This window comes from Dipteris shenzhenensis, chromosome 19 (genome assembly GCF_047967505.1).
Source record: "Dipteris shenzhenensis isolate YYH24624 ecotype China chromosome 19, Dip_SZ_1.0, whole genome shotgun sequence".
In the NCBI taxonomy this organism is placed as follows: Eukaryota; Viridiplantae; Streptophyta; class Polypodiopsida; order Gleicheniales; family Dipteridaceae; genus Dipteris; species Dipteris shenzhenensis.
In genome coordinates, this window is record NC_141614.1 from 33,780,196 (window position 1) to 33,852,284 (window position 72,089).

The following is a 72,089-nucleotide window of genomic DNA, read 5'->3' on the forward strand; positions in this document are numbered from 1 at the left end:
GTTGGGAAGTTCTTCTCATGTAGCTAGCCCTTGTGGATACCTCGCCGGTTGCCCATGTTGTTTGCTTTCCTTTAAGTGTTATTGTGGTTGTGTTCTACTACTCAATTTCTTGCTCTTATACATATGCTTGGCCTTGTAAATGCAATGTATAGCCCAAACCAACCCCATGAGTGTACTTCGATTGTAAATATTCTAGTGTATTCACATGTAATATGTTCAAGTTCACATATGCAAGCAGTTTCTATGCGAAAGCATATACATCCAAAAGCCATGTATTGTCAATATACAAAACATAACATTGTAAGGATCTATACCTCTCTTCTCTCCTCTCCTCTGTCCTCTCCTCTCTCTCTCTCTCTCTCTCTCTCTCTCTCTCTCTCTCTCTCTCTCTCTCTCTCTTCCCCCTGTGCAATCATACTATTGCAGTTGCAGTGGTATCCAAAGTAGTTCTCAAGTGACTCCTCCAAAAGGTTATGTTGTCTTGCATGATGCCACCCAAGTTGCTGTACAAGTTCATGTCCCCCATGTAGATAAGGTTCTTAGCCATCATTTTCCAATCTTAGAATCTCACTATCAAAGCATTCTCTCGATATGATCCATGGTGCTTGGGAAGAGGCCCACAGGAAAGTTCACTATAAATCGTTTGCAGTTTGTGATCCCATTTGCAAATACTACCTAGTTGGGAGGTTCTTCTCGTGCAGCTACTCATTGTGAATAGCTTGCCGGCTGCACATGTTATTTTGTTTCCTTTTAGTATTGTTGTGGTTGTGCTCTATTGTTCAATTTCTTGTTCTTATACATATGCTCACCCTTGTAAATGCAATGTACAGTCCAAACCAACCCCATGAGGTTACTTCGATTGTAAACATTCTGATCTATAAAAATGTACATACAAAAGGTATGTGATACATTGCATCCCTATTTGTTGTGCATTCACACATATTCCCAATATAAATATTAACAAAATCAATTTCTGTACTTAAGGACTTCAAGCTCGCATATGCAAGCAATTTTTTCAGCCAACACATATAGCATCCAAAAGCAATGCATTGTCAATACACACAAAAACAATTGTAAGGACATAACCTTGTCACTCTTCATGACATAAGACATAAAATCTTTGTCCTTCTCAATGGATTCCACAATTGATTGACTCGTACAATGTCAAATGGAATAAAGAATTCAACAATAAAAAACCAAACAAAACCACCTTGCTCTCTTGTTTGATCTCTCTCTACCCAGCATACACCTACAACATAATGTTTGAGATGCTCCGAAGTAATGCCATTGACAATGGTTATGAACACATCGTTTCAAGAAAAACAAAAGTGCCACACCAACATGAACTTCAAAATGTTACATTAGACAACAATACACTATCTGCACTTCAGAATTCCACTTGCTACCCTCCCTTCTCAAGCAATGGAATTGAACAGCTTGAACCATGAACAAAAAAGGGTATTGTTAATAAATGAGTCAACTAATCCCACCACAATTATGCCACTCACATCGAAACCTGGGAAAAGACCATACAACATTTGGATAAGAGATGAAGAGTCGCATTTAATACATCTTCTGCAACAAAATGTGGATTTAACGGCAAAAAGTATTGCTAACCTTTACAAAGAAAACAGCCATGGAAGCGATCACACTATCGAGGCAACATGTAATAAAATTTACAATCTAAAAGCCCCAACCTACCACTTCAGCAATGCAAATGGAACAGAATGCAACCTCAAAACCGAACAAGAATTGGGACTTCATGTCGCGACGAGCCTAATCAAATCACCTTGTGATGAGAGAGAGAGAGAGAGAGAGAGAGAGAGAGAGAGAGATTCTAGGGCATTTGTTGGGCTTGTTGAAAATAGAAAGAAGAGAAAAACAGGGAGAAAATGGTGGAGATGACATGGTCCCAACCAATCACAAAAAAAGCAATGAAAAATTAAGGAACAAGTTGAACCACGTTCTAGTGGCGTGCCATGAAGGGATTCTCAATAGGAAAGAGGAAAAGAAGGAGAAAAAGCTGGAACGACATTAGGTGGCTAAGAAAAAGGGGGGCCAAAATAGAAATAAGAGAGAAAGGGGAAAAAAAAGGTGGAGTCTCAATGAATCACAAAAAAGCTAGAAATATTTTCAAAATCAGTTAATTTTAGCTTCATATGGCCAAACACGTCTTACCTTAAGGCAGGCCAAAAATGAATTTTCCCTTTACCAAGGCCTTCCATAAAGGGCAGGCCAAAAAGCTGTGAGCAAGCTTGTTTAGCTCGGTCCACGGGGACCGGCTCTAAAGGTTAAACATACTAGTTCTATACCTGTGCTTTGCACGGGTATTAAATGTGTGAGGGAATTTAGGCTAGTGATTTTGAAATCAGAGGGGGGCATGCCACTTGGAGGGCCTCATCTTGCAAGGAAGATGGTGCCATTGCGCACCACATGGCACCCTAGATATAGAGATAGAGAAAAGAAGACCTTGTTTGGCTTCTAACTGGCGATCGAGGACACGTGTCCCAATGTTGGAATTATGCTGCCGATCGCACAATACTCGAGGTTAACACGTGTTCCAGTGTTGGAATTATGCTCCTAACCAGTTGCATTCCCAGGTACCTCCCCTTCCCCCCATCTCTCAGCTCACTCTAGCAATCAGTTCCATTCTTCTGGCTACTCAGCACCTCTGGCTCTCAATTATTATTCCTAGGGCTTTAGACATGCATTTTATTCCTGTTAATCAGGAGCCGAACATTGGGTTATGGTCATTTTGTTCGCTTCGTCTTCGTAGTAAGGACCATCCACAGCCCTAAACGTGGGCTGTGGGGCACCACGTGCATTCATAGCTACAAGAGTATATGAAAATGCATACCCGTACGTATATATTTATACGAGTACTAGTGCTGACCAGATGATATAATGCTCATATATCATATTTTACCATTATATATCACCGCCTCTGCCTTCCTGCAGCTGACTAGTTTCTGACTATTGCCAACCTGTCAGGTCCATTCCAAGATCTGTAATGACCCTGCCAAGTAGGAGTTGCTGGCTCTGTACCAGCTCTTCTGCCGCCCGTGATTGGGCATCTTTCAGCCCCATGTGGGTGCCCCAAGAGGACACAAGATTGCTGCCCATGGGGCAGCCTCTCTCCCCCCTTACTATGTGCTCATGTGGCATGGTGTCAAGACCCGTTACACTCGTCATTTGGGGCTCACATGTTGGGCATTGACCCTACATGTCCAACACCCCTCTCAATGGCACATTGTGTTCCAACACCCACTTTGTTGAAGAACCACTCCATCAGATCCCACGCCATTATCAGTCCATAAACCTACACCTCCAATATCTCCAGATCCTGCTCCGCATTATAGAAGAACATCTGGATCCATTGTGGAACACTAGTACAATCATTGGTGTAGGAATCTACAAGGTACCTGGGCACCAACAGGTCCATCCAGTCGTCTCCATGAGAAACTAGGAGCTAATCAGTTCGCGCAAAATATCAAGTATCCTGGGTCTGTTTCAACCTGATCATCCTCCAGCAGCACCCTTGGAACCTTGACATGTATCTCCCCGGAGTACCTACCGCTCCACATTTCTTCAAACCTTGGTCCACTACAGCCTTATTTTCAGCATGATCTCATCACCTCCACAAAAGGCTCTCCATACAGTCATACCAGGATCAATAGTCATAACGGAATCAATGACACTAATCTTGGGACTATTATGTGTAACCACCAAGAACAATCCACCCCTTACCAAACTAGCTGTATTTGACTTAGACTCTTCTTTCTTGGGCTTCTCCTTTTTCTACTGATCCGCCCTCTGCTTTCTGCAATCTCACACAAGATGTCTGGGTTGGTCATAGTAATAGTATTTTCTCTTTTTCTTACCGTTATTGTAGTCGCCATTCCCTGAAGAATCCCTCTTATTTTACTTACCTTTACTTGGTTTGCCTTAGCTTTCCTACAGAAGCGAACTTCCTTGCAAAAGCGGTAAGGGCCTGCTTGCCACCATCAGTATCTTGCTACTTCACTCTAGCTTCTTCTTGGAGCAGAAGGGGACAGACCTCTTGAGGCCTCAACCTTTCTGTAGTCGTCAAGGCGGTAACTAGTCCATCGAAGTTGTGTGGAAGCTTGCTAAGGAACAGCATGGCAAGTTAATTGCTGTCAGCCTTTTGGCCCAGTGTCGGAAGTTGATCCTTGAAAATCTTCACCTTGACCAGATGGTCAGTGATAGATCAATGTCATCATGAATAACTAATTCTGGAAAGTGACTGTCACACCACATCGCTGGTCTTGTACAGATCCTTCACAGTCTTCCAACCCTCATTTCCAAAGTGAATCTGCAGTCATCCCAATAGTCATCGACAGTGCCTCAACATTTTTGATCACCAAGTCTTTGACCTTATTTGGATCTGCCTTCATCACTACTATGTCCGTCCCGTCTTTAAGATCTTCAGGCTTGATCTCGACACCCTCAATAATCTTCCAGAGCTCTCCCATCAGCATGTGACTCTATAGCTTTATCTTCCAGATTGGGTAATTGATCCCATCCAGCATCCCTCTCTCTCTCTCTCTCACACACACACACAGACACACACACACACACACACACTTTTTTTTTTGGGTGAAAATTTTGATACTTTATATTAACAGTTTGGCTATCCCAAAAAATGAGATATGCCAAATTACATCAACAGAACATCTCACTATATGACAAGTATACATCATGTTCTATATAATGAGTTTGCAGACAATCAAAGAGAGATTGCTGCAAAGAGTGCCTAAAGAAAGAGAAAATGGAAAATGTAGGATCTGTATCCTTCCATAGAGTCCATAGAGCCCAGTAACGAACCCAAAAGGCTTGTGTACATCGGTGAGCAACTCACTAAAGAGGAATAAAAATAACTAAAAGTGTTGCTCATGGAATATAGGTATTGCGTGGCTTGGTCCTATAAGGACATGAAAGGGATCTCCCCTCAAGTTGAAGTACACACACCATACCAATTAGAGAAGGATCCAAGCCTAAGTTATGTCCCAGGTATGTGGACCCTATAGGAAAAATCCAAAGTATGGCACCCATGTCTATGAAGAACTACAAAATTTATTGGATGCCAGTTTCATTTATGAGATTGAGCATACCAACTGGGTGCACCAATCGCAATCGTCCCAAAGAAAAACAAGAAGATGAGAATACGTGTGAATCATATAAAGTTAATGTAGCCACAATCAGAGATCATTGCCCCCTACCATTGCCATAGACATTTTTGGAATGGGTAGCAAGGTAAGAACTATACAGCTTCTTGGATGGGTTTAGCCGGTACAATCAAGTACAAATTGCACTTCAGGATCAGGCAAATACATCCTTTTCTACAGAATGGGGCATCTTTTCATAAAGAGTCACACCATTTGGCTTATGCAATGCTCTATCCACTTTTAAAAGGGTCATGTACACTGCCTTCAAGGAATTTTGCAACAAGTTCCTACAAGTATTCCTCAATGACTTATGCATACACTCATGCAAAAAGGATCACTTAAAATGCCATGAAGATGTACTAAAGAAATGCAGGAGTAGGGAATCTCGTTAAACCTCTCAAATGTCGATTCTTGGTCACACATGGAGTAGTCTTGGGACACATAGTCTCTTGACATGGGATTGCTACCGACATAGAAAAAATCAAGATCATCATGGAGCTTTTTCCCCCACAAAATGCTAAGGGTGTCCAAGTATTAATGGGACATGCTAGGTACTATAGAATGTTCATACTTAGGTATGCCATGATTTCAAGACCCCTCTGTAAGCTACTAATGAAATTAATCTGGGTAGAAGAATGCGAACAATAATTTGAAACCCTCAAGTGGAGAGTCATCACAGAAGGATCACAAGTCCCATATTGATGGCTGCAAATTGGGACATTGAATTCCATGTGCATATGGATGGTTCCAAATATGCAATAGGGAGTGTGCTATGTCAACCTGGCAAGTATAATAAAGACTTCCCAATCCACTTTGCAAACAGGTAGTTAAATGACACGGAGGTCAATTACACTGCCACTGAAAGAGAAGCCCTACCAATGGTCTATAGTGTGAAGAAATTCTGAGATTATTTACTGCCCATTGACTTTGTATTTTATATGGATCATCAAGCCCTATTGTATCTTGTGAATTGACCATGTACCACCAATAGGATCACCAGTCGGCTTATACTATTCGAAGACTTCAACTTCAAGATAGTGGTAAAGAAAGGAGCTCAGCACTACATTGCAGGTCATATGTCATGATTAATGACAAGAGAGGAGCCAAAAGGAATAGAAAATGACTTGCTAAATGCTGCTTTGTTTCAAATGGATGTTGTCCCTAAATGGTGTGCAAACATCATTGGATATTTAATGATAGGAAGACCACCCCCTGAACTGAGACCAGTGGAGGTAAGGAAATTTTTAAAGCTACCCCCTACCAACTAATTTTTGCAGGCTACTTACACAAGATGGGCAATAACCAGATTCTTAGAAGATGTGTTATGCTGCATGAAATCTTGCCAATGAAAGTGTCCTCCTGATATGCCTTCATGAAATCATGAAGGCATATCAGGAGGAAACTTTGAAGGGGAAGCAATAGCAACAAACATCCTCTTAGTAGAATATTGATGGCCAACCTTTTGGGCAAATGCTTACGACTATGTCAAACAATGTAATGTATGCCAAAGAGCAATCAAACCCCAACACAAGGATTTCAACCCCCTATCAACAGCTATACTGCTCAGCAACCATTTGAAAAATGGGGGATTGATTTCATGGGACCCATACATCTAGCTACAAACTTGGGAACACAAGCATGCTACATCATTCTGGCCATGGACTACTTTTATTACACAATCTGTATGCCCCATTGAAATTGTGTTGGATAGAGGCATGTATTTTGTCAATGAGGTAATCCAAGAACGTTTGTTTGACTTTATGGTTATCCATAGAAAAAGCACACCATACTATCCCCAAGGCAATGGACAAGTCGAGTCCACCACCAAGGTACTATGCATTATCCTCACCAAAATAGTGGAGCTCAAGAGATCTGACTAGGTAGAAAATCTTAATAAATCCTTATAGGCATATTGAACCACACTAAAGGTCAATACATGATTTTTGCTTTTTCAATTTGCTAACAGCCTTGAAGCAGTGTTCCCACTAGAATTTGTGATACCAAGCCTATGCATAGCAGTGCAAGAATGCATAGGAGACCATGAGTCACTCAAGATCTGACTGGGTAGAAAATCTTAATGTAGCCTTATAGGCATATTGAACCACACTAAATGTCAATACATGATTTTTGCCTTTTCAATTTGGTAACAGCCTTGAAGCAGTGTTCCCACTAGAATTTGTGATACAAAGCCTATGCATAGCAGTGCAAGAATGCATAAGAGACCATGAGTCACTCAAGGAAATACTCTATCAATTGGAAAAGCATATAGAGACAAGTTTAGTTGCCTACCATGCCATGACAGTAGAAAAACGAAGAAGGAAGGAAAAGATAAGGAGATCAAGGAAGGTGGCCTAGTTCTTCTATACAATGCCAAATTCCACAAGGGCAAACTCAAATATCTAGGTCAAGGATCTTATAGAGTTAAGAAGATGAGAATCCCATTGGACCTGTGCTACTAGTATCCCTTCTCATATCCCTTCTTCACTCCAGTAACATCCTCTATTCCTTTCCTCAAATCCATGCTAACTCATATTCCTTGCCATGCCTCCTCACCCATGCCTCTTAACACTATCTCCTAATCCAAGAATCTAACTCCTACCATCCAATAACACCTAACCTTTTCCCACCACTTGAAAACCCTTCCCTTGAGGACTATCAAGTTGCTAAATCCATCTGCCCTGCTCTTCCCTTGAGGACTATCAAGTTGCTAAATCCATCTGCCCTCCTACCATCCAATAACACCTAACCTTTTCCCACCACTTGAAAACCCTTCCCTTGAGGACTATCAAGTTGCTAAATCCATCTGCCCTCCTCTTGTTGGAATATGACTCGAAGACCTATGCTACTCTTGTGAACAACTATGCTACAATAGGAAACGATATGATTATAGGTGACCAACACGCTCGAAACCTGGACTTGGGAGAGACCGCTACAAAAGAAGAAATTCAGAAATTTTCTATTGGCCATCTACTGTGTATTCTACATTGATCATCAAGCCCTATTGTTTCTTGTTAATCGACCATGTACCATTGGTTGGATAACTACATGGCTTCTACTTCTACAAGAATTAAACTTCAAAATAGTGGTGATCCCAACATTACATCATAGATCACATGTCATGTTTAATGACAAGAGAAGAGTCAAATCGAGTAGAAGATAACTTGCCAGATGTAGCACTATTTCAAATTAATGTTGTCCTTGACTAGTGCACATACATAATTAGGTATTTAATGACAGGAAGACTACACCCTGAAATGAAACCCTTTGGATGCTAGAAAGTTGATCCTAAAACCTGCCCCTACTAGCTTATAGTAGCAGGTCAACTATAAAAGATGGGTAGAGATCAAATACTAAAAGATGTGTTATGCCCCATGAAACCATGCCATTCTTTAGAGAAGCCCATCAAGGCATAGAAAAGGCCATTTTGCAGGTGAAGCAATAGCAAGGAAAATCGTCTTGGTGGGATATTTGTGGCCAACATTGTGGGTAGACACCTACAACTATGTAAGAGGTGATATATGCCAAAGAATAATAAAACCCCAACACAAAGACTTCAACCCCCTAACAACAGTTGTTGCACAACCATTTGAAAAATGGGAGATTGACTTTGTGGGACCCATACATCTAGATGAAAAGGGAAAATAGGCATGCTACATCATGGTGGCCATAGACTTCTTCACCAAGTGGTCTGAAGCTACAGCAATAAGGAAAGTAGATGCCAAAAGCATAGCAAAGTTCTTGTATGAGAACGTGATTACATAATATGGATGCCGCTTTGAAATTGTGCCAGATATGATGGTGACCTAGTTCTACTCTATAATGCCAAAATCCATAAGGGGAATCCATAAGGCACCACATGTATCAACAATTTTGACAAACCTCATCACCATCTGCCATCCTCCAATATCAAGGCAAACAAATGGAACAAATGTCAGAAATATTTACTAGCTTGGCCAAGGAGGAGCATATCCAAGAATTGGAATGCCAACTTGTAGCAAAAGTCCAAGTCCAATTCCAAGGAATCTTGAGAGAGGTCACAACTCTTCATGCCCAAGTATCCCCAACAAGAAAAGGTCACCTTACAAACGAATAATCACAAAGTTACAATCCAAAAGCTAGAACTCCAATGGATAGCTATGTAGTCTCGGTGGTGACTCACTTGTTGTGGGATCTTGGAGGTGTGCCAATGGAACCTCCTACTCCAAGCTACTCCTTGAGCTATGCAAGTATACATGGTCCATAAGTGTCACTCAAATGGCTTTCGGAGTTGTTGCAAGTGTGAAACCTCATAAGAAGAAGGGGGAGAAGAGAGGGGAGAAGAGAGAGGAAGAGGGAGAGGAGATGGGAAGCAAGAGGCAATAGGGTGGAGGGGGGTGAGAGGCATTCACAAAATGCAAGAAGCAAGAGAAACACAAGACATGACTCTTGGAAAGAGAGAGAGCTTGTATTTCTCAAACTTGCATCCAACAATTGAAGAACAAAGTCAAACTTTTGGCCTTTTATACATGCCACCTTTCGAGGTGAGGGGAAACCCTATGCTTTCGTACCTTTCTATCTGGTCATATCTCTTGATCCAAGAAGAATTTGAGGGTGCTCCAAAAAGGAAAGTTGCTCGCTTTTTGTGCCCTACGCGCTCATCACATCACACGTACATTTCGATGCAAGTTACACTCACATTTGAGCCTCGTCGAAAAAATCACTTCCTTCATGCACATTCGCCTCTACATCGATGCATCTGACCCAGCACTTGAAAAGAACAAAAGAAAAGGAATTATTTACTGTTCTTTCATCGATCGACGGTTGGTTTAGATCTAGATCAAAGTAGACTAGATCGCCATAGAGGGGACACTTTGAGAATCCCCAAGTTGCCAATCTAAGCCATGCCCAAAATTCCCGACTAGTACCTACTCAGAGTCAGTCCATATGCTCACATATGGTTTCACATCATTACATTACCTGAAACCTTACAGTCATTAGTTCAGTGAGCAGACTTCAGAGTTCAGAGGCATTGCAAATTGTTTCAGTGGGCAGATAGCATTTGATTTCACACACACATGCCACCATTGTAAAGCCTATTCGGCTATCTCACGGCATCGTGCACATCATTTCAGACTTGTAAAGCCTCTTGGCTATTCCCGGCATCATTGCCACAAGCCTTGTAATACAGATCAGATTTTATATATTGCAGTTCTATCTTCACCGACGGTTCAAAGATTTCACTTGGCATAGATAGTGTATTTGCAGTTGATTCATATAGAGATTTTCACGACACTTTTTGAGTACATTTCTTGCACCATGTCAACTAGCAACCTCAATCTGGAGGCATCTGCTAAGTTAAACAACTCTAATTATAGTACATGGAAATACCGAATGGAGACCATTCTTGTGCTTCAAGACAAATGGGAGTATGTCGATGGGTCTACACCTAGACCATTGGACAATCCAGCCACCAGTAGCTCTACTCCATCTGTTGTCACAGCACTAGCATCGGGATCTACATCTACACAAACAGTTTCCACACCAGTAGCAGATCCTGCGATTGCCCGAGCTCAAGCAGAATGGGATAAGAAAGACAGGTATGCCTATCACCTGATCAAGCAGAATGTGCAAGATGTCATGCTAGGATAGCTCAACACAATCGAGACATCAAAAGAAGCATGGGATATCCAAAAAGATATGCATCCGTATGCTCATACCGTATCTCTATGTGTCCAATGGTCATTAAATCTAAAAATAGATTCCAACTAAATATTCTCCTATACTCTGAAAATTTTATAAGGATCAAACTTAACTTTTATGGTGGAGCATGCACATTTTCTTGTTTTCGACTATGCATGTTGCATAATTAGCAAAAAAACATGCATTGGGATGCTTATACCATACCTCTATTTGTTCGACATTCATGAAATTTTAAAATAATTCAAATGAAAATGTACCATATACTTGAAATTTTTCATAAGGATTGAACATCACTTGTATGGTGAGACATCTCCATTTTCTCAACTTCACCATGCATGAGGCATAATTGACAATTGTTATGTTTGATGGTTATGAAACTATAAAAACACCTTCAAATAAAATAGTCCTTTCTACTCAAAATTTTGATACGGGTCAAACATCACTTGTATGCTGAGACATGATGCATGTAACTATTAAGTAATTGTGCATCAAATTTTCTTATACAAAATGTCTATGTGTCTACTAGTCATCAAACTTTGCATAGACACTTACATGAATCAAACCCCTATACTCAAAAAGTTTCATAAGGTCTTTACATTACTTCTATGGTGGTACATGCATACACTCTCATTTTTTACCATGTATGGTGCATAATTGCTAAAATAATTGTACATTGATATGCTTATACCATGTTCGATGGTTAGGAAGCTTTGTAGAGATGTTCACATGATGTAAATCTTCATACGTACAAAGTTTCATAAGCATTAGACATGGCTTGTATGGTGGGACATGCATATTTCCTCATTCTTGAAATGCATAGTACATAACAAGAAGCACATCAAGATTCTAATACGAAAATGTGATCACTCGATTCAGATGTCCCATTGAAATTGTGTCGGATAGAGGCACACATTTTTTCAATGAGTTAATCCAAGAACTCTTGTTTGGCTTCATGGTAATCCATAGAAAAAGCACACCCTACTACCCCCAAGGGAATGGACTCGCAGAATTCACCAACAAAATCATATGCATTATCCTCACCAAGGTAGTAGAACCACAATGTTTTGATTGGGCAGAGAAACTGAATGCTGCCTTATGGGCATAGAGAACCACATTCAAGGTCAGTATAGGGAACACACCTTTTCAATTGGTGTACGGCCTTGAAGCTGTGGTCCCACTCGAATTTGTAATACAAGTATACACATCGTAGTATAGGAACACATGGGAGACTAGGAATCCTTGAAAGAAAGGCTCTATCAGTTGGGGAAGCATACAGAGACAAGACTAGTCGCCTACCATGCCATGACAATAGAAAAACGCAGAAGAAATGCATGGTTTGATAGAAATTTGAAAGCTAAAGACATCAAGGAAGGCGACTTAGTCCTGTTATACAATGCCAAAGTGCACAAGGGGAAACTAAAGTATCCAGGTCAAGGACCATACCGAGTATGAAAGATGAATCCCATCGGAGCTGTGCTGCTAGAAACATTGGATGGAGTCCAATTCAATCCAATTCAACACAACAGTAAACGAGAGCCGACTGAAGCGCTACTACATCAACATGCAAGCCATCCCCGACAAAACTGAAGATTTGGGAAACCAAGTCTTCCTTAGTTAGGATTAGATTAATGGATCTGGGAGTATGTTGACTCTGTGCCAACATGAACTTATGTAGAAAGAGAATGTGTTACAACTTTGTGTTACAACTTCTACATACGACTTCTACATGTAGAAAAAGAATGTGTTACAACTTTGTGTTACAACTTCTACATACGACTTCTACATGTAGAAAGAGAATGTATTACAACTTTGTGTTACAACTTTGTGATACAACTTTGTGTTACAACTTTGTGTTATAACTTTGTGTTACAACTTTGTGTTACAACTTCTACATGTAGAAAGAGAATGTGTTACAACTTTGTGATACAACTTTGTGTTACAACTCCTACATGTAGAAAGAGAATGTGTTACAACTTTGTGTTACAATTCCTACATGCAGAGAGAGAAGCTCTCCAACTTGTTGAGTCTACTTTGGTATTCCAAGCATTTGTCTCAAGTGTCCATGCTTCCTTGCACTCCACGTCCAAAAGCATGTCCTAACCTTGCAACTCCTCCTCCCCTCTCCTCCAACCTTGCAACCCATCCTCTCCCTCTCCTCCTCCCTCCTCTCTCTTCTTTCCGCCATGCTCTTACACCTTCCTCTCCCACTCCTATGCTCCCCCTAAATCCTTTGTTCCTCAACCCTTAAACTCCATGATCTACGAGGGAGACGAGTTCTCCACCATGTACTCTACCCTGAACCTTGGATCCTCCCTCTAACCTTGGACTCCTTCTAAACCCTGGAACCTCCTTTTAAACCTTGGAACTCCTTCTAAACCCTAGAACCTCCTTCTAAACCCTGGAACCTCCTTTTGAACCCTGGAACCTCCTTCTAACCTTGGAACCTCCTTCTAACTCTTAAACTCCTCCTAAACCCTACAACCCCCAATGAAGGCGAAAGCCTTCATTACCTCAATCATGATGATACACGTTCCTTTTACACATGCATGCACTTTTTTTGCTTACCACACTTAAGCCTACGTCTCTCACCAAAACACGACTTGAGGTCCTAAGCTACACATATACTACAACCGACAACCCCAATATATCTTTTGAACCCTACATACTGTGAAAACCCAACTCTTCCTACAAAAGCAGTAGGAAAGAGCTAATATTTGAATGTGCCAACAGTGGCTAACCTTGGCTTATATCCATAGAATGCCTCAAACAAAGTCCGATTCATCAATGCTTTAGTTGGACATCTATTTTGGATGTATGTGGCTATAACTACAGCCTCACCCCAAAATACTTTAAGCATCTTTTTGTAGCTCAGCATGCATCTGGTCATTTCCATGAGAGTCCTATTCTTTCTTTTAGCAACATTATTTTGAGCTGGTGTGTAAGGGCATGTCTTTTGATGATGAATCCCATGATGAGCTAGATAATTCTTATAGGCATGAGACATGTACTCCCCTCCTCTATCTGTCCTGAGTGTTTTGATCTTGGCATTAGTTTGGTTCTTAACTAGTGCTTTGAACTCTTGAAACCAATCAAACACCTCAGATTTCTCTTTCATGAGAAAGATCCATGTAAATCTGGAGTAATCATCAATAAAAGACACATAATACTTGGCACCACGATGTGACCGCACATTCACCTCACATACATCACTATGCACAAGCCGTAGTATATGTGTGGCTTTGACTGATCCATCCTTTTTGAAAGGCAAATGGTGCAACTTTCCCATAATACACACTTCACAAAAAGAACTAGATGGTTGCTGTAATTTTGGCATCCCTTCAACCATTTGATTATTCTGCAAGTATGCCAATGCTCTATGATGTGCATGACCAAATCTAGCATGCCATAAATCACATGAAGATGCATTAGACACAGCCAAGGCATGCTGCACATGGGGCTTAGCATCCAACTTATAAAGACCCTTATCGTAAGTGCCAGGGGGAACCACTGCATATCCCTTTCTAGGATCTTTAATTTGGCATTGATCATCCTGAAACTCCACAAGCATGTGTTGATCATGAGCTATGGATGGAACTGAAATAAGATTCTTTCGCAACTTTGGAACATACCAAACATCACGAATATACTTGACTTTGCCATTATCAAGCTTAATAGGAATATGTCCCACTCCGGTGATGTCTTGAGAAGCATCATTGGCACAAGTAACCTGTCGCCCATACATAGGTTTGATGCTCTCAAACCACTCCTTATGAGGAGTCATATGCTGTGAAGCACCGCTATCCAAATACCAATTCTCATTCACATTAAGTGAATAGGCATCATCATTATTGCTATGAGCAATAGCATGATCACAATCACAATCACAATCCCCCTTGGAAGATATCTCAGAGAGTGTGGCTACAAATACAAAATTCTAATTATCCTGAGCAAAGTGTGCATGTGAGCTAGATGCATTGTTCTCAGTATGAGCCACAAAATTACTGTTTGAGTTGCCTTGCCTCTTCTTCTCATTTGCAATGCATTTCTGACATTCTACAATGTAATGGCCTAGCTTCTTGCAGTAATTTCATCTACCCTTTTTCAGCTTAGCATCTTTGCTTGATCCGGCATTATTGGTACTATTATTTGCCCCTTGTGGCTGGTTGTTTTTAGGCTTATATTTCTGAAAATTTCCCCTCTCCCCAGTGGCTAGAGCTTGCTCACTACCATGAGAGCCATGAGAAAAATTATGAGCTCTTTCGTCTTCCTGCAATAACAAAGCAACCAATTCTTCAAAAGAAATAGATGCAGCCTTGAGAGTGATGCTCAATGATGTAGCAAATGTACTATATGAAGGAGCAAGACTATTAAGAGTGATAGAGACCAATCTCTTCTCTTCAATCTCCTCATCAACATTTGCAAGCTGATCTTGCAAATCTGTAATTTTTGTTGCATGCTCTGTGATGGTTTGACCATCAGTCATTTTCAAATCCTTAAGCTGATTGTTGAGTGCAATCACTCTGGCCATATTCTTAACATTATGCATACGGGACAACTTGTCCCAAGCATCCTTAGAAGAAGTACAAGACTTAATAGTCTTCATGATGTGCCTCTTCACTGACAAGGAAATCAAAGAAAGTGCTTGAGCATTGCAATGGTCAAACTTCTTTTGCTCCTCAAAAAGAGGATGAAATGAGCTAGCAATAGAACCTTGACTGCTAGGAGTACTAGGAGTAGTCACAGGCCTAATTTCATCTCTACTAAGAATATCCCAAAGGCCTTTTCCAACCAAAATATTCCTCAGCATAAAAGACCACAAGGCATAGTTTGATCCATCCAACTTATCCGCTTCAGTCAGGGTGCCAAAATTCTCCGAAAGAGACATCATTGCACTTCACAAGTAATTTGAAAATAAAATGCAAATATAGATAGCATATTTGCCCCAAAGGTGTTGTCACATCACTGTTAGCCAACCTTTGGCTCAATATGCATCCAATAACTTGACCCCAATTCCAATTTTTGTCTGTTGCGCGTGTAAAATACCACAAGAAAAGTGATCTCCTAGTCCAAAATAGCTTCAAGATGACTCCAGAAAGAAGTTGACCAGATTTTGGAGCTGAAACAGCCCAAAATCAGCAACAAAACTACCAAGAATGAGGTCGCCTAGCCCAGATGGTCCTCCTAGAGAAATGTGAATTGAAAATAGGCTGGAAACTGATGAAAAACAGTAAGGAAATGCCAGATCTGAAGTTGTCTAGGCACAGGATGCTCCAAGAAGCAGTTCGAGCTGATGTAGGGGTTGGAAACTGACAAAATCACCAGTAAAAGTGCCCAGAATGAGGTCGCCCAGCCCAAATGGAGCTCTTGAAGATAGGCAACTGGAAAAAAGTGCTATAAATCAGCCAATGGAGCTGATTTTGAGGATGTCTAGCTATGAAAGATCCCAAAAATAGCAAGTCTATAGTCGCCTAGGTCCAATAGTGACCCTAGTGAAGGTGCCCAGCTACAGGAGACCTCCAGAAAGCTGCTACAGGCAAAAACGAGTTGGTTGGACTGATTTCTTCGCAACAGAAGTGACTCTTCATGAAAGAATTGAAACCCAGGAGTGGTAGAAGCATGGGAAGCAATGCGGGACAACCTCTGATACCAATTGTTGGAACTGTGGGGAGACACGAAGTGGATAAAGAACATGAGAGTGTAGTCCACACACAAAGCTCCACTGAATAGTTCAATAATAGAAGTACAAGACTTGGGATATATATGAAACCCAAGTATAAAGTGAAAACCCTAAACTAGAATAACTTAGACCAAGTCTAGCCTCCAATACCATACCATTGTATGTTCTATCATCCAATAAGGAAGTAGGGCAACAATAATTCGTCGCTCATCCGCTCGTACGGTTCACAGCGGGCATTGAGATGCTTGATCCTGACAATGTAATCCCTTAGGGATTCCTTATCGTTCTGCTTTACCCCATATAATTGATTGATCGGGGTCCACTTGTGGCTGCTGGGGGCAAACCCCACAATGAAGGCCTTTCTCAATGTCACCCACTTGTTTCTCTTTTTTTCATGAAAAAAACTTCTATTAACTATAAACAAAACCCATGAGAGCAAGCTCAAAGCAGAAATACAACATGTTGTGCATGAAAGTAAGGCCTAAAAAATGGGCCCAAAAAATATTTCCTCACTTTTTATCATGCACGGCGCAATTGCCATGAAATTTGTGAATTTGTATGCTTATGTCATGCCTCTGTGTACCTAATCGTGTAATTTAATTGTAATTTTAGAGGATTCAAGGAGATTCCATACTTTCTACATTTTTTTTAGTACATCTTCAAGACATGATCCTTTTTACTTGAATATATGCACAAGTCATCTAAGAAGATTCATAGAAATTTGTTGAGAAATTCTTTGAAGGTGGTATACATACCCTTTGAAAAGTGGATGGGCCATTGCATAATACAAATGGCATGACTCTATATGCCAAAATACCCCATTTTGTGGCAAAGGCTATCTTTGATTGATCTTTAGGAACAATCTGTACATGGTTGTACCCACAGAACCCATCCAAGAAGCTATATAATTATGGCCCATCTCCCCATTCCAAAATTGCTTCTATCAATGATTTTGACTATAGCTGCATTAACATTTTTGAGATTCACACATATTCTTAGATTCTTACTCTTCTTTGGAAAAATCACAATCACACCTAGCCGATGTGCTTAATCTCACAAATGAAGCCGGCATCCAGTAGCTTTTCAAGCTCTTCATAGACTTGGGTGATACACTTTGAATTTGTTCTATATGGTCCACATACCTTAGGTTTTGATCCTTTTCTAATAGGTATGGCATTTACACCTGCTCCACCATCCACTATGGCTTGGACTTCATTATATGCCTTGTGGATCAAAGGCACAGTAATGTTGCATATGTCATCTCTCTCACCCATCTGCACAGGGATATCTTCAATGTCGTTCATAGGTGGAGGGGGATTTGCGATTTCAACCCATCCTTTGAAACTCTCCCAGAGATTGGGACAATTGCGTAAGAGGATTTCGATGGGAATTGACACACGGCAACTCAGGATGCTAGAGAGTACGGCTCCTTCAAGTTGACGTGGTGGTAGATTCTGTTGTGGAGTCTGTTATTGGAACAAAGGCTCGCGTACAGTATCAATACTTTGTGGGGTCAAGTCATGGATTGGGTCTTGAGCTTGTTTCTCAGCCTCAAATTGAGCTTGTTCATTTTGGACCCATTGTTGAAGTGCCTGAAAACGAGCCTTCTCCACCGTTGCATTCGGATATGGAGCTTCTTTTATTTGAGGCTCGGGAGTTGATGTGGATGAGCTCAGCTGCTCATTGCTTGGCAGAGGTGGAGGCACTTGTGCTTTCTTTTTCAGAAGTCGCTTTGGTTGGATTGGAATTTGGAATGTTAGAGTCCTTGGTGGCCTGTTTTTGTTGGCGCGTAATTACATTGATAGGTTGTGATTTTACACTTGCCGGACCCAGACTTTGATGGTCCACCCCAATGATGCCGATGGGGATGTCAGGCTTAAGTTTTTTTTGTTCTGGGACCTTATTTTTCATGGGACAATCCATACAGGCATGTCCTATGCCACAATCTCTGCAGAGTGGTTGGAAAGTAGTTGGGCTACCATGATGAGGGCACTCTGCGATCCGGTGATTTTCTCCACAACCATAGCACTTGATTGGTGTGTGCGATATGTGTTGGGACGTACTTGATTTGCATAAACTGGTATTAGACCCTCTGCACCTTCTACATAGTACACTGGGTACTCTGCTTCATACTCAAATGGCGAGTCTACTTCCTCGGCTTGTAATTGATGTATTGGAACTGCCTGAGGAGCTGGATTTGGTGCTCTTGGATATGGTCGTGGATTTGGATTCCTGAGTAGTTGTGGGACTTGTGTCCGAATGGGAACATGATTTAGCCTCGAAGCTAGGGGCGCTTGTGCAAGTGCCGGTTGGTTGTATACTGGCATGGGTGCTGCTTGGTATTGTTGAGGTCGAGGTGGGTTGTTGTGCATGTTGAAGATGCAACTATTCTCATAATGGCCACCGATGACACAGATAAGGCACCACAACCTTGGTGGTGCAGAAGCAAGCCAGGTATAGAGGCTCCTCTGCTCCTCTCATCCCTCTCTCAATGCTTTTTCCCCACTCTTGGCTGGGCTCAACTTTATGGCCCAGCCTAGGGGATTAGAATTCAGCTTGGAGTTATATTCAAGTCAATCTCACTCAGTTGATCTCTAGGAGGCTCCTCTCTGGTCGCCATTCTACTCAAAGTCACTACTTTAAACTTGTTTCTATATAGTCAAAGTATCAACAACAACTTTTTGAGGTTTGCTCAAATCACTTTAAAGTAAAAATAAAGTTTATTCTTTGGAAGATAAGCTACATTTTTTTCCTTCGGGTCGAAGTCAAAATTGGTGCCATTTGGTTGTGGTGGAAGTTGCAAGTAGAGGGGGTACTGATAGATTGTTTTCTTTTATGGGAGATATGAAACTAGAGAAGCAGGTGCTACCAATAGTAGCATCACCTTTTCCTAGCACTAGGAAAAATGAGGTAATTCTTCTTCTACAATAGCAAGTTATCCTTCTAAAAAATGAGAACAATGAGGTGAAGCACAAGTTCTAGGAGCTAGAAGAGAGATGAAGCACAAGGAGAACAATGAGATGAAGCAAAAGTTCTAGGAGCTAGAAGAGAGATTAAAAGTGGCTGAGAGCAAATTGGAAAAGGCAAGTCCCATTGCAGCTTTGAATGATGAAGCTATCTTTAGTCGAATGGATGAGATGCATGACATGCTCAAGGAGAGAATCAAGAGAAGCTCAAAGGAGAGGTAAAGAGCTCCTTTGATGCACAGATGTCTACTCAACTACGAAAGGAAGTTAAAGAGCAAGCTAATAGATTGTGCAACTCAAGAATGCTCACGATCATCGGAGGTTTACCTAACAACTAGTCCACTGCAGAAGACTCATATGAAGAGACTCATGAGAAAATCGGAAAAGCTTACCACAACAGTTGAATGAGAAGACTTGGAGTTTAATATTGGCCAAGATGGAGCCTTACCTGTTAGATATGCTCAATGCCCCACCCTCTTGGTAACCACAATTAGTCCAAGGTGCTCAAGTTGTAAGGCTCCCATATGAGGAGAAGCCATGTGTGAGCTCAGGACACTGGATGTGCATGTCAAATGAGGTCTATCAATGATACCGTTGATGGTAGAAAGGTGATCTATGTGAGTCTAACCTATGGGCTAGGTAGGGTAGGTAAGCTGGTAGCGCAACGAGGCACATTGTCTTAATTATGTGGGAGCCCCTTACTCTTGCTTAGGGCCCCCAAGGCAACGATATAGGAAATATTCCCTGAATCCTCCATGGATGACTAGTCGGTTCCACCGACTAGGTTGACTGGTCGGTTTCACCGATTAGGTTGACTAGTCAGTTCCATTGACTACGTTGATCCGACTACCGCCCTCATAGCTATAAAGAGGCGACCTCCCCAGTCCATTGTATCATATTAGTTCATATCAAATCAGATCTTCCATCTAGTAGCTCTTCACCTAGTATCTGTCTAGATCGCCATCCAAGCTCCACTGTGGGAGCACACGGGTGGACGGAGCCATCATTTGTACTACATCAATATTGAAGGAAAAGTTTGTTCGTCTCCTGTTTGTTGTGTACTCTGTATTCTGTGTTCAGTTTTTGTTCCACTGCACCATGTAATTTAACATGGTATCAGAGCCCAGGGGGCTCTAAGGATCAAAGAGTAGAAGAGAGGCGAGGGCTTCAATAGCATACAAAGTGCTGGCAATAGGAAGTGGCTCGAGTTCAGCAGTTGCAGCTACACCAGCTGCACCAAAAATCTAGGCGTTGACGATTCGCCCACCAACCTTCACTGAAGGCAAGCTAGATGGTACGAACTACACTCTGTGGAAGTTTAAAATTACTGCTATTTTGGATTCATATGAGCTTCTAGAGATAGTATTGGGGACTAACCCAAAACCACAGGGAACCCTCGACCCAGCAAATCCGGGGAGTACAATACCTCCTAATGCCGACCTTCTACGAGCTTGGAAATGCAGGAATGCAGATGCTCTGTGTGCCCTAGTTACAAGTACTACTGATAGTGTTTTGTCAGCATATAAGGCAACTATGGCCTGGAACATATTGTGAAGAGTTAGTATGAGATGCAAAATTAAACAAGTATCCAGAACCTGGACAATCAACTCGCAGTTGAGAAGTTTAATGAAGGAGAGACAGCGGAGGCGTTCATAACCCGAATCAAAAATCTGTGTGACCTGATGGTTGATGCTGGGATACAAAAGACTAGCAAAGAGCTAGCTTGGCGGTGCTTTGATGGATTGGTAACAGTGCTTAACACTCAGGTGAGACCCCAACCATTGTCATTTGAGGAGTTATGTGCTTTACTTATTGTTGACTCTGTGCCAACATGAACTTATGAAGAAAGAGAAGGTGTTACAACTTTGTGATACAATTTTGTGTTACAACTTCTAGACACAACTTTGTGTTACGACTTTGTGTAACAACTTTGTGTTACAAGTTTGTGTTACAAGTTTATGTCACGACTTTGTGTAACAACTTTGTGTTACAAGTTTGTGTTACAACTTCTGCATGAAGAGAGAGAATGTGTTACGACTTTGTGACACAACTTTGTGTTACAACTTTGTGATACAACTTTGTGTAACAACTTTGTGATACGACTTTGTGTTACATGCAGAGAGAGAAGCTCTCCAACTTGTATAAATACCCCATAATGGAATGAAGCCCACACTCTTGGGGCATTGTGTTGAGTCTACATTGGTATTCCAAGCATTTGTCTCAAGTGTCCATGCTTCCTTGCACTACACGTCCAAAAGCATGTCCTAACCTTGCAACCCTTCTCCCCTCTCCTCCAACCCTGCAACCCACCCTCTCCCTCTCCTCCTCCCTCCTTCTCCTTCCTCCTTCTCCTCCTCCTCCCTCCTCCTCCTCCTCCTCCTCCTTCCTCCTCCTCCTCCTCCTCTCTCCTCCCCCTCCCTCCTCCTCTTCCCTCCTTCTCCTTCCTCCTCTCTCTCTTCCTTCACCCATGCTCTTACACCTTCTTCCTCTCCCACTCCTATGCTTTCCTAAACCCTTAAACTCCATGATCTATGAGGGAGACGAGTTCTCCACCATGTACTCTACTCTGAACCCTGGATCCTCCTTCTAACCCTGGACTCCTTCTAAACCTTGGAACCTCTTTCTAAACCCTGGAACTCTTTCTAACCCTGAACTCTTTCTAAACCCTGGAACCTCCTTCTGAACCCTTGAACTCCTCCTAAACCCTACAACCCCCAATGAAGACGAAAGCCTTCATTACCCCAACAACGATGGTTTACGTGCCTTTTACACATGCTTGCACTTTGTTTGCTTACCACACTTAAGCCTACGTCTCTCACCAGAACACGACTCGAGGTCCTAAGCTACACATATATTACAACGACAATCCCAATATATCTGTAGGTGACAAAAAGCCTCGGAACCCTGCAACATAGAAAAACCCAGCTCTTCCTACGAAAGCAGTAGGAAGGAGCCTACATTTGGCGCCGTTGCCGGGGAGACTAGCGTCTCAAGTAGCGAGTAAACATGCATAGGTAGGTGTAAAACAAGTCACTACTTCAAACTTTCACGAACATAACACTCAAGGGCAAGGAGAGCAAAAATTTTTCCAATTCTAGCCAAACATATCAATCCCAAACATCCACTTTGGGTTACTACCTTAAGAAATTTTCTTAATTTCTTAAATAAAAGCCACATGATCTACAATTAGGCTAGGTAGTGGACACGGTTGCGTAGAGCTTTCAATTTTGATCATTTTACCTTTTTACAGAAAGGCAAACCGAGCTCTCCATAAAGAGTTATGGCTCGGGAAGAGTTTAGGGTTAAACCCTAAACCTAAACCCTAAACCTAAAATCCAAACCTATAAAAACCTACTCCACCCCCCCTCATTCTTCATCTTTCACTTTTTGCCTCCATTCTCTTCCTCATTCCGAGCCCCACGCAAGACACTCCTCCCTCTCCATCGACCACCCCCTTACTCCTATCCTCGCCATGTAAGTGACATCGAGCCCTTCTCGCAGCGATGACCTAGCCTTCCACCCACCGTCCATTGTTCCGCAACAATCCCGTTACATCGAGAAAGACTTGGAGAGCGTTCAGGTGATCACTTCTCCCTGCTTTTCGATTTCAGTCTTTCAAGTTTTTTCCCTCTTTCTTCCCCCCTCCCCCTCCCCCTCCACCAACACCTCCCCCCTTCCCCTCTCCCCCTCCCCCTCCACCACCTCCCCCCTCCCCCTCCACCACCTCCCCCCTCCCCCTCCATCACCACCTCCCCCCTCCCCCTCTCCCCCTTCACCACCTCCCCCCTCCCCCTCTCCCCCTCCACCACCTCCCCCCTCCCCCTCCATCACCACCTCCCCCCTCCCCCTCTCCCCCTCCACCACCACCTCCCCCCTCACCCTCTCCCCCTCCCCCTCCACCACCACCTCCATCCCCTTCATCTCCGCCCCCCCCTCCCCCTCTCCCCCTCCCCCTCTCCCCTCTCCCCTCCCCCTCCCCCTCCCCCTCCCCCCTCCCCCTCTCCCTCCTTTCTCTCTCCTCTCTCCCCCTTTTCCCCTCTCTCTCTCTCTTCTCTCTCTCCCCTCTCTCCTCTCTCCCCCTCGTTCCCTCACCCCCCCCCTCTCTCTCTCTCCCCTCTCTCCTCTCTCCCCCTCCTTCCCTCACCCCCCCCTCTCTCTCTCTCTCACTCTCCCTTCTCTTCCCCCTTACGCCCGCCCCTCCACCCCTCATCCCGCCCCCCTCTTCTCTCTCTCCCATTTACCCCCTCCCCCTTATTCCCCCTCTCCCCTCTCTGTAACCCTCCCCACCCCACCCCCCACCCCGCCCGCGGTGGCGCTCCGCAGAGCCGCCGCCGCCCCGCGGCGGCGCACCCCGCGCCGTCCCCATGCGCAGCGCAGCGCCCCCGCACCCCGCATCGCCCCCGCGCGTAGCCCAGCGCCCCCGCCCGCGCAGTCCCCGTGCGCAGCTGAGCGCCCCCGCCCGCGCCATCCCCCGACCGCCATACCCCGCGTCACCCCCCGCCCACCCCCGCACTCCCCCCGCCCTCCCTCGCCACCCCCCTCGCACGCCCCTCCCCTCCCACCCCCCGCCCTCCCTCGCCACCCCCCTCGCACGCCCCTCCCCCCCCTGCGCCCTTCCCCGCAACCCCCCTCGCACGCCCCTCCCCCCCCCTGCGCCACCCCCCGCCATTTCCCCCCGCCACCCCCCTCGGACCCCCCTCACACCCCCCGCGCACACCCCCCACCCTTTCCCCCCGCCCCCCACCCCGCGCAACCCCTCGCCCTCCCCCGCCCCCCCCGCGCGCCACCCCCGCCCTCCCACGCCGCGTCAACCCCCCCCCTCCGGGCGCCGCCGCCGGGCAGCCCCCCACCTAACCAAACCAAAAAAAAAAAAAACACACAAACTAAACCTAACCTAAAATTAACTCTAGGGTTAGTTTAACCATAGTTAGGTTAGTACTAACTACAATTAGGTTAGGTTAGTTAACCCTAGGATAGTTACTTAACCTCAGTTAGATTAGCTACGTAGGTTTGGTTAGTAGTAACTGAGGTTAGGTTAGTTTAGTTTACCCTCAGTTAGGTTAGACTAACTCTTCAGTTAGTATCTAACTACAGTTAGTTAAACCTCCCAGTTACAGTAACTGGGAGGATCTAGGTTAGTTTCCCTAACTAGAGCCACTTGGTTTCAACCCCTCGGTTGGACTTACAGTCCATTCACACCACCATTAGGACCCCCCCAAACGCCAAATTTACCCCTCCTTTAACCCCTCGAAACTCATCCATTTGGGACCCAAATTGAACCCCGTTTAAACCCAGATTTCACACACGGAAACACCACGTTACGGGGTATTTTTCCAGCCCATTGCACACCATTTCGGCATCCCTAGCACACGTTCATTCGCGCCCCCGTGTGGGCCTCATTTTGCATTAATTCACTCGTATTTTCACGCCGCGACCTCCGATTAATGATCCGTCTGCACCGGCACATTTCCCTACACACGTAGGACAATCTTAGGCACATTATTAACACGACGGTCCCTACACAAACTAACACCACTCTAACTCTCCTAACAGCACCACCTCCACACCCACACTTGGGGTAGCGATACCCTTGGCAAATCACGCACCATCTGCATGCACTTACGTTCCGGCCAACGACTTCGACTCCAACGCTCGCCCAATCCGCAACTAACTCCACTGCAACAACCGCCCCCGCCAATCCTCTACCCCGAATCCCCCCCTGAGATTCAACAACTTCCTTTAACTCCTCCACGCCCCAACATGGCTGGACGTCGTCCTGAGCATGATGGGGATATCGAGCTCGATGCCGAGGCTGACAACTTCTTCAATCAACGAAATCACAACAATCAAGGCCGACGCCCCTTGGGAAAACTGGAACTTCCCAAATATAATGGTAGGGGAGACCCAGCTCGCTTCCTCCAGCATTTTGATGCCGCATGTCGAGCAGGTGGTGATCAATCCCATGAAACCAAGGTGGCTTGGTTTCCAATGGCCTTAACTGATGAGGCGTCGGAATGGTACCTCGACCTTCTTGTGGAAGAACGTGCCACAAGGGACCTACTTCAAACCGAATTCAAACATCGCTTTCAAACGGAGAGGCTACAAGATGATCCCGCTCTCCAACTCAGCAAGATCGAACAAGGCCGGAGGGAAGATGTACGCACATACCTGGGAAAGACGAAGAGATTGATCGCCAAATGTGACCCACGCCCAGATGCAAAGTACCTCACGGCATGGTTCATAGCAGGTCTCAGAAAGAAAATCCGCAAGGATATGAAAAAGATAAGTAGCTATGAAACATTCAGTGCTGCTCATGCGGCAGCCATTGACATCGAAGATGGCATGACAGATTCAGACACTAGCAGTGATGATGCCAGATCAAATACACGAGATAAGCGCTCGAAAAAAGGTAAATCAAAGGACACTGCCGAAACATCCAATGAAGATTGCCTCGAGGCCATGACCTTGAAGCTGAAAGAAGATATGATGCAGGCCATGGATCAAAAACTTCACTTATCTCAGCCGCCAACTCAAACATATCCATGGCGAGAAAATGTCTGGTGCCCACACTGCTTGGCAAATCATACAGCAAATGAATGCCCAGTCCTAAGAGCAAGAATCACTGCACAAGCAAATCCACCGCCACGGTTGTGGTGCCATATCTGTGTCGTCGGCGGCCATGATGAGACCAGTTGCATCTTCAACATGCGCAACAATCCACCTCGACCACCACAATACCAAGCGGCACCCATGCCAGTATACAGGCAACCGGCACTTGCATAAGCGCCCCCAGCTCCGAGACTAAATCCTGTTCCCGTTCGGACACAAGTCCCACAACTACTCAGGAATCCGAATCCACGACCGTATCCAAGAGCACCAAATCCAGCTCCTCAGGCAGTTCCCATACATCAATTACAAGCCGAAGAAGTAGACTCACTATTTGAGTATGAAGCAGAGTACCCAGTGTACTATGTAGAAGGTGCAGAGGGTCTAATACCAGTCTATGCAAATCAAGTGCAACCCAACACATTTCGCGCACCAATCAAGTGTTACGGTTGTGGAGAAAATCATAGAATCGCAGAGTGCCCTCATCGCGGTAGCCCAGCCACTTTCCAACCACTCTGCAGAGATTGTGGCATAGGACATGCCTGTATGGATTGTCCCATGAAAAATAAGGTCCCAGAACAAACAGAGGTTAAGCCTGACGTCCCCATCGGCATCATTGGGGTGGACCATCAAAGTCTGGGTCCGGCAAGTCTAAGGTCACAACCTATCAATGTAATTACACGGCAACAGAAAGAGGCCACGAAGGACCCTATCATTCCAATCCAACCGAAGCGACTTCTGAAAAAGAAAGCACAAGTGCCTCCAACTCTGCCAAGCAATGAGCAGCCGAGTTCATCCACATCAACTCCCGAGCCTCGAATAAAAGAAGCTCCATTCCCGAATGCAGAGGTGGAGAAGGCTCGTTTTCAGGCACTTCAGCAATGGGTCCAAAATGAACAAGCTCAAGACCCACTCCATGACTTGGCCCCACAAAGTATTGATACTGTACTCGAGCCTTTGTACCAACAACAGACTCCACAACAGAATGTACCGCCACGTCAACTTGAAGGAGCTGCACTCTCTAGCATCCTGAGTTGCCCTGTGTCCATCCCCATCGGAATCCTCTTACGAAATTGTCCCAATCTCTGGGAGAGTTTCAAAGGATGGATTGAACTCGCAAATCCCCCTCCACCTATGAACGACATTGATGATATCCCTGTGCGGATGGGTGAGAAAGATGACATACGCAACATCACTGTGCCTTTGATCCACAAGGCCTATAATGAAATCCAAGCCATAGTGGATGGTGGAGCAGGTGTCAATGTCCTATCAAAGGAGCTTTACGAAGAATGGGGTCTCCCACCAATGGAAAAGGCTAATTTCAACATACGCCTTGCCGATGATTCACAGGCTAAACCCTTGGGAATAGTGAATGGCGTGTCCACAAAGATCGCAGGAGTCCGCTTTTCCCTTCAATTCACAATCTTGGATCTCCCCAAAAAATCCTATCAAATCTTACTGGGACGTCCTTGGTTACGGGAAGCATCAGTCCTCCATGACTGGGGAACGGATAGATTGACAATCCAGAATCGAGACACTGCAGTCAGGGTGAATGTGGGGACAGGAGTTATTAAACCAATTGTTCCTAGAGCATTGGATGACACATCTTCCACGACAATCTCGAGCAAATCAGATCCCTTGCAACAGCATGCCATAGCAGGTGACTCACAAAGCAATGTCAATAACTGGATACAAACGTTGGCAACCATCGACAACTGCCATTCATTAGACCCCATCTTCTCACAGATAGATGTTAACGCACTACAGGTCGATCCTCCACCGACGCATGAAGAACCAATCGATCTAGAGATGCCTTTATTTATGGCTGACCTCGAATGGGATAATGAACCTGAAGAAGGTCCCCATACCAATGATGACTCAGATTTTCCTTGGGACCTTGAAACAGAGGCTGCGAATGCTGAAATTGAAGATCACATCTTTGATAATGACCTAGCCATTCTGCATGCCCTAATGGCAGTTGAGCTCCCAAAAGTTGAACCTCCACAGTTGAATAACAGCAGAAGATCCCGCAAGAAAGCTGCCGGAGGAAATCGCAGAAAAGCCAAGGCCGAGCACTTCAATGAATTCGGACTAGTCCAAACAAGGATTGTCGAATTGTACCTTGCAAAGGCAGTTCCCACAAAATCAAAACCACCACCTCTTGAATGGTCCCCTGAGGGGCTGGAAGGAGTATGTGCAGCACATGAACCCTTACTTGGAAACACCTTGCCAGTGGAAAAGTTACCCCACAGTTCCCAACGTAAGAAGTTTCGGAAATATAAGCCACATGTGCGGATGAAGCTCGATCAAGAGACTTCAGACAAAGAAAGAAAAGAAGAGCCTAACAAATTGCTAAATGCAACTATGCCACCCAGTACATATGACACATCTCAGGCTAGTTCAACCCCATCAGAGGCCGATCTTCGAGAAGTGCCGGAATACTTTAAGAATTATACAAGTGGAAGTGCACCAATAGCAATGCCAAGACCAATCAGAGAATCTGAAGTTCAAGAAACCAATAGCATTGGAGAAACTCCAATCTATGAGGGACCGGAAAAAACACGCACAATAAACCTCGCCCTTGAAGGGGAGGAAGAAAAGTTGGTTTTCATTGGGAAACAGCTCCGTCAAGAAGATGAAATCAAACTCAAAGACCTCCTAATGGAATACCGTGACTGCCTAGCATGGTCATACAAAGAGATGAAAGGAATTTCACCTGGCAGTTCACACGATCCCTATAAGGGAAGGTGCTCTCCCTAAGGTATGTGGAACTTATCGCACAAATCCTAAATATGGCACCATGGTTTATGACGACCTGGAAAAACTCCTAGATGCCGGATTCATCTACGAGATAGAGCACACTGATTGGGTTTCACCCATTGTCATTGTGCCTAAACGCAACAAGAAGCTCAGAATATGCGTAAACTTGAAAAATGTGAATGCTGCCACAATTAGGGATCACTACCCCCTACCCTTAACAGAAACAGTGTTGGAAAAGGTGGCAGGATCCGAAATATATAGCTTCTTGGATGGCTTCAGTGGCTATAACCAAGTACAAATTGCTCCTCAAAGACCAATCAAAAACAGCATTTGCTACAGAATGGGGTATTTTTGCATATAGAGTCATGCCATTCGGCCTTTGTAATGCCCCAGCCACATTCCAGCGAGTCATGTACACAGCTTTCAAGTCATTCTTGAATAAGTTTTTACAGGTGTTCTTGGATGATTTGTGCATCCATTCAACCAAACAGGACCACTTCAAATGTCTGGAAGAAGTACTAATCAAATGCAGGGAGTATGGCATCTCCCTAAATCCAACAAAATGCTAGTTCATGGTCACCCACAGAGTTGTTTTGGGACACATCGTCTCTCAACATGGGATTGCAACTGACATGGACAAAATCAAAATCATCATGGAATTGCCTCCTCCTACAAATTCCAAAGGTGTACAGGTCTTTATGGGACATGCCGGCTATTATAGAAGATTTATATTGCGGTATGCCATGATAGCTAGACCACTTTACAAACTATTAGTGGAGTTCTTATGGACCGAAGAGTGCGACCAAGCCTTTGAGCTTTTAAAGTGGCGCCTAATCACAGCACCCATCCTTATATCTCCCAATTGGGATATTGATTTTCATGTTCATACTGATGGATCCAAGTATGCAATTGGGAGTGTGCTTTGTCAACCTGGTGAACATAAGAAAGACTACCCCGTCTACTTCGCCAGTCGACAACTCAATGATGCAGAGATCAACTATACAACCACAGAAAGAGAAGCCCTAGCAATGGTGTACAGTGTAAAGAAATTTCGGCACTATCTACTCGCAAACGATTTTGTCTTCTACACCAACCATCAAGCATTGCTTTATCTTGTGAACCGTCCGTGTACCACAGGAAGAATAACCAGATGGCTCCTCTTGCTGCAAGAATTCAACTTCAAAATTGTGGTCCGCAAAGGTGCCCAACACTACATTGCCGATCACATATCTCGAGTCAAGACAGGAGAAGAAGCCACTGGAGTAGAAGACGACTTACCAGATGCCACACTATTTCAAATAGATGCTGTTCCAGAATGGTGTGGAGATATCATTGGGTACTTGATGGCAGGAAGACCACCCCCTGACATGAAAGCAGTAGATGCCAGAAAATTGATTCTAAAGGCTGCACCCTATCAACTCATTGCAGGACAACTATACAAGATGGGCAAGGACCAGATATTAAGAAGATGTGTAATGCCTCATGAGATCCTGCCAATCCTGAGTGAAGTCCATGACGGCATTGCAAGAGGACACTTCCAAGGGGAAGCCACAGCAAGAAAAGTTCTCCTCGCAGGCTACTGGTGGCCAACACTGTGGGCAGATGCCTATGAATATGTAAAAGGCTGTGATGTATGCCAACGAACTATTAAACCACAACACAAAGACTTCAATCCCCTAACAACAATTGTTGCACAACAACCATTTGAAAAATGGGGGATTGATTGTGTAGGTCCCATACATCCAGCAGCAAAAGGAACACATGCACGCTACATCATTGTGGCCACTGATTACTTTACAAAATGGGCTGAAGCTAAAGCAGTCAGAAAGGCAGATGCCAAAAGCACAGCAAGATTCTTGTACGAACATGTGATCACCCGATCCGGATGCCCCATTGAAATTGTGTCGGATAGAGGCACACATTTTGTTAATGAGGTAATCCAAGAACTCTTGTCTGGCTTCATGGTCATTCATAGAAAAAGCACACCCTACTACCCCCAAGGGAATGGACTAGCAGAATCCACAAACAAAATCATATGCAATATCCTCACCAAGGTAGTAGAACCACAGCGTTCTGATTGGGCAGAGAAACTGAATGCAGCCTTATGGGCATACAGAACCACATTCAAGGTCAGTACAGGGAACACACCTTTTCAATTGGTGTACGGCCTTGAAGCCGTGGTCCCACTCAAATTTGTAATACCAAGTCTGCGCATCGCAATACAGGAACGCATGGGTGATCATGAGTCCTTGAAAGAAAGGCTCTGTCAGTTGGAAAGGCATACAGAGACAAGACTAGTCGCTTATCATGCCATGACAACAGAAAAACGTCGAAGAAAGGCATGGTTTGACAGGAATCTGAAAGCTAAAGACATCAAGGAAGGCGACTTAGTCCTGTTATACAATGCCAAAGTACACAAGGGAAAACTGAAGTATCTAGGTCAAGGACCCTACCGAGTACGAAAGATGAATCCCATCGGAGCTGTGCTACTTGAAACACTAGATGGAGTCCAATTCAACACAACAATAAACGGGAGCCGACTGAAGCGCTACTACATCAACACGCGAGCCATCCCCGACAAAAATGAAGATTTGGGAAACCAAGTCTTCCTTAGTTAGGATTAGATTGTATCACGAGCACTCACTTGCATATGTACGTCTTCGCACATATAGGTAGCCTCAATCAATTTTACCTAGAGCTTAGAAGCGATGATGAGTTCTAGCTGCCCTATGAAAATCCCAGCAAAAAAGCATATAGTTAGTCCCTACTTAGCTACTAGGTCACGTGCACTCACACGCTTTCGCTTAGACACATAGATGATTGCATGAATAATTGTACCCCACACTTTCATTCCACACTCTCAAAGGATGTATTAACAAAAAAAGAAAAAAAAAAAAAAAAAAAGGATCTCTCTCCCATACACACACAGAAAGGTCATACAGGCATGCCAATCAATGTAATGATCAATGGTACACTACATGTACATGGATGCAGGTTCAGAAAAGATGCCGCCACTAAAGAGGATGCGCAGAAAGAGCCCACCGCCTCAACCACGGGACCCCCTCCAGAGTTCGCAGCCATCTACTTCCTCTCAACCACGGAGACCACAGGCGTTCGTGGTCCAAAGCGATAGCTCCAAAGAAGATTCAGTGCATGTCCAAGCAGAACAAATGCCACCCCAGTCACAGCCGGCCTACACAACCGTTAACAAGGCCCAATCATTGGAACTTGTCTGGCCACCCACATCGACTTATGCTCTTTCCCAGGAAGCAACATCTTACTTAGAGCAACGGGGTCTAGGCAATTTGCATGAGAGCCTCAAATCCTTGGAGGACAGTCCTATCATGACCACCTACATCAAGGACTTTCTCCACTCTTACTACTCCAGCAATGCAACGGATGGCAAGTACGGTACAATCACTGTACAGCAGAGCCCACTGAACATTATCCTCAACAGTACAGTCATTCAAAGGGCTTTCTCTCTGCCAAAACAAGGTGGCGAATACCCTAAATGGTCTGCTGATGCAAAGTTTATCGAAGTACAGTCTCTCCTCACCAAGGGTACCCTGATCCATAGAGATGGCATCTTGCTTCGCACAATCCTTGACCCTCGCCTCAAAGAAGCAGAACAATTTCTCTCCACCATCCTGGGAATAAAGAACGGCAAGGAACGCTCCCTTCCACTCCGCACATTTGTTTTGCTGAGTAGGAAGCTCAAACAAGACTGGGTCCAACACTTCGTCATTTTCTTTACCAAAAAACTCGATGGTTCTTCAGGCCAGAAATGTAAAATTCCGCACTTATTGGCTATAATCATCAAAAAAGAACTACAAGAAAGAGAAATGACTCTGCCCTAGTCTCCAAAGCCAATTGAGGAGTTGGACATACCCTTCTCACCAGTATGGGAGCCATCATCAACTGCTCTAGCTATCACATTGATAAGTACAGATGCCTTAACAGAAGTTCCTATTCTGGAAAGCAGGATTGCAGAATTGCCCCAGGAAATGCTTCAGCTCGGTGCACAACTGCAACCACTAAGTCTCCACCAACAGCACCAACCCGAGCTCGAGACAAGGTTGGCACCCGAACCTGAGGAACGATCAGCACCAAAGCTTGAGACCACATCAGTACTCGAACCGCCCATCGACGCCATGCCAGTCGATGAGCCCCAAGGAGAGCTCGTGCCAGATCAGCAGTATGACTATTGTACACAAGGAACTGAAATGCCATTGGAACAACCTCCCCCAAGTACTACAGAATCCTCGGGATGGCTACATGGGCACAACTTGTATCAGCAATATCGCCAGACCTCATCACCGTCTGTCATTCTCCAACATCAAGCTAGCCAAATGATCCAAATTTCACTAGCTTGGCTAAGGAAGCATATGCAAGAGAATTGGAAAGGCGGACAGCATCAGAAATCGAAGACCAATTCCAGGCAATCGCCATAGAGGTCAAGGCACTTCGGGCACAGATAGATGAGAAGGAGGTAGAAGAAGTGCACATGAACCAGGCTCTCCAAGCTCAAGAGAAGGCCGTAAGGGATGTGACCTCCAACCTCCACCAAAGTCAAACACAGCTGACTGCGGCAGTAGAAGCAATGGCAATCCTACAGACCTCCTATAACTCCCTGACAACTGCACATGCGCAATAAACAGAGGAAGTGGCACAAGCTCGACTCACTCTCATTCACAAAGAAGAAGAGCTCCAGGATTGCAAGGACAAGCTTGAAGACATGCAACAATCTTTGGCAGTACGTGCCTTTAGCATTGATGAGCTTACAAGGGAATGCCGACTCTTAAAAGACCAACTTGCTACTGTTCAAGAGGCCAGCACTTCACAAGCCCAGTTCTTGGACCAATGGTCCAATACCACTGAAGACATTCCTCAACAGGCAAAGGTCACCTTGCAAATGAAAAAGCTTAAAGAGGCATACACAACCATCTACCATCAGTACAAAGAAAAGATGAATGAGATGCACTCCCAAAAAATAGCCATCTCCAAGCTTGAACTCCAATTGCTAGTGCACAACAATGAGGCATTGGAAGACAACACCAATGACGGCCCACTACAATGCACAACCGTGGTATATGAAGAGCTTGTGGCTGCTCTACAAATGGAAGATCACCTCCACGCACGCGTGCTTATCCAATGGAAGCAACTCCAACTCAGGATCATATCTGCTCATCCAACAATCGGCTGGAAACGATCCATCGGGATTAAAACCCTGCGCATAATTTGCCAAGACTTGTCTGAAGATGAGAAGAATATCTTCTGCCTGTCTACACATGCCGGGTTTATAACTCTCAGGACGGATGCTTTCATTGCATATGTCTGCCTCATGGGTAGTCCTCCCCTCAGGGTTATTGCAGGTTTGTTGCCATTGCTACAAAGGCCATCCCTATTATTTGCACGGCATGACATAACCGACATCCAACCCATGCAGCTGATCATCCCATCGCACCAGCAAAAAGAAGTGTCGGAAGATGACAAGGCCTATCTCACATCCAACTTCCCATATCTAACCACTCTTTCTGCCAACTGAGGGGGAAGAAGGGAGCACTCAGGAAGGGATAAGGAGACACCAAAAGTGGTGGAGCAAAAGCTACTCCAGCTTACTCCTCTATCATATATATATGAGTATACATGGGCACTGTACAAGTGGGTGGGCACACTGCCCTTTACCCCAACAACCTCCCACTTAAAGGCAGTGTGCCTTTAAGGGAGTATAGTACACATATAATACAATCAGCCATAGGCTGAAAAACAAGATGACCAGACCGTCATCCAATGCCCATCGACACTTTACAATGTGCAAAAAGCATAGAGGATAAGCTGCTAGCAGACATCAGGTTTGCAGGATAGAAAATGACAAGCTGTAGATGCCTGTCAACCAAGATCTCATGCCAGATCTCACTGGGAGAGTGAACTCTCACCACCACGTGCTCCTGTGCTAAGTCCATAGCACTCGAACTATCACTGTGCAGAGAAAATGTCTCTGTACCACCTGTGACCATAAGCACATAACCTACAATAGACCTCTGCTGGTCTACCCAACCTGCATCACCTGCATGCTGCTCCTGGAAGCATAAGGACCTGATGTCCACAACCGCTTCCCTACTGCCAAAATCTACCATAATCATGCTACCAACTCCCACTGCAACGGAAACAAGAACTGGAAGTGTAGCCCTAATGGCAAACATGTGAGAACCAAGTCTCAACACAGTCATGGATGCATGAAGTACTATGGCTGCCATATCAACCATAACTTGCTGCTCAACTGATCTGTGATCGTCAAACCTGCTGTGTTTCAAGTATGGAGCCAATACAGGCAATGGAGTACTCAGTAACTTCCCCCTCTCCATACTGAAACAACCAAGTATCTGACAAACATCATCAAGACCATGCAGCGCCCACTGCAAAGCATCCCTGTCCATAAGGAACCATATGGCAAGTAACCTCAGAAGGATAGTGACCTCCTGAATACTGAGACCATAACCTGTCTCACTGCGCATCACATCCTGAGCTCTCATAACGGTATCAAACCTATGAAGCCAAGCTCGAGGGGATTGCTTCTGGCCATGGAGACACTTACGAAGTAAACATATCAATGATTCCTGCCCATGCGCAATATGACCTGAGTCAATAACTGCAGAAACCACATCTGTCCTGGCATAACTAGCCAATGGATCATACCGGGCATCATTAGCCAAGGTATCCTCCTCACCATGCATAGCCTCATCCTCATCTGCAAGAGGCACTCCGCATCCTGGGAGTAAACTGTAACTGTCCATAGAAGATGCATCAACAATCTCCATAGGAGTATAAACCTGTGGAATACTAGAGACATCTGACCGTCTCTGATCAAAATCAGAAAGTAATCGTGGCTGTCCCAACTTTATAACCTGCTCACTGTGGGAAAAACCTCCCACTCCAAGGGATATGGGCTGCCCTTGCATAGAATTCGGAGGTATCAGTGCACTTACACCCTCCTGGAACACCACTCTCCTGCTATCCACAGTCTTGGGCTGTCCAAACATAGCATCCTCTCTGAAATAGACATTATGGCTGCGTATCAACTCTCTAGTTGAAGAATCCCATAACCTGTAGTCCTTACTGGACTCACTATATCCAAGGAAGATGCACCTCCTCGATCGGGAACCATGAACATAAGCCTCGCAGCCAAACACACGTAAATGCTCATAACATGGTGCCTTGCCTGTCAAGAAGTCAAATGGTACTCTACCATTCAAAGTGGGTGACCTGTTAAGCAAGTATGCAGCTGTCTTACATGCCTCAGCCCAATAGCATTCGGTAAGACCTGCATACCGTAGCATGCTACCAATCCTGTCCAATAGAATCCGATTTATGCCTTCTGCCAAGGCATCGTGAGCAGAAAGATGAGGAGTGGTCAACACCCTCCTGTATCACATAGATGCTGAAATCTAGGAGAGGTAAACTCTGCATCACCATCAGTCATCAAGCTCAATAGCTTCTTTCCTGACTGATTTTCAGCATTACCCAAGAAGCGCTGAAATGTATCATATACATCATGCTTCTGCCATATCGGATATACCCATATGTACTTTGTAGCAGCATCAATAAATGTCACAAAGTAAGAGGCGCCACCTAGTGAAACGGTAGGCATAGGCCCACAAACTGCACTATGAACCAACTGCAATGGCTCAAGATACCTCTCACTAACTGTCTTCCTCACAAAGGAGGATCCTGACTGCTGACCATCATCACAATCATGACATAAAATTTGAGAGACATCCATAAGAGGAATGTATCTCAATGTTGTAAGGGCTTCCATACCTGCAGTAGACATATGTCCAAGTCTGGCATACCATAAACTAGCTGATGGCTGCTTACTAATCATAAGCATCTTATCCTGGACACCTGATACATGCAATGCATAAGAGAATCCAACCCGTGATCCCCTAGCCATAACCAGATTGCCTCTAGCAATCTTCCATGCATGATCACCCAAAGAGACATGATAACCTGCCTCAACCAATTGTCCAGTACTCATCTTGCTCGTAGCAAGTCCTAGTATATGTCTAAACCTCTATAGAACAAGAATAGAGCCACTAGGCATAACAAGGTGGATATCCCCATAACCATAGACATCCATAGAATGATCAATGCCCATCAAACCACTCTCCACAATGCATTCCTGATATGCACTGAACCATGACCTATGAGGGGTCATATGACATGAAGCACATGGATCTAACATCCAATCACCGAGAATGGGTACATCAGTGGCCAAGAAGGAGGTGTCAGACATAGACAAAAGAATGCCTTCATCACTGCTACTGTCAGTGGAAACCCTGGCATCCACGCCTTGAAGCTCAACATGCTTCTTCTCCTTCTTCCTGTCATTCTTAACCTTGCTCTTCTTCTTGTATTTTCTCAGCCATTTCCAGCAATATTTTTTCATGTGGCCATACTTTCCACAATAGAAACATCTAATACAAGTCCGAGAGCTAGTCTTGCTCTTGGAATTCCCCCTTGAACATGACTTGTTTCTACCAATTGATCGACCTTTGGAGTGCATATCAAGGCTGTATTTCAGCCCATCAGGACATTTCAGCCCATCATGCTGTAACATAACACTATCATGGTCATACATCCGGCATATACGAGTATAAAATTCATATGCATGGTAGTCTACACCCTGTACACCATCCTGTACCTGCAAGTAGACTGACTTCGAGAGTGATGACTGAATGATAGAGCATGCTTGCTCATCCATGTCATCCCAATCACTCTGTTTAATGCTATTAGGCTTGACACCTTTGCATTGAATGGGCTTATGCTGCCTCTTCTGCACTAACACATCATAAATCTGCTCTTTCCAATACTGAAAGTTTGATCCATCCAACCTCTCAATATCAAAGAGGGCACTACCAGCTGTAGATGCCATATCTGTGGCACAATAGGTCACAACCAAAAAAGAGCAGTATAGTGCAATAGGCAACCCAAATGACCAAAAAATATAGTGTTGTCCAGACCAATCAGGTCTTCAAATAAATTGGCTGATCCAATGCTCAAAAGCACTCAGCCATAAAGAGGCATAAACAAGTATGTATGCAGCCCAGTAACCTGCCAATGCCTAGCAATCCAAGTAAGAAATGCACTGAACCAAATGAGCAATGCCTGCTCAACCAATGGCAATAGGAGCCCAGCTCAACTATCCATAAACATCAGTGCAGCATCCACCAATGCAAATCCATAATGCATCGAAATGGCATTTACTACATCACCAATGCATCACCTCAAGCGCGCAATTGTTTGGCAACAAAATCAAGCATTCACCACTTGCCAAATGTGCCAAAGTGACTTGCCAAAATGCCAATAATGCCCTTGGACTGAAGTGAGATTCCAATCACTTTCTGTAATTTACTGTGAGTTCCCAATTCACTGTTGTGCAAGAGAAATTCCTACAACAATACCTCACAGCCACTTTGGGCAAAATAACACGCTGTCCCTGTTTTTGAACAGCGATATCTTTTCACTGAAAGATCGGATGCCAAAGCTGTAAACAGCAAAGCTGTAGCTGGTAGAAAGATCTACAACTTATCAGTTGACCTCAAGAGCCAAATCCTTGTGGATTCTCAGATATTCTCACCTGAAAAACAGCTTCCTGCACATTGGTCACAAATACACAGCAGACTGCAACTTTTTGTGGTTTTGCAGAGGCTGTAACTCATGCAGCTTATACCGGATCAACTTGCTTCCAAAAGCAAAGTTGTAGTATGTTCTGTGAACTACAACTTTCCAGTTCGGCACAAAGTGCAATTCCGCACCAGGAAAGAGATATTCAGTCCTGAAAATGACTGTTTTTGTCCTAAAAACAGCAACAGCAGCTTCCTTGAATGTTTGCTGCCCTTTACAACACTCATCTGCTCTGGCAAAAAACAGCCCCAAAAATGGTCAAAATACATCCAGCAGATCACCTAGTATGTCAACTGCAACACCAGCAAAATGGCAAGTACAATGCCCAACCAAATCAGCCCCAAGAATGCTCACAGATCAGCAATAAAATAGCCCAAAAGCACTGGTAAAACAGCCCCAAAATGTGCTCCAAACAATGCTAATCTGACAGGATCTCAATACATCACCGTACCACTGTATGTATCCAACATAGGCAAATAACCATGCATCCAACAAACTGTCAATGCATCTCAACCAGGCATGTACCACTGTCAAAGCATGTGTCACTGCCACTGCCAAAGTGATGTATCTGCAAAAAAGATATGCAACCCACTGACTAAATGTAACGGAATGTTCACAAGGACTAAGATGCACCAGAGTATGTCCGTACAAGGACCCAAATGCACGGGAAAACACGAGCTAACAAAGCTCAACTGCAACCAAAAGAAGCTGCATAGTGCACAAGCACATATCCCACACAATGTCCACAAGGCGTACTTCTGCAAAATGTCCCGCAAAGAGACCAAAATCAGCCAATGCTCAGCTCCAAGACCTCAAATGCAACACCGGCTATCCCCCAAGCACTCAACTGCATCAAACATGCAATCCAGAGGCTCCCCAACAGCTCCCAGATGAACTAGAGACAATGGCAAAGAACTATGCCAAGACTGGAACATCTCCAAAGACTGAGGCAGCTCCAGCTTCATCAATGTGAAGCCTCCACAGGAATACATGCTCCAAGCGCCCTCTCGGCCCAGCCACGTTCAAGATGGTGACTCAATAGAGCAAACAGCTCTTCAATAGCTCCTCGACATCGTCAACTCTTCTCTCCATGCAGCTTGCATCGTCCAACGCCATCTCATTTTTGGCACCCTGAAAGCAACCATGACTCACAATCGCCACGAATGGGCTCACAAGCCAAGCGAAGTCCCATGATCCAAACAGAACAAGCAATAAGAGTGCCTCTCTAAGTCACAACACAATAGTCAGGCTCCCAGCCACCGAGACACTTCAGCGCCTCAAACTTCAAACAAGCGCCCATGCGACTCAGTCGATCTCAAAGGAGTTTGCAGTAGCAAACATGCCTAGAGTAGCAACCAAGGCTTCAGCTTCTCCAACGAGCTGCAAGAAAGCAGCCGCCATGACGGTTCCTAAGCCGGCCTCTATGCAACAGTAGCTCCATTGATGGAACTACAACGAGCACCTAACGCAAGACTCCCGGCTCAACCCACAGTGCACCTTCAACGACTTCATAGCATCTTCAATGTCAATGCTTCTCTACCATGACGAACGAGCTCCACGAGCTCCATGCCTCTAGCTGATCTACAACGCACTTCCATCAATGAGTGGCCTCCAGCGCTGCAGCCCTACAACTTGGCCTCCTCCCACAACGGACTACTCACGGCAACTCCAACACCATCGCCACGAGCTCCGCCATCGCCATAGCCACCACTCGTCGCCAACAAATAGCTCCTTCCATGCTCGTGCTCGACGGCCATCAGCCTCCCGATAGCTCCATTACCAAGCTCAGAGAGCTCCTCGTAGATCGAACACCGTGGGCTTTGATACCAGTTGAGGGGGAAGAAGGGAGCACTCAGGAAGGGATAAGGAGACACCAAAAGTGGTGGAGCAAAAGCTACTCCAGCTTATTCCTCTATCATATATATATGAGTATACATGGGCACTGTACAAGTGGGTGGGCACACTGCCCTTTACCCCAACACCAACATCATAACCTCACTTCCCCTTGCTGCTACCACCCTCTTAACCTTCCCCGAGCTCCATCCTAACATCTATTCCCTCCATCGTCTCTTTGCTCATGCCTCTCACCATTTTCAACTTACCCAACAGTCACAAACTTACGAGCCCCTCACACCTAGCTTTTTCCCCTCCCTTGCTAATCCTACCCTTGAGGATTACCAAGCTGCTCAAACCATTTGCCCATTTCTTCCCCCCCTCCCCTCTGCTCCCCCTTCCGCCACTATCACTCAGCCATATTTCTCCCCCATGTCCCCAGATTCTCTCCCGGCCCCGTCATCACCTCCGACACTTCTGGTGCTTCCATCAGTAGAAAATGATGCAGTATTTGATTTTGAATATCAGGATCCGGATTATCCAATTCATACACCCATGCCAAGTTCCAATGATGGGTATGATTTTGATGAGATACCACTTCCCCGTAACCCCATCAAGGAATTTTGGAGCAAATATCCTGATATGAAAACTCGCGGTGGATGGACCCTGGGTAACTTTCCTACCAATCTTCGTCAGCACCAAATAAGTGAAGGTTGGATTAGCAAATTGGATCCACAACCTGATTGGCGCCGTCCCAAGCTCTTTGATGTAAACTTCTTAAAGGAGTACTTACGGGCACCTCCATGTCTCAGAACCCATCCCAAGTTCTATGCAGTTCCACGGCGTAAAAAATGGGAAGCCAACATACACACTTTGGCTGAAGATCGAGTCATTAATTGGCCAATGATCGAACCCTACTCTGGTGTAGAATGGAATATCCAAGGCACCATGATCCGAGCACTTCAGCAGCATGAACAAACAATGCGCGGCAACATTGATCGCTTCCTTCGCCAAAGTGCCATATTCTGCAAAACATTAGCATTAATTCTGGAGGTCCCATGTTACCTTGATTCCCATTTGCCTCCACTCAGCTTTAATCCCAATGAACGGATTGATGCTCAGATTACAAGCCGACTATATCAAAGAGTGATCTTCTTGGAGGCACGCCACATATCTCTGTTCGAGCAAATGGTAGATACAGGCTACCTGGAAACTGCGCAAAAATTGTATGGTGCTAAGGCTCTACAGCAGGATCGACTGGCACGACACAAGTTCCACAGCCACTGGACTAAAAACATGGCAACCCAGGTACGTGATCGCAATAAGCCATAACCCGAGGACGGGTAATCAAATGGATCCGGGAGTATGTTGACTCTGTGCCAACATGAACTTATGAAGAAAGAGAAGGTGTTACAACTTTGTGATACAATTTTGTGTTACAACTTTGTGTTACAACTTCTAGACACAACTTTGTGTTACAACTTTGTGTAACAACTTTGTGTTACAAGTTTGTGTTACAACTTCTGCATGAAGAGAGAGAATGTGTTACGACTTTGTGACACAACTTTGTGTTACAACTTTGTGATACAACTTTGTGTAACAACTTTGTGATACGACTTTGTGTTACATGCAGAGAGAGAAGCTCTCCAACTTGTATAAATACCCCATAATGGAATGAAGCCCACACTCTTGGGGCATTGTGTTGAGTCTACATTGGTATTCCAAGCATTTGTCTCAAGTGTCCATGCTTCCTTGCACTGCACGTCCAAAAGCATGTCCTAACCTTGCAACCCTTCTCCCCTCTCCTCCAACCCTGCAACCCACCCTCTCCCTCTCCTCCTCCCTCCTTCTCCTTCCTCCTTCTCGTCCTCCTCCCTCCTCCTCCTCCTCCTCCTCCCTCCTCCTCCTCCTCCTCTCTCCTCCCCCTCCCTCCTCCTCTTCCCTCCTTCTCCTTCCTCCTCTCTCTCTTCCTTCACCCATGCTCTTACACCTTCTTCCTCTCCCACTCCTATGCTTTCCTAAACCCTTAAACTCCATGATCTACGAGGGAGACGAGTTCTCCACCATGTACTCTACTCTGAACCCTGGATCCTCCTTCTAACCCTGGACTCCTTCTAAACCTTGGAACCTCTTTCTAAACCCTGGAACTCTTTCTAAACCCTGGAACCTCCTTCTGAACCCTTGAACTCCTCCTAAACCCTACAACCCCCAATGAAGACGAAAGCCTTCATTACCCCAACAACGATGGTTTATGTGCCTTTTACACATGCTTGCACTTTGTTTGCTTACCACACTTAAGCCTACGTCTCTCACCGGAACACGACTCGAGGTCCTAAGCTACACATATATTACAACGACAATCCCAAAATATCTGTAGGTGATAAAAAGCCTCGGAACCCTGCAACATAGAAAAACCCAGCTCTTCCTACGAAAGCAGTAGGAAGGAGCCTACACTTATGGAGGAGGATTTGAGGCTTAAAGCTCGCGATGGAGGCGGCAATGGGGATGCTGCGTTCTCTACCACTGCAAAAGGAAAAGGTGGTTCCTCCACCAAAGGTGAGTCCTCTACTAGTGGTGACAAAAAGAAGAAGGGCAGTAAGAAGAAGTTTCAGGGAGAATGCTTCTACTGCAAGAAGCAGGGCCATGTGATTGCAGATTGCCGGGCCAACAAAGCAGATGAAAAGAATGGTACCCTGAAGAAGACGGATAAGGGAAAAGAGACAACTAACATAGCAGAAGTAGAGTTGGATCTATTTCTGGCCATTGAGGAGGAGTGTTCCTCAGTTCAAGAAGCTTCAACCACTGATTTATGGGTGTTGGATAGTGGTTCCTCCCATAGAAGGGTCTATATTGTTCCAGGCAGCCTCTACAAGAACCCATCACCATGACGGTTGGAAATAACACAAAATGCCGTGTTGAGCGTACAGGTACGGTTTCATTTGTTTCTATAAATGGAGATATTAAGAAACTATCTAATCTACTGTATGTTCCACAAATCAAGAGAAATTTGCTATTAGTTTCTTCCATAATTGACCTTGACCCCATGAGGTGAGGTTCAACAAGACTAGAGCAAAAATTCTAGATAGTGTAGGCAATCTTGTTGGCACAGGAGTAAGAAGGAACAACTCGTATGAGCTAAGTGCTCTTACAGCCACCACTAGAGTGGGCACAAGCAGACTTTGGCACGAAAGATTCAGCCACATCGGATTTGCAGTGCTGAAGGAGATGTAAAAGCAAGGTATGGTTGCTCACTTACTTGCAGTCTCGCAGAAATCAAAGAACCACGTGAAGCTTGCATGATAGGCAAGCAATAGAGAAAGGCATTCCCACAAGAAAGCAAGAATAGAGCAAATGCTCCTCTAGAGTTGGTGCATGTTGACTTGTGCGGTAAGATGCCTACACAAGCCTTGGGGGGATCTTCCTATTTTTTATTGATTGTCGATGACTATAGTAGGAAGATGTGGGTGTACTTTCTTCATGAAAAGGCTCAAGCTTTGGTAAATTGAAAGAATGGCTACACCTTATTGAAAATGAAACAAGGAGAAAAGTGAAGAAAATCAGATCGGATGGTGGTGGTGAGTTTGTTTCTACAGAGTTTGGAGATTTTTGCAAGAGCAAAGGGATCAAGCAACAAACGACAACACCACATATGCCTTAGCAAAATTCGATTATTGAACACCGAATGTGGACCACCGTGGAGATGGGGAGGTGTATGTTGAAAGGTGCTAGACCAATGTACAACTCATGTCCAATTCTTATGAGACTCTAAGAGTATAGGGAAAAACTTCATTTGAAGGTCTTTATATGATGATTGATGCTCTTGAAACTTTGCAAGTATAATAACCTATTTTATTTTAAGGCCTTTGCATGTCTCTTGACCATTGGACACATAGACATATGGTATAAGAGTACTGATGCACAAGTTTTGTGGCAAATATATACTTTTCATGGTAAAAAATGAGGAAATGTGCATATCGCATCCTATCATTCATGTTTGATTGCTTATGACTCTTTGCAGTTACAAGGTCCTATTCATTTTGAAGTTGTTGCAAAGCCTAATGATTGGACACATAGAGGTATAATATAAGAATACAAATGCACAAATTTTTGGCAATTAGGCAACATGCACGGTGAAAATGAGAAAAAAGGATGTACGATTCTTATGAAACTTTGAAAGTATAAGGGATTATTTGATTCGAAGGTTGATTCAAAATTTCATGACCATAAGTCCCATAGAGATATAATATAAGCAGAAACACAATTTTTGAAATTATGCAAGATGATGGTCGGAAATGAGAAAACATGCATGTCCCACCATACAATTGATGTTTGATCGTCATGAAAATTTATGAATATAAATAAGGGGTTTTGTGTAAGCACTCAAGTGTCTTTTGTAGTCCATGTTCATCCTTTGTAAATAGGATTGCATTATTTGGATATAGTGACATATGAGCATACCAAATGGAATTATGCAGCATGCATTGATGAAAATGAGAAAATATGCATGTTTCACCATACATGTGATGTCCAGTCCTTGTGAAACATTGTGAGTACCGTGCTAGCTAAATAGCACTCATGGAATCACTATGCAATGTCGGTACACCTGTATGAATCCCCAAATCTCCCACTAGCCTATCAAGCCATATAGCCTCCTTGCAACCCTATGGCTACAACATACTCAGCCTCTATGGTTGACAAAGAAACGCACTTCTGTGCACGAGACATCCATGACACTGCACCACCTGCAAAGGTGAACACATAACCAAAAGTGGATCTCCTACTATCTGCATAGTCTGAATCTGTGTACCCAAGTACACGCATGTCTCCTTTACCGAAGCAGATGCACATCTCCTTGGTACCCTTCATGTACCTCATGATGCACTTAACTGCCTCCCAATGCCTCTTTCCTGGATTAGCCATATACCGGCTAACAACTCCCACTGCAAATGCAATGTCTGGTCTAGTAGCTATCATAGCATACATAAGACTCCCAACTGCTAATGCATAAGGAACCTTGGCCATCATGGCCCTCTCCTCATCTGATTTGGGACTATCTGTATGACTCAGTTTCACATACGGAGGCAATGGAGTACTCACTGCCTTCCCCCCCTCCATATTGAAATGCTGCAATACTTTTGTAACATACTCCTTCTGTGAAAGCCAAAGGAGTTTCCTACTTCGATCACGCATGATGCGCATACCAAGAATATGACCTGTAAGTCCCAAATCCTTCATATCAAAGGCCTCATGCAACTTGGCCTTTAATACATCTAGCTCATAAGTATTCTTGCTAGCCAAATAGCATATCATCCACATATAGTGCCAGGATTATCAGGCTATTATCCTTAGCCCTTTTAGTGTAGAGGCAGTGATTAATTTCACTCCATTGAAAACCCTAGGACTGAATGAAATCATCAAAATTTTGATACCATTCTCTAGGCGCTTGCTTAAGACCATAGAGACTCTTCTTCAACTTACAAACAGAATGCTCTTTGCCCTTTTCTTCAAAGCCTTCCGGCTGCACCATGTAAATTTCCTCATGCAAATCCCAATGCAAGAAAACTGTCTTGACATCCATTTGTATAAGCTCCATATCCTCTGATGCCACTAGTCCAAGCATGCATCTAAGTGTGGTCATATTCACAACTGGAGAGAATATCTCATCAAAGTCCACACCCTTCTCTTTCTTGAACCCTTTAGCGACCAAACGGGCCTTGTATCTAGGCACATCATCACCTGTGACCTTCATCTTGTAGACCCATTTACATGGCAATGCTTTCTTTCCATGTGGCAAAGAAACCAAGTCCCAAGTCTTATTCTTCATAAGTGAACTCATCTCTGATTGCATATAGCATACTCCCACTTGTGTTGATCCTCGTGCATCATAGCCTTTCTGTAGCAAGAAGGCTCCTTGCAATCAGTAAGCATCACATAGTCTACCCCTGGAACAAACCTATCAGGCGGTCTAGACACTCTAGATGATCTTCTCAAGGGCATTTCAGCTTGCTGTCCCACCTGCATATCAGCCACATTTGGCTCATCATTTCCACTAATAGATGATCCATCATCTACCCTTGATTGTATACCTGTGGGAGTATTTGGTGGTACCATTTCTTGCACATTTGGTGCATGGACAGCTTGCTGTCTATCAACATATGCAGGTGGATTCACATCTTGAAAAGTGATTCTCCTCATTTTAACATCCCTCATGGGTGCCTTATGCATCTTCTTCTCATTGAAGACTACATCATGGCTACGTATGATCTTCTTTGCTTCTGGATCCCAGAGACGATAGCCCATCTCTCCACTTTCACCATAACCCAAAAAGATGCATTTCCTAGATTTAGGATCTAGCTTCTTTTGAAGCTCTTTTGGCACATGTGCATATGCCTCACACCCAAATATACGCAAATGAGAGTAAGAGGGCTTCTTGCCACTCCATGCCTCTTCAGGAATACCACCATCCAAACTCTTACTAGGTGATCTATTGATCACATGCACTGCAGTCTTCATTGCCTCAGCCCAAAAACCACCAGAAAGACTTGCATTGGAAAGCATGCATTGCAACCTTTCTTGAATGGTACGGTTTATCTTTTCTGCAATTGGATTTTGGTCTGGAGTACGAGGGGATGTGAGATCCCTCTTAATCCCATGTGTATCATAGAAATGCTGAAAGTCATGAGAGAGATACTCTCCACCATTGTCAGTCCATAGGCATTTAAGCATTCTACCTGACTGATTCTCAACCAAGGCCAGCCATTTCTGAAATACTTAGAACACATCACTCTTCCGAGCTATAGCATAAGCCCACACTTTCCTAGGTGCATCATCAATAAATGTCACATAGTATTCAGCCCCGCCTAATGACTGTGTAGGCATGGGACCACATACATCTGAATGCACCAAATCAAGCTTTTCAAACTCTTTCTTTCCCCTTCTTTTATGGGCTGATTTAGTCTGCTTCCCATAGAGACAGTGCTCACAAAATTCAAAATCAAAGAAACTCAAATGTGGTACGTTACCCAAACGGCATAAGAGTTTCATTCCATTCTGGCTCATTTGCCCCAACCTGCAATGCCACAAAGAAGTGCTTGGCTACTCGATTATTGCAACAACATGATCAAATACCCCTGATACATGTAAGGGATACAAAGTCCCACACTTGGCACCCCTAGCCAAAAGCATAGAGCCCTTTTGAATTTTCCAACTCTGAAAGCCAAAAGTGGTGTGAAAACCAGCATCATCTAGCTGACCCATTGAAATAAGACTCTTGGTCAACTTAGGCACATGTCTCACATGTTTCAAAATAAATGCAAACCCATTTGCAAAAGAAAACTTTATGTCACCTACTCCCACTATGTCACATGCATAGTCATTTCCAAGATGCACACAACCTGTCTTTCCACTGTCATAAGTGGAGAATCATTCCCTATGGGGAGTAACATGGAATGAAGCACCAGAATTCAAAATCCAATTTGGGAATATGCAATATCTGAAGTGGTAAGCAACTCTACAGATAAACTAGACATGAAGAGAACATCATTGTCACTATCATGTGTGACTGCATTGATCTCCTCGATCTTCACTTTTCCTTTGTCCTCCCTTGGACTCTCTTCCTTTTGATTTGCACCCCAATTTGCATTATTTTTCTTATCCTTTTCCTCTCTTTTCAGCTTGTAGCAATCCTTTTTCATATGGCCCTTCTTGCCACCTTGGTAACACTCAATGTTCCATGCCCTGGATTTGCTACAAGACTTCCCTCTTTCTTGGGACTTCCCCCTGAACTGTGATCTGCCCCTTTGCACATTTAAGGATGCATCCTACTTGTTGGCGTCCATAGACTTCTGTCTAATCTCCTCATCCAACAAGCTACCCACAACATCATCAAATTTCAGTACTCCACCAAGTGCGTAGTTACTAACAGCTGTATGGAAGGTATCCCATGAGGATGGCAATGAACATAAGAGAAAAATTGCCTTAGCCTCTGCATCAAAATTTATCTTCTGAGCCTAAAGCTAGCTGAAAATAATATTGAATTCATTCAAGTGAGAAGAAATGGAGACCCCTTCCTTCATCTGCAACTCAAACAACCTCTTCATGAGGTAAACTTTATTAGAGGCAGTTTCCTTCTCATAAGTGGCACACAGTTTCTTCCACAAATCTTCCATAGTCTGCTCATTTACTACTATGAAATAAAGTGACTCTACAAGATGAAGTCTAATAGTAGACTTTGCTAATACATCCAACTCATTCTAATCATCCTCAGACATATTTGCAGGCTTAGCTTCAATCCCTGCCAAGGGTTTAATCTGCTTCTTTTGAATAAGCACATCCCTTATCTGTTCTTTCCACAAAGAAAAGTTTGTCCCATCAAACTTTTTAATGTTGAAAAACTCCTTTTCAGACATGGAAGAGGATGCCATGATGAAAATAAAGCAAAATCCCAAATGCTAGTGCCTGTAAGAGAGAATCACACCAAATACCAGGTGCACCCCAATGTGTATGCCACAATAGACTGAAATATCACCAAAACTCAAAGCTCAAAGCATCAAAATATGCAGCTGACTCATGTGCATGTACTATGCATCCATATGAGCAAATCTAGCCCAAAAGAAAATGCCAACTACAATGGCAATCCAAAATGCCAATATGTGCCAAATGGCTCAAGCATAAACACTGTCCATGGGCATATGCATCAATAATATCTCATCCAAGAGAGCATAACACTATCAATGCATCATCTGCAATGTGTCAAAGCTGTCCCTCAGCATAATATAGCATCTATGTGCAAAGCGTCCATAAAAATAGCATCCCATAAGGCAATCTAGGCCTGTCAGCACATCCAATAAGGATCGCAATGCATCCAAAAGGCCTATAAATCATCCACTGCAACCCAATGCACACCACAAATGAGCGCACATGGCTCAAACTGCAACCAGAGTGATCTGCATAAGGTATGCTCAAGAAATCGTGGTCCCATGGAAAAGACCGCTACTGAATAGAACCTGAGATGCCTCAAAACATGGGCACCATTGCATAATCAAACTCAACAAGAAAATCTGCAAATATCTCTCTTCTGTTGCATGGCTCAAACTGCAACCAGAGTGATCTGCATAAGGTATGCTCAAGAAATCGTGTTCCCATGGAAAAGACCGCTACTGAAAATAGAACCTGATATGCCTCAAAACATGGGTGCCATTGCATAATCGGACTCAGCAAGAAAATCTGCAAATATCTCTCTTCTGTCGGAACTCCAAAATCCCAACTGATGAGTGAGAAATGGGAGTCAACACTTATCCACTGCCATGTGGCATAAATCTAAGGTTTCAAAACCTTAGAATGAAAAATTCATAATAGAGAGACGAAATCGAATACACAAGATCTATAACTCTGAAAATACTCCACCGAATCACGCAAGAACTGACAAGTAGGGGTTTTTGGGCGTCCGGAACGCAATGGGATAGACGGTTTTGGAAATCGTGGTCTCAATCACTAGGTCCAACACACGGACTGAAAAACGTTTTTGGAAACAGAGCTATTTGTAAACTCCACCGGAGTGTGAATGATGAGCAACATAGAAGTTTTAGGACCTCCTGAGTCCACCGAAACTGACAGATCTGCAAATGGTTGCTCCAAACTTGAGTTCCAACACCCGGGCAGAAAAGCACAGAAACTGACACAGTGAGTCAAAAATCCAATGAAATCATCCCAGATTCAAGAATGAAGGTGTTTCCAAGCTCCTAAAGTGAAGTGGACACCAAAAGCAAGCAATAGTTGCCTCTACAAGTCAATACGGAGTCTCTGTCGTCGAACGGAACAGGGAAAAGCTCAAAAACGACTTTTTCTTTGAAAACACTTAATAGGCTCTCAAAACCACTTCGCAAAACCAAAGTGACTTTTCCAAAGGTTCCTCCAAGGTCTCTACACACTCGGATGCAAGTAAAGTGACCCACAAAGCTTCCCACAGAGCTTCTCCTTCCTCCCACATAGCTGTTGAGCTTCCAGGCATTTACACATGCTCAGCTAGATCACCTGAGCTCTGATACCAGTTGAGAGTGCTCTCAACGGAAGCAAGAATGGAAGAGGGAGAGAGAAACAGAGAACCACACAAGTTTTTGGTGGGTGCAGAACACCCTAATCTTCTTTTTCATTCATTTATATATGCATTTGAGTATTGTACATAAACGAGGTAAAGGCACAGTGACCTTTAACCCCCACACTCCTCCCTTCCCCCCTCCATCTCCACCACCCCCTTCCACCACCACCCCTCCCCCTTTCCCCCCTCTCTCTCTCTCTGTCTCTCTCTTTTCCCTTCCCCTCCCTCTTCTCTTTCTCTATGTTTCTCTTTCTTTCTCTCTCTTTCTCTCTCTTTCCCTCCCCCTCTCTCTTTCTTTCTCTCCCTTTCTCTCTCTTTCTTTCTCTTTCTTTCTCTCTCTCTTTCCCTCCCCAAAACAGTTGCATCTTCAACATGCGCAACAACCTGCCTCGACCTCAATAATACCAAGCGGCACCCATGCTAGTGTACAGGCAACCAGCACTTGCACAAGCGCCCCCAACTCCAAGGCTAAATCTTGTTCCCATTCGAACACAGGCCCCACAACTACTCAGGAATCCAAATCCATGACCATATCCAAGAGCACCAGATCCAGCTCCTCAGGCAGTTCCCATACATCAATTACAAGCCGAGAAAGTAGACTCGTCATTTGAGTATGAAGCAGAGTACCCAGTGTTCTATGTAGAAGGTGCAGAGGGTCTAATACCAGTTTATGCAAATCAAGTACGTCCCAACACATATCGCACACCAATCAAGTGCTACGGTTGTGGAGAAAATCACCGAATCATAGAGTGCCCTCATCATGGTAGCCCAGCTACTTTCCAACCCCTCTGTAAAGATTGTGGCATAGGACATGCATGTATGGATTGTTTAATGAAAAATAAAGGCCTAGAACAAACAGAGGTTAAGCCCTGACATCCCAATCAGCATCATTGAGGTGGACCATCAAAGTCTGGGTCCCCGGCAAGTGTAATATCACAACCTATAAATGTAATTACACACCAATAGAAAGAGGCCACCAAGGACCCTAACATTCCAATCCAACCAAAACGACTTCTGAAAAAGAAAGCACAAGTGCCTCCACCTTCGCCAAGCAATGAGCAGCCAAGCTCATCCACATCAACTCCTAAGCCTCAAATAAAAGAAGCTCCATACCCAAATGTAGAGATGGAGAAGGCTCGTTTTCAGGCACTTCAACAATGGGTACAAAAGGAATAAGCTCAATTTGAGGCTAAGAAACAAGCTCAAGACCCAATCCATGACTTGGCCCCACAAAGTATTGATACTATACTTGAGCCTCTGCTCCAACAACAGTGTCCACAACATAATGTACTGCCATGTCAACTTGAAGGAGCCGCACTCTCTAGCATCCTGAGTTGCACTGTGTCAATTCCCATCATAATTCTCCTACAAAATTGTCCCAATCTCTCGAAGAGTTTCAAAGGATGGATTGAACTCACAAATCCCCCTCCTCCTAGGAACGACATCGAAGATATCCCTGTGTGGATGGGTGAGAGAGATGGCATACGCAACATTACTATGCCTTTGATCCACAAGGCATATAATGAAGTCCAAGCCATAGTGGATGGTGGAGCAGGTGTAAATGTCCTATCAAAGGAGCTCTACGAAGAATGGGGTCTCCCACCAATGCAAAAGGCTAATTTCAACATATGCCTTGCCGATGATTCACATGATAAACCCTTGGGAATAGTAAATGGCGTGTCCACAAAGATCACAAGAGTCCGCTTTTCTCTTCAATTCACAATCTTGCATCTCCCCAAAAAATCCTATCAAATCTTACTTTGACATCCTTGGTTACGGGAAGCATCAGTCCTCCATGACTGGGGGAATTGATAGACTAACAATCCAGAATCGAGACATCGCAGTTAGGGTGAATGTGGGAATAGGAGCTATAAAACCAATTGTGCCTAGAGCATTGGATGACACACCTTCCACAACAATCTCAAGCAAATCAGCTCCCCTGCAACAGCATGCCAAAGCAGGCGATTCACAAAGCAATGTTAATAACTGGATACAAACATTGGCAACCATTGACAATTGCCATTCATTAGACCCCATCTTCTCACAAATAGATGCTAAGGCACTACAGGTAGATCCTCCACTCACACACGAAGAACCAATGGATCTAGAGATGCCATTCTTTATGGCTGACCTCGAGTGGGATAATGAACCTGAAGAAGGTACCCATACTAATGATGACTCAAATTTTCCTTGGGACCTTGAAACAGAGGCTGAGAATGTTGTAATTGAAGATCAAATCTTTGATAATGACTTAGCCATTTTGCATGCCCTAATGGCAGTCGAGCTCCCAAAAGTTGAACCTTCAAAGTTGAATAATAGCAGAAGATCCCTCAAGAAAGTTGGAGGAAATCACAGAAAAGCCAAGGCCAAGCACTTCAATGAATTCGAACGAGTCCAAACAAGGATCGTTGAATTGTATTTTGCAAAGTCAGCTCCCTCAAAATTAGAACCACTGCCTCTTGAATGGTCCCTTGAGGGACTAGAAGGAGAATGTGCAGCAAATGAACCCTTACTTGGAAACACCTTACTAGTGGAAAAGTTACCCCATAGTTCCCAACGTAAGAAGTTTCAAAATTATAAGCCACATGTACGAATGAAGCTCAATGAAGAGACTTCAAAAAAAGAAAGTCAAAATGAGCCTAACAAATTGGTAAATGAAACGATGCCACCCAGTACACAAGGCACATGTTAGGCTAGTTCAACACCATCAGAGGCCGATCTTTGTGAAGTGCTGGAATACTTCAAGAATTACACAAGTGGCAGTGCGCCAATAGCAATGCCAAGACCACTAAGAGAATCTGAAGTTCAAGAAACTGATAGCATTGGAGAAACTCCAATCTATGAGGGACCGGAAAAAACATGCACAATAAACCTTGCCCTTGAAGGGGAGGAAAAAAAATGGGTTTTCATTGGGAAACAGCTCCGACAAGAAGATGAAACCAAACTCAAAGCATTCCTAATGGAATACCATGACTGCCTAGCATGGTCATACAAAGAGATGAAAGGAATTTCACCAGACATGGCAGTACACACAATACCTATAAGGGAAGGTGCTCACCCTAAGGTATGTGGACCTTATCACACAAATCCTAAATATGGCACTGGTTTATGACGAGCTAGAAAAACTCATAGATGCCAGATTCATCTACTAGATAGAGCACACTGATTGGGTTTCACCCATCGTCATTGTGCCTAAATGCAACAAGAAGCTCAGAATATGCGTAAACTTAAAAAATGTGAATGCTGCCACAATTAGGGATCACTATCCCCTACCCTTAATAGAAACAGTGTTGGAAAAGGTGGCAGGTTCATAAATATATAGCTTCTTGGATGGCTTCAGTGGCTATAACCAAGTGCAAATCGCTCCTAAAGACCAATCAAAAATAGCATTTGCTATAGAATGGGGTATTTTTGCATATAGAGTCATGCCATTCAGCCTTTGTAATACCCCACATTTTAGCGAGTCATGTTCACAACTTTCAAGTCATTCTGAATAAGTTTTTACAGGTGTTCTTGGATGATTTGTCCATCCATTCAAACAAAATAGACCACTTCAAATGCCTTGAAGCAGTACTAATCAAATGCAAGGAGTATGGCATCTCCCTAAATCCAACAAAATGCTAGTTCATGGTCACCCACAGAGTTGTTTTGGGACACATCATCTCTCAACATGGGATTGCAACTGACATGGATAAAATCAAAATTATTATGGAATTGCCTCCTCCTACAAATTCCAAAGGTGTACAGGTCTTTATGGGACATGTCGGTTATTATAGAAGATTTATATTGTGGTATGCCATAATAGCTAGACCACTTTACAAATTATTAGTGGAATTCTTATGGACCGAAGAGTGTGACCAAACCTTTGAGCTTTTAAAGTGGTGCCTAATCACAACACCCATCCTTATATCTCCCAATTGGGATATTGATTTTCATGTTCATACTGATGGATCCAAGTATGCAATTGGGAGTGTGCTTTGTCAACCTGGTGAACATAAGAAAGACTACCCATTCTACTTCGCCAGTCAACAACTCAATGATGCAAAGATGAACTATACCACCACAGAAAGAGAAGCCTTAGCAATGGTGTATAGTGTAAAGAAATTTCAGCACTATCTACTAGCAAATGATTTTGTCTTCTACACCCACCATCAAGCATTGCTTTATCTTGTGAACCGTCTGTATACAACACGAAGAATAACTAGATGGCTTCCGTTGCTTCAAGAATTCAACTTCAAAATAGTGATCCGCAAAGGTGCCCAACACTACATTGCCGATCACATGTCTCGAGTCAAGTCGGGAGAAGAAGCCATTGGAGTAGAAGATGACTTATCAGATGCCACACTATTTCAAATAGATGCTGTTCCAGAGTGGTGTGGAGATATCATTGGGTACTTGATGGCAGGAAGACCACCCCCTGAAATGAAAGTAGTAGATGAGAGAAAATTGATTCTAAAGGCTGCACCCTATCAACTCATTGCAAGACAATTATACAAGATGGGCAAGGACATTAAGAGGATGTGTAATGCCTCATGAGATCATGCCAATCCTGAGTGAAGTCCCATGAAGGTATTGCAGAAGGACACTTCCAAGGGGAAGCCAGGGGTCTAGGCAATTTGCATGAGAGCCTAAAATCCTTGGAAGACACTCCTACAATGACCACATACATTAAGGACTTTCTCCATTCTTACCACTCCAGCAATGCAAAGGTTGGCTAGTATGGTACAATTATCACGGTACATCAAAGCCCACTAAACATTATCCTCGACAGTACATTCATTCAAAGGGCTTTCTCACTGCCAACACAAGGTACCAAATACCCTAAACGGCTTGTTGATGCAAAGTTTCTCGAAGTACAGTATCTCCTCACCAAAGGCACATTGATCCATAGAGATAGCATATTGCTTCGCACAATCCTTGACCATCGCCTCAAGTGAGCAGCACAATTCCTATCCACAATCCTAGGGATTAAGTGCAGCAAGAATTGATCCCTTCCACTCCGCACATTTGTCTTGCTGAGTAGGAAGCTAAAACAAGATTGGGTCCAGCACTTCGTCATCTTCTTTATAAAGAAACTAGATGGTTCTTTAGGCCAAAAATAAAAAATTCCACACTTATTGGCTATAATCATCAAAAAAGGACTACAAGAAAGAGAAATGACTCTGCCCTAGTCACCAAAACCCATTGAGGAGTTGGACATACCCTTCTCACTAGTATGGGAGCCGTCACCAACATCTCCTACTATCACATTGATAAGTGCAGATGCCTTAGAAGAATTACCTATTCTAGAGGTCGGGATTGAGGAATTGCCCCATGAGATGCTACAGCTCGGTGCACAACTGCAACCAATATATCCCCAACAACCGCAACAAACAAAGCTTGAGGCAAGATCAGCACCAGAACTTGAGGAAAGATCGGCACCAGAGCCTGAGGCTACATCATCACTAGAACCACCCATTGATGCCATGCCAATCGATAAGCCACAAGGAGAGCTTGTGCCAAATCAACAGTATGACTATTGTACACAAGGGACTAAAATACCATTGGAACAACCTCCCCCAAGTACTATAGAATCATTGGGCTAGCTATATGGCACCACTTGTATCAGCAGTATCACCAGACCTCATCACCGTCTATCATTCTCCAACATCAAGCTAGCCAAATGATCCAAATATTAGAACTATTCACTAGCTTGGCCAAGGAAGAATATGCAAGAGAATTGGAAAGATAGACTGCAACAGAAATCGAAGACCAATTCTAGGAACTCGCCATAGAGGTCAAGGCACTTCGAGCACAAATAGATGAGAAGGTGGTAGAAGAAGTGCGCATGAACCAAGCTCTCCAAGCTCAAGAGAAGGCAGTGAGGGATGTGACCTCCAACCTCCACCAAAGTCAAACACAGCTGACAGCAGCAGTACAAGCAATGGCAATCCTACATACCTACTATAACTCCTTGACATACGCACATGCTCAACAGACGGAGGTAGTGGCACAAGCTCTGACTCACTCTAATTCACAAAGAAGAAGAGTTCTAGGATTGCAAAGACAAGCTTGAAGAAATGAAACAATCTTTGGCAGTGCATGCCTTTAGCATTGACGAGCTTACAAGGGAATGCAGAATCTTAAAGGACCAACTTGCTACCGCTCAAGAGGCTAGCACTTCACAAGCACAACCAATGGTCCAATACCACAGAAGACATTCCTCAACAGGCAAAGGTCACCTTGCAAATGAGAAAGCTTAAGGAGGCATATACAACCATCTACCATCAATACAAAGAAAAAATGAATGAGATGCACTCCCAAAAGATAATCATCTCCAAGCTTGAACTCCAATTGCTAGTGCACAACAATGAGGCATTGGAAGACAACACCAATGAAGCTCCACTTCAATGCCCAACGGTGGTGTACCAAGAGCTTGTTGCTGCTCTACAAGTGGAAGATCACCTCAATGCACGTGTGCTTATCCAATGGAAGCAACTCCAAATCAGGATCATATCTGCTCATCCAACAATCAAATTGGAATGTTCCATCAGGACCAAAACCCTACGCATAATTTGCCAAGACTTGTCTAAAGATGAGAAAAATATCTTCTACCTGTCTACACATGCCGGGTTTATAGCACTCAGGACGGATGCTTTCATTGCATATGTATGCCTCATGGGTAGTCCTCCCCTCAGGGATATTGTAGGTTTGTTGCCATTGCTACAAAGGCCATCCCTATTATTTACAAGGCATGACATAACCAACATCCCACCCATGCAGCTGATCATCCCATCGCACCAGCAAAAAGAAGTGTCGGAAGATGACAGGGCCTATCTCACATCCAACTTCCCATATCTAACCACTCTTTCTACCAGCATCATAACCTCACTTACCCTTGCTGCTGCTACCACCCTCTTAACCTTCCCCGAGCTCCATCCTAACATCTATTCCCTCCATCATCTCTTTGCTCATGCCTCTCACCATTTTCAACTAACCCAAAAGTCACAAACTTACGAGCCCCTCACACCTAGCTTCTTCCCCTCCCTTGGTAATCCTACCCTTGAGGATTTCCAAGCTGCTCAAACCATTTGCCCAGTTCTTCCCCCCCTCCCCTCTGCTCCCCCTTCCTCAACTAACACTCTGCTATATTTCTCCCCCATGTCCCCAGATTCTCTCCTTGCCTCGTCATCACCTCCGACACTACTTGTGCTTCCATCAGCAGAAAATGACACAATATTTGATTTTGAATATCAGGATCCAAATAATCCAATTTGTACGCCCATGTCAAGTTACAATGATGAGTATGATTTTGATGAGATACCACTTCCCAGTAACCCTATCAAGGAATTTTGGAGCAAATATCCTGATATGAAAACTCGAGGTGAATGGACCCTGGACAACTTTCCTACCAACCTTTATCAGTGTCAAATTAGTGAAGGTTGGATTAGCAAGTTGGATCCACAACCTGATTGGTGCCGCCCTAAGCTCTTTGATGTAATCTTCTTGAAGGAGTACTTACGGGCACCTCCATGTCTCAAAACCCATCCCAATTTCTATGCAGTTCCACGGTGTAAAAAATGGGAAGCCAACATACACTTTGGAGAATTGAACCATTAATTGGCCAATGATCGAACCATACTCTGGTGTAGAATGGAATATCCAAGGCACAATGGTCCGAGCATTTCAGCAGCATGAGCACATAATGCAACAGAATGTGTGTGTAGAGTAGCAGCAAAGCTCCGCTTGTACTTGCATAAGGCTAGAAATAATCCCTCTTAGAAATCCAACTTGCATGTTCTACATGCAAGTCCTACATGTGAGTTCTACATGCAACTCCTAAATGTGTGTTCTACATGCGAGTTCTACATGCAACTCCTACATGCAACTCCTACATGCGAGTCCTACATGCAAGTTCTACATGCGAGTTCTACATGCAACCCCTACATGCAACTCCTACATGCGAGTTCTATATGCAAGTTCTACATGTAGAGAGAGAATGTGTTATAATTCCTACATGTAGAGAGAGAAGCTCTCCAACTTGTATAAATACCCCATAATGGAATGAAACCCACACTCTTTGGGGCATTGTATTGAGTTCTACTTTGGTCCATGCAATTGTCTCAAGTGTCCATGCTTCCTTGCAATCCACATCCAAAAGCATGTCCTAACCTTGCAACTCCTCCTCCCCTCTCCTCCAACCTTGCAACCCATCCTCTCCCTCTCCTCCTCCCTCCTCCTCCCCCTCCCTTCTCCTCCTCCCTCTTCCTCCTCCTCCTCCTCCTCCTCCCTTCTCCTCCTCCTCTCTCCTCCTCCCTTCTCCTCTCCCCTCCTCCTCCTTCTCCTCCTCCTCCCTCCTCTCTCCTCTTTCCCCCATGCTCTTACAACTTCTTTGTCTCCCACTCCTATGCTCCCCCTAGAGCCTTAGTTCCCCAACCCTTATTCTCCATGATCTACAAGGGAGACGAGTCCTCCACCTTGTACTCTACTCTAAACCTTGGAACCTCTTCTAAACTCTAGAACTCCTTCTAACCCTAGAACCTCCTTCTAACCCTAGAACCTCCTTCTAAACTCTGGAACTCCTTCTAACCCTGGAACCTCTTCTAAACCTTGGAACTCCTTCTAACCCTGAAACCTCTTCTAAACCTTGGAACCTCCTTCTAAACCTTGGAATCTCCTTCTAACCCTTAAACTTCTCTTAAATCTTGTAAACCCCCAATGAAGACGAAAGCCTTCATTACCTCAACCATGATGATACATGTTCCTTTTACACATGCATGCACTATGTTTGCTTACCACACTTAAGTGTATGTCTCTCATCGGAACATGACTCGAGGTCCTAAGCTACACATATACTACAAACGACAACCCCAATATATCTGTAGGTGACAAAAAGCCTCAAAACCCTGCATACTAAGAATACCCTGCTGGTCCTACGAAAGCCGTAGGAAAGAGCCAACAAGACCGCTCTTGCCTTCAGTTCCTACCAGCCCTAAGCCCAACAAATCATCGCTAGAAAAGGGGTAGAACCTACCCAAGGTTCCCATCAACAAGCTAGGCCAGTACTTCGAGGGGTGATGACATGAACATTGCTATCCCCATAGTCTATCAAAACAAAAAGAATGAAGGCATCCTAGATGGGGGAGTGGGAATGAGTGTCTGCACCAAGGAATGTTGTGTGAAATGGGAAAAACCCACACTCGAGCAAACCCATTTGGTAGTAAAGTTAGCCGATAGGGGAACTGCCGAGCCCTTGGGAGTCCTTACTGGCATAAACATTAAGGTATTTGGATTCAAGTACCCCGTCAAGTTCATAGTCATGGACTTCACATGGCAAATAGGATATCCTAGGTAGGCCCTTCTCATGAATGTCTGGACTCATGCACGACTGGCGTAATGATAACATTTACTTGTGGCACGAGGAGCAAAGCATGAGAGTGGACTTGCTCACCTACAAGGACCACCATTGTTGGGACATATCTTTGCTGTCGCAGAATCCGACACCATCGCCCAAACCACCTCTGTGAAGCTATTCCTACCCTGTGACAAGGAAGAGGATGAGAAGGAGTCTGATGAGTGACTTTTGCTATGCACCTCCCCCCGAGCCAGAATTGTCATAGAACTAGATGCACATGTTAGCCAATATAGATGTCCTAGAGAGAGTAGGGTTTCAGATCACCACTCTAGAGCCGAGGGTTTAACCCCAGTTGTTCCCCTTAGAATCTTTAACATGCTCAAACCCCAAGAGGTAAGCAGGAGAGCACCACAAGAACCGACTGATGAGCCGAACGTAGCGGAACAGCTCCAAAGTACCGAGTACACACTATTACCACGAATAGTTGGACTCAACACAAATATCACTAAGGGAATCTAGGGAGAAGTGCAAGGACCACCAACCACTCCCCTGAGAGGAGTTACACAACAACCTCCCTCTAATTCCAAAGGCAAACCCTCAAAAGTAATTGCCATCGTACAACCTCCGATAGTACCGACCCACTCATGAAAGTAAGGGTCTATGCCAAGGGCTGCTCTCACAAGAACCCGCTCCCCCCAAGAAAATGGACCACATCGCAACACCTAAGCCCAATGCCAATTTGCCTCTGGCGTCCAAGCTAAAACACAAGCTGGACTCTTACTCTGTGGATTTTAACATGCTATGCGGTAGCATGACGTTCGCCCACACCACATTCCTCATAATCATCAAGTCCAGAGCTAGCTGAGTCAGTACAGTAGGCATCTCACCCGACACACCCGCAGCCCACAAGTCACTGCCAAACACGAACATGCACACACACATCCATGGTCAACACTAGGTGATTAGGGTCAGTACGTCCATTTTTGTATTTGTTCACCATCTTGCACGCTGGCCTCACAATCAATCCCACACCGCACACATGCCACTCACTCCCTCTCCCACTCACCTTCACCCCCCCCCTCTCTTTTACTTCTTTCCACAGTCAGTATCCCACCGGTCGTGGCTATAGCAATATCCCACCGACCGTTGCCATCGACATATCCCACCGGCCATCGCCATCGCAGATCACACCAATCGTCGCCATCAACAGATCACACTGACCATTGCCATCCCAAATCTCACCGAGCAGTGCCATCAAGTATCTCGCCGGTCATTGCCAAAGAAGGATCCCCGCGACTGTCACGATCTTGGATCCCGTCGACCATCGCCATGACCTTACCCACCGACCGTTGCCATCGAAAGATTCCGCAGGCTGTGGGGATGCAAAATCTATATAAACAGGCCCTATCTGGCCAGGTCGTAACGATAGCAGTTTCCTCTAGACTCTTGCAAAATTTTCCCAGAATTCTCATAGCTTCTTGCCCTCTTCCACTACCATCTAGATCAGCCTGTTTATGTCCTCCTGACCTTCCTCATCCACCGACTCTCTCATCACTCAACTACCATCACTCTTTCCGATGGATCCCAAACACGAGTTCTTGAGTTCAAAACAGACTTGGGACTCCACCCCCGCCCTATCTCCCAGGCCACTGGCCCCTCAAATTCCCAAAGCACTCCTTCTGCGACAATCCACATGCCTTCCGAGATCCCCATAAAAGATCTGCAAGGGGAAGAAGAAGTATCCAATAGATATTCTACCCTAGAAGGTACAATAGCAGCTATGGTACGCCCCCCTCAAGATCAAGAAAGCACACCCCGGCTCCAACAACAGGCGAGTACAAGGTCGTGTGCTCCCAATCGCACTCACCACTTGGAGAAGCATGGCTCCAAGAACTGGACACGTGCATTGTTGTGCACTCACGCTTTGCTTATGAGGGTCATGACTACACCCTCCACTACCATACAATGACCACCTATGCAGCACTGAAGCAGCTAGAGGTGGAGGAGGTGATCAGAGTTGCTGGATTGAGCAGAGTGGTGGACCACCTCCCATGCCACCTGGACATGAAGCTGTTGGCAGAATTCCTCTAGGCATACAACAACACCACCAACATTGGCATCCTGCAAGATGCAATATGCACCCCCCCACCACTACCACATCAATTAGGATGTGGTATAGGCAGCTGCCGGTCATTGGCGAGAAGTGCTCCATGAAGAAGAAGTTGGATGCCCTCAGCAAGGTTTTCCACTATGACTACCAAAAGAGTTAGGGTTGACTCCAGTTCACCACCATTCAGAAGCTCGAGATGGAAAGACCGGCAAGAGCCTTGGCTCACCCAAGTTAAGGACACGGACCACCATCAGTCTGTCGTGCCCAATATTCTGTTGTGCTTGGTGGAGCCCCATGATACAAATTGGGCAGACTACTTTTGTATCCAAATGAGGGACGAGCTCAAGACACATGGGGAAGTAAATGGAAACCCCATGTTGTACATGCCGGTCCTCTACTACTTGCGACAACAGCATCCACCAATCAAGTTGGCCGAAAAATCCACCACAGGGCCAATGCAGTCAGAGCCCAAAGAGATAGAGGTCAAGCCCAAGCGGGCAAGGATAATGCCCACCACCACTCCAGTCGGTCATGTGCAACCGGACCCAAGCCAGCTACTCGCACAATATGAAGACCACCAGATGCAAGAATTCATGAGCCGACACCTGTGACTCCAATAGGCGGATCCTTAGAACAGGGGAAAATGGGTTCAGGAGGAGCCCATCCTCATCGAAGACCTCCAAGGTGACAAAACAGTCACCATTGGCCTCCTTCTAGGAGCCAAAGCCACGCCGACCACTCCCGCTGCGCCCTATGTCTCAATCTCCACAACCCCCCAAAAGACCACATCCTTCGCCACCGGCACCTCTTCCTCTCCAAGCCTAGCAGAGTCCCTACGGTTTTGCAGCACGCCCCAAAATAGGGCACCAAGTGGCTATAGCCACATGTTGACCGAGCAATTATCGAGTGCGAACATGATGGAACAATGCCTATTTGAAGCCATGGCATAGCTCCCATAGGTCGCACACACAATTTTGCAGAGGAGGCAGGAACAAGCCTCACATCTCTCAGCTAGTCTCCTTCAAGCACAACTCTCTGCACATGACAGCCAATCCGTAATTGGTTGCAGCCCAAGCCACAAGTCAAGCATCCGTACAAAGAGCAAGGAGTACTGGGCCAAAGCTGAAGAGCTCGAGATGGCCCTAACAAAGCTCAAAGATGACCTTGCCACAAGCAAATCCCTAGTCCACACTCTCATGGACCAAGTTGACAAGGCAAAGTTTGGTCCTGCGAACAACGCTGGAGCAAAAGGTGTAGGAAGAGGCGCAATACGCTTGAACACAAGAGCACCAGGAATGATAGATCCAAACTCTACAGAATCTCCTGGCACAAGAACGAGAACTTACAGTGTCCCTCCAAGTAGAGAACGAATGACAACGCACCCCCGACCAATCAAAGGAGTCAAATTTGGAAGACGGGGAGCAACAAGAGTTTTGGATGTACAGGGAGGTCTCCGCACGGTTTTTCACATACACACTTGCACCACGCACTATCCTTCAAACCCTCCAAATGCACTTCGACATGCTCCATGCACAAAACCTCATCTTCCACTTAGACCTCACAGCACCACTTCCTCCTAATGCACTCCAAACCATCCTCTACCATAACCCCGACCACTGCCGCCCCATCCTATCCATGTCCTATTTCTTGCTAGATCTCCGACCCACTTCTCTCTCTCTCCTCCGCCCCTCTGACCTCTAGGCTCTAGCCAGCCACCCCATCCTCCTCAATTTTCAAGCCTGGTGCCGCATCATCAGGGAGTCCCTTAATTATTAAACGGACGATGAAGTGACGCAAATCGCAAAGCCTGAGGAACTCACGTCGTGGGTCTGCACCCCCAAAAGTCTACAACTAGACATTGATTGGATGCAGACCTATGGCTGAGCCTCTGCAATCCAATCTCAAGGGCACCTTACGGCCTTCCAGTCCACCACCTACAACCCCCTCGGCATCCTTGGTGAGCAATTTTGAAACAATTCATGTAGGATACCCTGAGGAAATCACGGAGGAAGAAGGCCAAGAAGCCATCACCCTCTTTAATTCTACCGCCCCCCTGTCGAAATTCCACCACCCCCTCCTCTGGATCCCGCCCACCAACCCACCCAACAAGCTACCCAACCTCCCCTCCCTTGAACAACATTGCCTGACTATTCTTCTAACACCTCCAACACCACCACTGCATAGCATGGGACCTCCCCGTCCATCTCCTCTACAACTTCGATGGACCTTCTTGATGCAGTCTTCAACATGCTGCTCAAGGCATCAAATTTTGTACAGGTAGAAAAAGTGACAACGCCAATAGGCACAACGGAGCCGGAGCCCATGCCCATTGTAGATGACGATGCTCCTCCTACCTCCCCGCCCAAAGATGTCCAGTGGTGCCCCGACTTGAAGTCATTTTAGGAGCTGCCAGACAGTGCGCTGATGCATCATTGGAAGCGCCAACTTGAGGGATCCCACCTCCATCTATACAAAATCCTAGAGGTGCGCCCCCTCACACAATTCATCACACAATCCTTTGACAACTAGCAACGTGCGCATCCAAAGTGCACAAGAGGAGGATATAGCCTTGCCCCTGATGCTCGAGTCCCAATGATCAATGTAGATGCCAGTCTACTGCCACACTGGTGACTCCCCTTCTTGAAGCTGGAGAAATTTTGGTGGTACTACCGTAGTGCCTACATTGATCGATGCATCCACCCCCTATATATGCCCATGGAATGACGATGGACTTGTACGAAAACAATACATCTGTGCTCAACAGATAACAGGATCTCATATGCAAGAGAGAAAAGCAGATAGTATGGAGAATCAAAAATTTGAGTACTGTAAAACTGATACAATAGATGGCGCTGCCTCCCAGCCCTGCGCTCCTATGTGAGAAGCTTCAATGGCATGCTGGAAACAATAGAGGACGGAGGTTGGATGCTAAGGAATCAGGGTTGCTATAGCCAGTGATGATAATGGGCTTCATAGGCTTGCTCTTATATAGCCACCACTCGTAGTCGGTTAGACTCAATTGGGTGACCGACCCAATCCGCCCAAAACAATCGACTGGGGGTCGGTCCCAAAATAGGACATCGACCACACAATAGAACCATTCGGCCCACAACCATCCAGAATCATCTGGGGCTCCAAACGGGCCCCTCAACCCAAGAGTGCACTGCCCCAGGAAATGCTTCATCTACCCTCAGTGCGATCAGTCATGGGATGCCTTCCCGCACTTGCATGTAGCCTAGTTGGCAGTGTGCCAACTCTGTCCAGCCATTAGGCCACACATGGCCCCCATCTGGTGTCCAAACCAGGACCTACCGGATAACCGAGCTACTCAAATGCCTTCTCCTCATATGGGGGGCTTACAAGTAGAGTTAGCTGGTTCCCGCGTGGTTACACGAGAGTGGAGCATTGATATCCAACACCTCCCCTCAATGTCCACCCGCAAGTGAACTTACTTTTTCAGGCCAATGCCAAGTCAATGAAGATGCCTCTCCAACAAGTCTCTTCCAAGAGCCTTCATGAAGATGTCCACAGCATTCTCTGTAGTCAGACAGTACACCAAGTCGACCTCTCCATCCATGATGAGCTTGCATACAAAGTGATATTGAATCTCAATGTGTTTTGTGCGAGCATGGAACACAGGGTTCTTTGCAATCGCCATGCAACTCTGATTGTCACATGATAACTATGTAGGCTTGTTCTGCACTGTAGCCATGTCCCCCAAAATCCTCCTCAACCATTGCCTCACAAGAAGCAAAACATGCTGATTTTGTACTTAGCGTCGGTAGAAGAAAGAGCAACTGTAGGTTGCTTCTTGCTGACCCATGACATAGCTCCAAACCAAGTGAGAAACAGTAACCTGTCACTGATCTCCTGCTGTCCACGTCTCCTTCCCAATCCGAGTCACAAAATCCGGTCAAGATGTTGCTCTTGGTATAGGTGATGCCATAATCAAGTGTGCCTTTGATGTATTTCAGCACCCGCATCCCTACCCTCCAATGGTTTTCTCGGGGCTTATTGGAAAACCTACTTAGTACACCAGTTGCAAAGCTGATGTCTGGCTGCGTGTTGCACAAGTAAATCAAGCTACCCACAAGCCTTCTGTACTTCGCTTCGTCCACCAGTGGTGATGAATCCTCGTTTGAGAGCTTCACGTCAACCTCCATAGGGGTGCCAATTGTCTTGCACTCAACCATGTCAAATGCCTTCAGTATCTCTCCAACATGTTCAGCGAGACTTCAGCTGTGAGATGATCTGTTTTGGCTCTTGCCAAACTTCAATCCCCAAACATAAATGCATCAGTCCGAGGTCTGTCATTTCAAACTCTCTTCCTAGCAACTTCTTTGTCTAAGAGATCTTCTCTTCATGGTTCCCTGTTATGACAAGATCGTCCACATAAAGGACCACGATCATACACCTGCCTCCTTCTCTAAAGATATACAAATTTGCATCAGATGGGCTCCTCCTGAACCCGTTTTGCAGAAAGTAGGCATCAATCTGTTCGTACCACGCTCGTGGGGCCTGTTTCAACCTGTAAAGTGCCTTCTTCAGTTTATAGACTTTACCTTCTGAATCGGGGATCTCAAAACCTGGTGGTTGTTCCACGTATACCTCCTCCTTGAGATCTCCATTCAGAAAGGCAGATTTTACATCCATCTGAAACACGGACCAACTTCCCTGGGCAACTAACACTGCGAATTGTGGTGAGTCAACGAGCTGTGGGAGCAAAAGTATCCTGATAATCAAAACCATGTACTTGTGCCAATCCTTTTGCCACGAGCCGAGCCTTGTACTTATCCAACGTGCCGTTGGACTTGTACTTGGTCTTGTACACCCACTTGGTGCTGATTACCTTGCATTTTGGGGGTCGATCCACAAGGTCCCAAGTGTTGTTCTTCATTATGGAGCCATACTCCGACTGCATAGCCTCCATCCACCTATCATCACCCTGTGCCTCTTCAAGACACTTGGGTTCTTCAGCATGGATCACCTCTGTCATCAAAGCGTAGTTGACCAAGTGTTCCTGTGCCCTTCTTTGCTCCTCTAGTATCTTGGACCGCCAGCGGTGTTCGGATGGTTCCTCCTCAATGGCTGGAGGTTCTCTGCCATCCAAAAGCTGCTTTACCCACTTCGGAATGGTCATTGCCGTTGTGGTTCTGTAGGCTCTTCTTCCTCTTCTTTATCTTGAATCCTCCCAAGCACCGTTGGGGGAGTTCGGTCTGCTGTTGGTGGTTGTACTGGATGGATATTCTGATCCTGGTTGTCTGGGAAGGAAGCATCCTCCTCCAATTGATGCGGCTATTCTGAGAAGACCACATCGCGACTTACTATTACCTTCTTGGTAACAGGGTTATAGAGATGGTAACACTTCGCCTCTTCACTGTAGCCCAAGAAAATACATTTCCGGCTCTTCGGTTCCCATTTGGTCCTGTTAGCATCAGGGACATGCACAAAACAATCACATCCAAAAACTCTGAAATGTGCAGCTGAAGGTTTCTTACCAAAAAAGGCCTGCAGTGGAGTCATCCCATTCACAACCTTCGTGTAGCTACGATTCAGAATGTAAACTGCCGTGTTACATGCTTCAGCCCAAAAAGACTTTGGCAAATCTTTCCCTTTCATCATACTCCTGCCCATTTCGCAGATGACGCGCATCTTGCGCTCTGCTACTCCATTTTGCTGTGGTGTATGTGGTGGGGGTTTTTGCCTCTTGATCCCGTGACTTTTGCAGTAACTTTCGAATTCACTTGATGTGAACTCACCACCTCTGTCTGATCTCAACTTCTTCACCTTCCTCCCCGTTTCTTTCTTGACCATTACATGCCATTCTTGGAACTTACTAAAAGCCTCATCTATGTCTTCAGGAAGTATATCCATATCCTTCTAGTGTAGTCGTCGATCAGCATCATGAAGTAGTAGGAACCACCCAAAGCTTCCATCTCCATCTTTTTGCAGAGGTCTGTGTGAACGAGCTCTAGAGGAGCCTTTGCCCTACTGGCCTCTTTAGGAAAGGGCTGCCGATGCTGCTTGCCCATCATGCAAGCTTCACATACATCGGGTAGATATGTAATTTATGGTAGGTCTGCAATCATTCCACTTTTATGCATCTCCTTTAAAGAACTAAGGTTTAGATGACCAAACCTCTCATGCCACAGCTTAGTGTTGCTCACATCGGCTCGAGCACTAAAGCTGAGAGTTCATAAATGTTGTTGCACCGTGTACCTTTACCAATGACCTTCCCATGAAGATCTAAAATCTGTGCGCCATTCTTATCGAAGTGAACTTTGAGGTCCCGATTTGTGATCGCGGAAACAGACAACAAGTTCCTCTTGATATCTAGCACATAAAGAACATCGGACAACTGTTTTACAACTCCATCTGACTTGAGAGCAATCGTACCTTTTTCTTTTGCTGGACATTTTGCATCATTGCCAACTGCTACCAGGATCTCATTCCCTACTGGATGTAGAGAGGTATACCAATCCTTTCGACTGGTCATGTGGCATGATGCACCACTGTCAATAATCCATAGTTCTATCGTGTGGTCCGCGGCCTATTTCAGGCCCACAGCCATCCGGGATCATCTGGGGCTCCAAACGGGCCCCGCAACCCAAGAGTGGGCTGCCCCAAGAAATGCTTCGTCTACCCTCAGTGCGGTCAGTCATGGGATGCCTTCCTGCACTTGCATGTAGCCTAGTTGGTAGTGTGCCAACTCCGTCCAGCCATCAGGCCACACATGGTCCCCATCTAGTGTCCAAACTAGGACCTACCGGCGGATAACTGAGCTACTCAAATGCCTTCTCCTCATATGGGGGGCTTACAAGTAGAGTTAGCTGGTTCTTGCGTATTTACACAAGAGTGGAGCATTGATATCTAACAAGACTTGGGCCGAATTCAGAGAACTCCAGAAGAAGGATCCCAACATGTTGTACAACTTTCCAAAGTACAACTTCCCCAAAGAGATGACTCGGGAGGGATTTTGCTATGGCCTCTAGTCATTTTGCTACAGCCTCCAGTCAATGACATGTATGGCTCAGTTCCAGATCCCACCGTCGTAGCGGTCCACTTCAACTGCCTTCTCCTCTTACTCCTCCGTGATCTCCCTACCCATAGTCACCGCATCGATGATCGCCTCCACAATCTGAACAACCAGATTATTTTTATGCATGGTACCCTTTTTTGGTGATATCGCTCGTACCTCACTCGCCTCACTCCATGACAGCTGGACCACTATGCAATCCTACAGATAGTCCTCTCCACTCACCTCCTCCAGCGTGGTTGACTCGAGGGCGGATCAGCAACAGGAAGGGGGCATGTTAACATCCATAGAGTACAGTCGAATGTAGGGTAATTAGTGATTAGAGGTGATTACATTTCATGATCTACGTCAACGGACAAGCTCAGGGAGTTTGATCCCCAAATACCCCAAGGCCAATGATTGCAGGCAAGATACACATGGAAGGAGCACAGCTCAAACTTAGGGATTTTGATCCCCAAATATCCCAAGGCCAAGGATTCCAAGCAACGTGCATAGATTGTAGGTTCCAGCTCACACCCCAAGGCTAAAGACTGTAGGCAACATGCACATTTCAGATCTACATCAATGGAAATAGCCATGGAATGAAAATAGCCATGGAAGGAGTACAGCTCAAACTCAAGGAGTTTGATCCCCAAATATCCCGATGCCAAAGCATACAGGCAACGTGCACAGGTTGTATGTTCCAACTGCAAGCTGCTCTTTGGCTCGTGGAAGTTAAGCCTCGCCACGTTTTGAGCCTAATGCATGGGCTTCGAACCCCAAATGACTTAAGGCGTGAGGGCACCCAGGGAGTTTGAGCCCCAAATCACCTAAGCATTGGAAGTGCGAGGCTAACACAAGCGCTATTTGAGGGCCGGTTAGGAACACCTCCTAATGCTAGGCTTATCCCAAGCGCTCTAATATGGTTACCACAAGTGCTATTTCCACTAATAGAGGGAGAGATGGAAAGAATAGCAATATGCCTTGGCACCCTACGGCCCCAAGAGCCTTTGGTTGCAAAGAGAAGGAGAGTGCTAAAAGGAAAAGGGTTGGCCCTCCCTTCAAAAGGTGACATGTGTAAAAGGCCAAAGTGTTGACTTTGGTCTTCATTGTTGTTTGAATATAAGCTCCCTCTTCTCTTCCAAGAGAGTGTTTTGGGTGTTCTCTTGTTTCCATTGTAATGCCCTTGTGTTTGCCACTCCATCCCCCTTCACCCTCCTCTTCCCTTCTCCTTCTCCCTCCCTTCTCCTCTCTCTTATCCCCTCTCCCCCTTCCCTCTTTCTTGTGTGGAAACACATTGCAACAATCCAGAGGCCGCTTGAGTGACACTTGCGAATGGCTCATGCCTTGCATTGCCCTCATAAGGAGTAGCTTGGAGTGGAGGCCATCGGCATCTCTTCAACATCCCCATGACACGTGAGTCACCAGTGAGACCCACACAACAAGATATCGAGGCAAGATACGGCAAAGAAAAAATATTTTTGAAAAAAAAGCAAAAAGCCTAAAGGGGACATGCCACAGATATGACACGAGTGTGCAACGTGTAATTTATTGGTGCAAGAGAAGTGAAATTTCGAATGCAAGTGCAGGAGATGTCAAATATTATGACAGCTTGGTGGCTAGGTGTTTTTCCCCTCCAACTATACACATCACTAACTTGTGCACCCTAAACATGCATAAAGAGGCCCAAAATGACTATAAAAGAAATGGCTTTCTAGCAGGTTTGATGTTGTGTATTAAGAAATGGAGGCACTTTTGACATGCTTATGGGCCCCATTGCAAGAAACCAGTTTGAAAAAAGAACCAATCCAATATGATAAATACCATTGGATTTATTCAAAGAGCATTGCACATGTACGGATTGAGTTTTTCCTATTGCATCCATTTATAGTGAATTAAGCTACAAATATCACCAAAGATCAATGTATTATAACCACCATCAGAAGCTCCATAAGTATGGGGCACATTTTTTTGAAAAATTTACCTCTCCAACCAAATATAAAAGATTTATCGAGCATGCCCTCAAATGTATGTGCACAATTGTAGTGCCAAATATTGGAAACCCCATCAAGCATAGAAAATAGTCTCAATTTGTTGCCTCCTTTCGTACTTTGGAAGCTCAAGGAATGCACTTTTAAGTGAAAAATTGCTTCCTTATATGTGTAGAATAATTATTTGATGTTCTTAAAATAAATTGAATATGCATTATAGTCTATATACATCCATCACAGGCATAATATTATTTGCAATAGTTTTCAAGATTTGCCAGATAGGAGTAACAGGCTTTGGAACAGTCTGCAAAGGTAAACTCAGCGATGGAGTAGCAGTGGCCATTAAGAAGAGCAAGCATGCAAGATCACCAAAAGACAAACAATAGTTTCTAAACAAGGTAAGGATCCTTTCGCAAGTGAATCATCGGCACCTTGTAAAGCTCTTGGGATGTTGCTTAGAGAACAAGGTTGCATTGGTTGTCTTTGAATTCATCTCAAATGGCACACTTCTAGAGCATCTTCAAGCGAAGAAGGGGCAAGCCGCCGCATTAACGTGGAGGCAGCGCCTTTGCATCGCTCTTCAAACAGCAGATGCTTTGGCCTATCTTCATTCAACAGCAGCCAATCCTCCAATCTACCATAGGGATAATCTACAAACATTCTCCTACATGAAGAACTAAATGTTAAGGTAGTAGATTTTGGAATGTCCAAGCTGGCTCCTCTAGAGGATCAATTGCTACCATCCAGGGCACTATTGGATACATTGATCTTGAATATTACACTAGCTTCCAAATCAATGACAAAAGCAATGTTTACAGCTTTGGCATTGTGCTTTTAGAGCTCATCTCTACCCAACATGCTGTCGATTTTAGTAGAAGTTGCGAGGATGCTAGCCTCTAGAACATGGCAGTACCCCACATCAACAATGGGGATTTACAGGGGCTACTTGATCCAGTTCTTGTGGAGGCTTACAATTCTGAAGTTGTGAAGGAATCAATTTTGAGTATGGGGAGGTTGGCAGTAAGTTGCTTAGCAACACGGGAAAGGGAGATACCCACTATGAAGGCGGTGTGGAGAGAGTTACAAAGATTGTGGCTAGAGGCAGATGTCAACTCTAACGATGTGGACTACATGCATTTATAAAATTCACAA